This window comes from Carcharodon carcharias (genome assembly GCF_017639515.1).
Source record: "Carcharodon carcharias isolate sCarCar2 chromosome 39 unlocalized genomic scaffold, sCarCar2.pri SUPER_39_unloc_1, whole genome shotgun sequence".
NCBI classification, from domain to species: domain Eukaryota; kingdom Metazoa; phylum Chordata; class Chondrichthyes; order Lamniformes; family Lamnidae; genus Carcharodon; species Carcharodon carcharias.
Window position 1 is genome coordinate 1483261 of NW_024470814.1, and position 72089 is coordinate 1555349.

Consider the following 72089-nt stretch of genomic DNA (forward strand, 5'->3'; position numbering starts at 1 on the left):
TCTTGTAGATGGTACACACACTGCTGCTACTGTGCGTCGGTGGTGGAGGGATTGAATGATTGTGAATATGGTGACAATCAAGGGGGTTGCTTTGTCCTGGACAGTGTAAATCTCCTTGAGTATTGTGTGACCTGCACTCATCCAAGCAAGTGGGAGTATTCCATCACATTCCTGTCTTGTGCCTCGTGGATGGTGGACAGGCTTTGTGGACTGAATAGTGGAATTACTAGTCGCAGGATTCCTAGCCTCTGAATTGCTCTTTTCAACATAATATTTACATGGCAAGTCCAGTTCAGTTTTGAGTTAGGTTGTCTCAAGGAACTCCTGCACTATCGCCCTGGTTACCTGAGACGGTTTGGTTGTCAGCCATTGCATATCTGTCTACATGTTTGTAACCCTGCGTTATGACCGCCTCTGTGAAATGTGCAATGCAACCAGCTCTCAGCCTCATGCACGTGCCGCAGTGATGCCAGAAACCACTCCAGCGCCAAAAGATGGAGCTCAACATTCTGCAATTTGTGACACTTCTTGCAAGCCTGGGCGACTAGGTGCAGGGTAGCGTCCACAACCGCACACGTGTGCTCTATGAACCTTTTGAATTGTCGGGAGGCATGCTAGTGTGATCTTCAGGACCTCGGGAGGAAGATAAGATGAAACGTCCAATCGGCACTTCCGGATGTGAAGGTGTAAACAAATTCCGAGGGGAATAGATAAAGTCGACAGGATAAAATTGTTTCCTTTGATGGAGAATTCTAGAACCAGTGGGCATAGATTCAAGATAAGTGGCAGAAGGTGTAGGGGGGACATGAGCAAGAACATTTTTATGCAGAGGGTAGTGGGTGTCTGGTATTCACTGCCCGAGTTGGTGGTAGAGGCAGAAACTTTAAACTCTTTTAAAAAGTGCCTGGAACTGCACTTAAAGAGCTGTAAGCTTCAGGGCTATGTTCCGAGTGCAGGAAGGTGGGATTAGAAAGTGCAACTGGGTTTCTTCAGGAGGGCATGGACTTGATGGGCCGATCGGCCTCCGTCTGTGCTGTAGCCTTTCTATGGTTCGATGGATGCCGCCATTCTGTTGGCATACCCCATGATTTGTTGAGTCTCCTCTTCTGTTTAGTTATTTATATCGCCACCATTCACTGGCTGTTGTGGAATAATGGCGCAGATAATATCCAGTCCTTCGGATGTGAGTCCACTTAGCTCTGCTTATATACCGCTATTTTTGCTGTTGCACTCCTATTGTAGCTTCTTCAGGTTAGTATAACATTGCTAGGTATGCCTCGTGCTGCCCCTGTCATCTTCTCCCACAAGCTTCGTTGAATCAATGTTGAGCCACTGCCTTGAAGGCAAGGGTGAACTGAGGCCTATGCCTGGCGTTGAGGTTGAAGGACGTCACTGACTAAGATTTTGCAGCTGCCAATGGGCCTTGGTGTCTCAGGGATGCCCAAATTTGACCTGTTCTTTTGCTGATGAATCTATACCACATACCCCGATAGTAAGGCAGAGGGCATCAAGGATGAGTCACTTTCTCGTGCTTAGGTCCCTCGAGAGCTGCTGCAGATGTGTCATTCATGACATGTACCATCGTAACGCTAGGTGTTCACTCTTGACGAGGGACATTAAACTGCCCCGCCATGCCACACCCACATGTGCATTATGTCGCATTGATGCACCCAGTGTTTCTTGCAAGCGATGTTCACCTTGACGAGATACTGATACAACAGCTGAAGAGGGTGGTATTCCTAATATTAATGTATTCAGAACTGAAAGGGTTAATGGGCGTTTGGGGAAACAGTGAGGCCAACATTGTGAGATAATGGGAGTCAAATGACTAAAGTGTTAGTAGAATAGTGGAGTATGGTCTTCTACACCGAGCTAGCCATATATATGACAATATAATCCATAAATAAACATTTACAGTTAGGAATAAAAAGTTACTGTTCTGACCAATGCGCCTCTAGACCTCGTCAGTCGATAACAAGGAGACTTACAACAACAGGTCTCAAACAGTAGGAGAATTCCTGACGGTTAGATCTGCTAACAAGAAGCTCCACTGGTCTGGAGACAATATTGTGAACTCCTAGGCGAATATTCCCTCGGTTACAAACCTCTGGGCTGCCAAGTCTTCAAGGTCGTCTCCTCCAATTAAGGACAGACCAAGGAAAGCTAAAAGGGGCTCCGTATGGGACATTGGTCCCACTGAATGATTCTGTGAGTGTGAGAATGTCACGCTGCTCCTTGACTACTCTGTGGGGGAGATCGCCCACATTTGTCACAAGGCACGTGATATTTGTCAGTGGGGCTTGTTCAGGCAGGTTCGTTTTCTTGTGCAGGTGTCATCTTTGGTGCAGATCTTGATGGTGGGTTATCCTTCCGCTTTTATTCTACTTCGAGTTTCCTAAAGCGTTTTGGTACAGGATAGTTCTGAGTCACTTCAGAGGACAGTTAAGCGTCAGCAAGTTTATTTCGAAGCCAATATGGGCCAAACCGGGCAGCTTCCCTTCGCCAAAGGTGAATGAACGAACCGGGTAGAATATTGGTGACAAGCGTTAGCTTCATGGGGAATATGACTGATGCCATGTTGTTGTTCCTAGGCTGATGGTTTGATTGAATGCAAGTCCAAGTTTCCATGGCGGGAATCGAACACGTGTGCTGAGACCATACTCGGGGTTCCAGAATCAGGAGTCCATTCAAAGTATCACGTCGCTTCACTTCAGGTCACAGCTTAAAGGTCACCCATCACCTGTTTTTTTTTAACTGTCTTCACTTTAGAGTCACAGTTTACTGACCCTGTACCAAGTAAAGTTTCAGCTGCCTACGCACTGTCTTTCGCAATAACCTTTATAGGCACAAAAATGTTAGCAATTAACAGAATATGCCTCAGCAGCAAAGGTCTTCTTCTGACAGTCAGCCAACCTGAGGAGGCAATATCGTGCTTCAGAAGGACAGTAACTACACGGTATGTTATAGTGATGTCACTTGAGGGATAAACGTTGACTAGGGCCTGCTGCTTTTCGACTAAGGGTCACAGAACATCTCGGAAAGTGTTGGTAATGTGACCGGAGCAGTAATGCAGAAGCCAATCCAACAAGGGTTCAGTTCTGAGCGGGTGAAACTGAAATAGAATCAATTCAAATTTGCCTTCAACGCTGATATTCTGTCGGGAAGGAAATCTGCGACCCTATTTCTGTCTGTCTTAACAGAGCCTCCGGATGCATCGCCGAGTTGTAGGCCCTTAACTGCCTTCTGACATTGCCGAGCAACGCCATCAAGGCAAGGACAACTGCCTAGTGAAGACTAAGTCCCATGAAGCCATTAATATGTAAATATCCATCTGAGCGGGCAGGCCCTATCCTATCTAACCCCCATGGTTGTCTCGAGGAGAAAGAGTCAGCATCATGCAGAAAAGTAAATGTAAAGCAACGGCAACAAAATAATAAGTTAGAAAGCTTAATCATTTTTCATTTTCAGAGTGTCGGTGTAGCTGTCTGGACCTACATTTATTGCCCATCCCTAATTGCCCTTGAGAAGGCGGTGGTGAGCTGCTTTGTTGAGCAGCTGCAGTTCATGTTCTCATGAAGATATGAATGTATAAGATGTTATTGGGAATTAGTTCAAACTAAGCTTACAGTTGGGTCTATGTCTATGTATGTGAGTGTGTGTCCTTAATTAGATTAAAGCCAGCTAGTCTCGTTGCTTTGATGTACAATAGTTTAGGGGTCTAAGCAGCAAATTAGAGGGCACATTTGAGTTTTTTTGAATAAACCATTCAAAGACTGGGGACAGTTGAAGTCATGCACCCAGCTAGGAAATAGCAAGCTGATAAAATTGGTTCTGTGAAAGGGTGTTAATAGTTACAGGTGGTGGAGTTCAAAGCGGCTGGGGATAAAATGAGAATTTGTATTCAAAGAGAAGGCTAGGTATATACAGGAAATAGCTTTGTACGGTGTTCAGTGCATCGTACAATTGTGTGAAAGAACAAATTGAAAGGAAACCCATTTTGATTCCGGAAGATAACATGTGCTTTGCAGTTACCTGTTTAAGTCTAAGGGTTACTGTTTCCTTGGGGAAGATTACTTGGGACTGAATCATTTGGATATTAGTTCAAAAGTTATTAATATAGAAATTTGCTGACATGTGCATATGTTAAAATTTGTCGTTAAGTGAAGATATATTTTATTCAATTTATCTCAAAAAATCCTCTTGAGGCTGGGTGGGTTTTATTCCTGAATTTAGAGTTGCATCTCAAAAATACAAATTGAAACTATAGGTTACACCAGTTGTTCAAAGTTTCCCTCTGGAATTCAAAATAAGTCAGCCATTACCACAAGCTCTGTCATAACAACTGGGGGCTCTTGGCAGAATAATATTCGTAATTCCTTGATGAGTTTGGGATTGGTGAAGCTTAAGGATTCGTGTACCAGAAACACTCAGAGTTTGCCAACTGGTGTGTGATAACACTGTGCTGCAGACACACTCACACTGCTGTAAGGGAGGAAGTTGCAGGATTTTGACCCAGGAAAGTGCAGGAATGGCGATATATTTCCAATTCAGGACGGCGAGAGGCTAGAAGGGGAACTTCCAGCATATTGTGTCCCATGTTCCCTAGCCCTTCTAGATCGTAGCACTCGTGGGTTTGGAGGGTTCAGCTTCAGCTAGCTTGGGGAGTTTCTGCAATGTTTCTTGCAGATGGTAGACACTGCTGAAACGGCAGGTGGAGGCAGCGAATATTTGTGGAAGAGGTGCCAATCAAAGGTTTTGCTTTATTCTGGATGCTGTCAAGCTTCTTCAGGGTTGTGGGACCTCCATCCTTCCATGCACTTGGGGAGTATTCCATCACACTGCTGACTAGTGCCTTGTAGTTGGTGGACAGGCTTTGCGGAGTGAGGAGGTGAGTCACTTGCCGCTGAATTCCTAGCCTCTGACCTTAATTTGTAGCCACTGTATTTATATGGCTGCTTCAGTCCAGTTTCTGGTCAATGGTAACCACCAGTATGTTGATACTGGGGCCTTCAGTAATGTTAAGTGCTGGTTGATGCAAAGCTGGGGTTGTTGCATTCAGTTTTTGTCATAATATTACAGGAAGGACATAAAAGCTCTGGAGGGAGTACAGAGCAGATTGACAAGAATGTTGCGAGGGCTTGAAAATTGCAGCTATGAGGAAAGGTTGGGTAGGCTGTGCTTGTTTTCTTAGAACAGAGGAGGCTGTGGGATGACCTAATTGAGCTGTACAAAATTATGAGTGGCCTGGATAGAGTAGACATGAAATACACGTTTCCCCTCGTGGAGATTTCAATTACAAAGGGCACAGATAAATGTGAATGGTAGAAGGATTGAAAGGGATATTAGGAAACACCTTTTAAGCCAGATGGTGATAGGTATCTGGATTTCAATTCCCAAGTGGGCGGTTGAAGCAGAATCACTGAGCTCATTTCTAAGGTTGCTGGATCTGCACCTGAAGCGATGTGATATTCAATCCTAGGGAGTGGCTGATGGAGCGTGAGATTAGAATCGGTGACTAGATTTATTTTCATTCGGCACAGGCTCGATGTTCTGAATGGCCTCTTCCTAAGCTGTAACCATTCTATGGTCTCTATGGTACATGTCTCATCGGCAATGCTGCACCTCTGGCATTTCAATATTCCCTCAGCACTGCAGGGCAGTGTTATCCTGCATGTTGAGCTCAACTGCTGGTTTTGAAAGTGAATGCTCATGCTGCTGACACAGAAGCATGAGTGCAATTTCTGGCAAATAGCTTGCCACTTCCACAGATTTGTGATGTAACGCTGTCTCACAATGTCAAGATCTCCTCCACTGCTCTGCCACTTTGAAATACTATATATTTACATTAGTGAGATATGGATAATAATAATTTGCTAGACCAAAGGATTGATCATTCATTCGGGAGAAAATATAACGATTTATAGGGTGATATGCCATGATGAGTGATATATGGATATATGAGCTGGAACAGACATTATTTAGCCCTATGATCCTGCTGCAACACTCAATAACATCACAGCTGATCTTGTGTCCACAGCTCCACTTTCCTGTCTACAACATAGAACCCTTGACTACCTTCTAGAATTAACATTTTTGTAATCCTACCTTCAATAAATTTAATGACACATCCTCCATGGATTTCTGGGGAAGAGAATTCCAGGCACCAGCGACCCATTTTGAAAAAAATAATTCTTCTCTTCAATAAGAAGGGAGACTTCTTATTTTGAAAAACATATTTATAGCGTCCCCACGCAAATAGACATCCTCCAGGTGTACACTCAATCATGTCGCCTCAGGATCACATCGGTTTCAATAAGATCAATACTCATTCCTCTAAATCTTAAATGCTGTAGGCGTCACCTCAACTTAATTACATAAGACAATTCCTCTTCCCCAGGGATCAGTCCAGTGAATCTGCTCAGAACTGCTTCTAAAACTGAATCAATTGACAGTTACCCACGCTATACTCCATCTTCCCAATTTCCTTACTCACTTAACCTGTTTTTATTCATTTTCAGACTCTCCACCACCACCTGACAATTTACCTCCCTACCTACCTTCATGTAATTAGAACATTTAGCTACCATCTAATTAGCCCCTTCATCCAAGTCATTAATAAAATTTGCCTATATTCGGGGACTCAGCACTGATTCCCATGCCACATAGAAATTCGAAAGAACAAACATTTATCCATGATCTCTGCTCTCAGGAAAATTTAATAATTCTCATGATATTATTATGATTTATTATACAAATTGGTTAATAGTCGAGTTTGTTTAGTTTATTTATGGGAGAAGAAATTTAATTGAATTGGAGACAGGTGGCCTCCAGCCTTGGGTCATCAACAAACAGCTAGGCTTGAAATGCTAAATAGGTAAATGTGGCTGAAGTTTTAGAATGTAAGTTGTAAGGAAAATTTTCATTTTTAGGTAAATTACATTAGTTTGAATCTTAATGAGATGGTAAGATGTTACACCTAGCCAGAAGAATCTAAGTCAAATAATGTAATTTTCCGAAGGTTACTGATAATATGAGCATCATAACAAGATTTATATGTTGAGAAAGGTTAAGTTCCAAAGGCATGTAGGAATATCTAAATTTGCATTGGAAGGGGAATTCATGTATAAAATGTATCAGGCAATGTGTCAGCAGCAGAAGGCATTCTGAGCTCGGAGAGGTGTGAAAATCCTCCAGCATCTGTGCCTCAAGTTGCTGTCTACTAGAACCTAAGCTGAGAAAACTCAGTTTGAAACTTTCAGTCCTGGTTGTCATGTCGCTTTGCCTGGGTCTGTTTAAATCCATTGGTTTTCACTGTTGCCCTAACAGGGGCGTATCTGGTAGCCAGATTAATTTGGGGTTTTGGGGGTTATTATACTAATAATAAATAGGCCAAAGTATGTGCTTGAAAACGTTTCTTTTGTTAATAAAATTACAATTTAGTTTTTTAAAAAGAAAACCCTCTGAATTCCTGGTAGCCTTATCACTTCTGAATTCAGGGCAGGCATCATGAAACAAAATACAAATTGCAAAACCGTTGTGACTTCCTAATCAAGCTTCATTCGTGGACTTGATCCACGTGGCACAAATCATCTGCCATGTCTCAACAGAACTTCCAACCAGTCCTGTATCCATGTTTATATGTCACCAGTACAACGTGTTCTTATCTTTCTTAGTAACCTTTGATATGGATGCCGTACAATATACCTTTTAGCAATCCAAGTACACCACATATACCAGCTATCCCCAATGTTCCCTGAATGATTGTTCATCTAAAGAATTCTAACCACCTGGTTAAACGTGATTTTGCTTTCACAAAGCCATTCTACTTCTTCCTGATCAACTCCTGATTACCCACATATCCTGCCATAGCCTCCTTAATAATGGATTCTAGCACGTTCCCTTTGGGAGATGTTAGGCAAACTGGCTTATAGTCGTTTGCTTTCTGCCTCCCTCTTCTCTTCATTTAAGGTGTTACATTAGCTATGTTCCAACCCACTGGAAACTTTCCAGATTCAGAAGAATTTTGGATACTAAAAGACAATGCATCCACTATTTGAGCCACACTTATTTTAAGGCTCTATGAGGCAGGCAATCTCGCCTTGGGGGCTTGTTAGACTTTAGGTCACATAATTATCCGGCACCCTTTCCCTGATGATGCAGAATGCATTAAGTTCAACCCTCTCAATCATCTCTCGATTTTCATCTATTTTTGGGAAATTTTCTAAGTTCTCTACCGTGAAGACTGACACAAAATTTCTGTGTCACTCATCCACCATTTGTTTTCCATTATCATTTCCCTTAGCCCATCCTCCAGCGGACCAACAAAAATTTAAATGTTTGTTCTTCAGATATTTGTTTAACTTTTACTATGTGCCTTATTGTTATTCGTTAGCATATTCTGATGCTCTGCCTTCTACATCTTTACGAACTTATGACATGATACAATGCATGTGATACCGAGATGGGTCCAAAAAGTTAGGTGGTTCAGTATAGAACAGTGAGTAATGCAATATCTATTAAGTAATTGAGGAGGATGTTCTTAATCCAGAGAAGCATTGGAAAGTGGGCCTTCAAATCAAATGGCCTAACAGAGCTGAATATCAATTGGACGTTTAAGTTACATTAATATATTTGGAGTGAAGAATCTAACAAGCTGTTGATATCAAAGAAGGGAAATATTGCACAGCCATAAGGTGGTGCTCTAATCAAATTAAAATCCTGGGAGTTACCATTGGAAAGGGGCAAACCTGGAACAGCCATCTAATTATTGTGGCTAAAAGATGACGTCAGAGGCTAGGAACTTTGCAGCGAGTAACTCACCTCAAATTCCCCAAAGCCTGCCCCCCAACTACAAGGCGCCAGCCAGAGGTGTGCTGGAATGCTTTCTACTTGCCTGGATGTTTGCCTCCAACAGCACTCAAGAAGCTCGACACCATCCAGGCCTAAGGCGCCCCTATTGATTGTCATCCAATCCACCACCTTAAACATTCACTCCCTCCAGCACCAAAGTACAGTGCCATCAGTCTTTGCCATCTGCAATTTTCACCGCAGTAACTCAGCCAGGGTCCTTCGAGAATGCAATGTAAACACGTGACCTCTACCACATGAATGATAAATGGTGGCAAATGCGCGGGAAAGAAGCAACCTAGATTTCCCTTCAAGCCACAGACCATTCTGTCCTGGAAATATATCACCGCTGAATCAAAATCCTGGAATCAACACTCCCAAACCCCACCTCCCAAACCGCACTGTGGGTGCACCTACACAACACTTGCTGCAATACTACAATATAGTTGCTCAGCACGGCTTTCTCTGGAGCAATTAAAGATGAGCATAAGGTTTTGGCTTAGGCAGCGCCGCTCACGCCCATGAACCAATGAAAAATATATTTAAGTGTAATTTTGAAACCTGAATTTCAGTTTTATTAGTGTTCCCCAATAAGCCAGGGTTGGGAATGTCCAACCTCGATAAGAAACAAAGGAGCAAAGACGATGTACTGATAAATTTAGTGCAAATTATATGAGAAGCGTTCTTTTTGGTACATAAACGGCGAAATAGACTCCTTCAACATATGAAACGTTTTATTTAAACTGCATTGATATACTATGTCAAAGATAATTGCTTCGATTGTGCGATAAGACATTGAAAATCATGGAATGTATCATTCTGTCGCTGACGTGCCATTCAAAGAAATTAGGTGATGCTCATTTTGATAAGTGCCATGGTCTCGATTATATGCCACGTTCAGTCTCCACTTCCACGTCATCACCAACAACTTCTGCTCCTATAGCTGCATTAACATCGGAAAATGCCCCAATGTGTTTCAAAGGGGCGTGAAGAAAATGTTGGGCAAGCCACTTAGTATATTGCAAAAAATGAGATAGAAGAAAATTGAAATTTGTATATTTTGAGGTTTGCCTCAAAGGAAAGAGGTGTGAGGAGGCAGAAAGTCTTTTCTTCTTTATTTTGGAGGTGAGGATATTCGTCGGGAAAGTTCTGGGTGAAACTAAGCATGACATTTGAGATCAGGCAGTGATTACAAAAGTGAAGTTCTTTGGTCAATGAGAGATGCACGTCAATGAGTCAACGCTAAATGTCAATGATGCAGTTGCTGAGGTGGACGGTGGTTGCACGATGCATTTTCTGCCATGGGGCGAGTTATCAGTGCAAGTGATTCCTTCTTCGAATGTGAGCATCCCTGGCAAGGACAGCACCTATTGGCCAATACCAATTTGACTGTGAGCCGCCATCCTGAACGATGGTGGTCCATGTGGTGTAAGAAAATCTCTGCTGTAGATGTTGAGGCTGCTGGTACACATTTCTGTCAGTGCGATCCTGTGGTGCCAGGAGTAAATTTTCAAGGTAGTAGATGTGGTGCCCATCAAGCTTCTTTGTGTGGAAGACGTTGAGCTTTTTGAATGCTGTTGGGGCCGGACATCTAGGCACGTGGAGAGTTTTCTGTCAAACGCTTGACTTGTGTAATTCGATTTCGTCCAATTGCTCATGGGCATTTATCACTTGCATCATACATACCGATAGAGATAGAGAGAGAGAGAGAGAGAGAGAGTAGCACGCAGAAGCAAGGATGTAAGGCCATTTTGGTTTCCAATCATAGCTTGGGGGATCAGCTGGCGTATTGTGTCCTGCACTAGTCAGCCAAATTTTGGAACGATTTCAAGGATTTGGATAGGTTGTGGTGGGACCTATTAGAACATAAGGCTGGCTAAGTAACCTGTTATGTGTGAGGTCACCCGAGAAATGCTGAAATCCTTAATGAAGCAAAGAAGAATAAGGGGACAGTGTTTCCAATAGCTGAAAGACAATTACCAGGCTATAAATATTTATGGTGACTACAGAAATTAACAAAAGACAAATGAGACTAAGAATCGTCTTTTTCTAAAATAGGCATGTTATTGCATTTTTCAATGTGGAATTCATTGCCTAAGAGCACACACGCAATGAAACTAAATGTACATTTAAAGAACAAAAGAGGAAGTGGATTGGAAAAGGAAACATCTGCCAGACTATGGAGAAAGCAGAATTTTTTTTTTCAAACGACCTATGCAAGCACAATGGGGAATAAGGCCTGATTCTTCGCTGTTTGATTTTGTGAAGCTTAAGCGTCCACAGGGTCTGTGTTCTATTTCATTCAAGCTCCAGAAGTCATTAAGTGCAATAAAGTTACGTTGATCAAAAAAAAACATACATTAACGGCTGCATGCCATTTGACTCGTCACAACCCAACTTAATATGCTTGGTCATTAAATTCTACAGCACAAAAATTGGAAGCATTTATTGATTTCATTATTTCAGTAGTGATCTGTAACCATGTCACGATTGTAAGATATATTCGAAGTTGTAGCATTGGAACACATCGATCAGGAGCAACATATTCCCAGTTAATTCAGATCAGGCCTAATCTGTACGGCAACCACATTTGATTACCATTCATCCAGAGGTTCTGATGCTTACATATATCATAAATGATTGAGTCACACTAATAACACTTGTAATTGCTTCAGATTTTTAAACATTTTTATTGAGGGGGTTTTCTTTTTCTAAATCAGTTTTCTGAGTTAGGTCCTGGCACTCTCCTCCTTGAATGTTGCCAGTTACCCGGAATCAAAACCCCTTAAACTTTTCCTGTCTCAAGAGAAGAATCCCAACTTCTCTAGACATTACGTGTATCTGATGTCGCTCACATCCCCTAATAAACTATTAGTAATGGTACCCTCTCTTCGCAATGCCTTGAAACCCTTCCACAGATATGGAGGGACAATTAAACCAATGCGTCAATTAAGGAAGACAGAGGTAGATGAATATCTGATTTCAAGTTAAGATTTATTGCTCATGCACTACTGTCGGTTTCATCCAAGGTCACACCTAAATATTTGCGATGCTTATATTCCCAATTCGTTTCGTGGAGTTAAAGCCAACATCTCAATATTACCTCAGCTCTTAGTTATATCCTGATAGCCTAACTGTTGCAGGCAGCAGAAGACACTAATCAAGCTATCGGCCACTGCAAGCGGTTACCGCCTTGCCTCACATCTCGGAAACTTCAGACGAGGATTCCAACGATCATCCCAACATGAATGTGTGCCTCAATGGAATATGGAGCGCAATTTCAAACTGGAAACAGCAGCAAATGATTTTCCACGAGTTTGCTTTGAGTAAGCAATTGCACCATTGGAATGGAAACGACAAAAGAGCCACATACTTTGGAGGAAAATATGCGTATTTGTATGTCATCCTTACTTGTCTTACTTTAATGGAGGAAGTTATATGATTCAGTGTGTGGTCCTCGGGTCTCTCGATATAGCAGAAACATATTTTCTCTTCCCCTTCAAGGGGCTGACTTACCAGGTGCGATCAATAGGCTATGAACAATGACGGAATGAACATTGTTCTAATTGTAAAGTTTATCTGGTACAAATGAAGACTTTCTCAAAACAGCTGCCGTCCATTTCCCAGTCTTGTTGATCCCCCTCGGCTGCCTCCGGAAGCCGCCAGCTACACAGATGCGAGTCTTGAGCCAATTCGGTTCAGTCAATGCGATATCAGGAAATGGGTGAAGCCATTGGGTTGTGCACAGGCTTATGGGCGCTGACAATATTCCGTCAATCCTACTGAGGACTTGTACTCCAGAGCTTGTCGCACTTCTAGCCAAGCTGCTCCAGTACAGCTTCAGCAATGGTATGTAGACAGCAATGTGGGTAATTTGTCTATGTATGTCCTGTACACAAAAATCAGTATAAATACAACCCGGCCAATTACTGCCCCATCAGCCTACTATCGATCATGGGTAAAGTGTTAAACTGTTTCATCAAGAGTTTGATCAAAAGGACCTTGCTCAACAACAAGCTGAGCACTGATGCTAAGTTCACGTTGCGCCAGAGCCACCTTGCTCCTGACCTCATTACAATTTGGTTCAAGCAAGGACACGAGGGCCCAACTCCAGAGGTGAGTTGAAAGTTGACTTTCTTTGACATCAAGGTCAGATTAGGCAGAGTGCAGCATCAAGGAGCCCGGGCAAAACTGGAGTCAGTGGGAATAAGGAAGAAAACAGTCGGCAGGTTGGAATCATGCCCAGCACAAGAACACGTGGCAAGTAACATGCATACCACAGAAGTCCCAGACAATGACCATCTCCAGGAAAATAGAATCTAACCACCACCCCATGACATTCAATGGCATTACCATGGCTAATTCACCCCACTTTCAACATCCTGGGGGATGCCATTGATCAGAAATTGAACATGATTAGCCATATAAATACTATGTCTACAAGAGCAGGTCAGAGGCTAGGAATCCTGCGACAAGCAACTCACCTCCTAATTTCCCAACTCCTGTCCAGCATCTACAAGGAGCAGGTAAATAGCGTGATGGAATTGTCTCCACTTGCTTGGATGAGTGCAGTTCCAACAACACTCAATAAATTTGACACCATCCACGATAAAGCTGCCCACTTGATTGGCAACCAATCCACAAATATTCACTCCATCCACCTCGAAGAACAGTGCTAGAAGGTTGCGCCACCTACAGGATGCACTGCATGGACTCGACAAGGCTCCTTAGGTAACACCCTCGAAGCCCAGGACCATCACCGCATGGAAGCACAAAGGCTCCAGCCACATGGGAACACCACCGCCTGGAAGTTGCCCTCCAAAATACTCACCATCTTGAAGGTGCAACCATGTCGATGTTCCTTCACAATCGTCGGATAAACATCGTGGAATTCCCTCCCTAACAGTTAAGTGGGTGTACCTACACCACATGGACTGCAGTGATTCAAGAACACAGCTCACCACCACTTTCTCAAAGACAAGCGAGAATGGGAAACAACATGCTGGCCTAACAGTAATCCCCACATCCAATAACTGTAAAATAGCAATAAAAACACTGCATGTATGTAGCAAATTAAAACTTCTATAACAGAACCTGAACGTTAACAGCTCACCTTGGTGAAACAGCACTTTTCTATCCAATTTTGTTCTTCTTTGCTGGATAAGTAACAGGGATTACTTAAATGTATAATAAACACATATATCTATCTATGTATATATAGAGAGAGAGAGAGAAAGAGAGAGAGAAAGAGAGAGAGAGGTTAATTTGGGAAGTGTATGAATGTCGATACTTGATATCAATCAGTACATTTTCAACAATGTGTTCATTTGTGGCCTAACTCTGTTTTTTTTTTCCCCGTGTACATGGGAAACTGTGTTAGTATCTTTCTCCCTATAGATTACAAAATGCACAGAACTATATGGGCTTGTCAAACATAACTTCACCCAAAATGTCAAAAGAAACAATGCTATGGGTTAAGTGAATTGTCAGCTGCACATCATCGAAAAATCAAGCGGATCATTATCCGTGATGAAAGATGTCGAAAATTGTGCGATCTACACTGATCTATCATAGACCTCTCACTGTCCCCAACAAAATTGCTTTAAAGTTAGCACACTTTAGCTTATCTGCGCTCTGCATTATGTCACGGGCCAGCTGATAAATTGCTACAGAAATCCAAGCAGATTAATTGTGCTGGCTCAACGCAATGTCTTCAAAATATCATTCATAAATGCAGAAACAGCGAGCCAAAATCTGCATGCTATTAACATAATGCTGGATGGAAAGCAATCTGTCTATCTATAATATTCTACGTTTTTGAATTTTCTGTTAGCCTGCTCAGTGCTTTATTACTGAAACAGGATGTTCACTTTCGACACACTTTAAGGAGGCTAATGTAAGAGGCTCGCGAAGGCTGTATGTGAATCTTTCTCATTGCCGACGAGTACTTTAGTTAGTATTTAATAAGTGCTCCAGGCACGTTTGCATAGGCGGCTTTAATTTGTTAAAGGCATGATGAGACAGATTGCACACTAAAGTAACATGCTGACTGCTCAGGATTCGTTTTTCGCTCTTATGTAAGATTTGGTCTCATGTTGAAAGAGTGCTGTAATAAGTGATTTCATTGGCACTCGACTTGTGATGCAATTGCAGACGCGTCATATCCGATGTCTCTTAAGCCACCAGGCAGACAAGTGAGAAGATAAAGCAACTGGATAATCAGGGGGATCGAAGCATGTTGTGCGAATCGCATTGGAAAATGTTCATCCTCTCCTTTATTCTGATCATCGGTGAGTAATGGGCCTGGGGCCTCGTAATGTTAAGTCTTCACTGATCGTTGCTTAAGAAAATATCCACCATAGAAAGCAAGAAACTGCTAAAAAAAAAAAAGAAGAACGAGGAACTGCAGGCAAAAGACTTTGTTGCTATTTTCTTCTTCCCCTATGGTGTTTTTGTTTTGAAATGGCCAATGTCGAAAATACCCAACTTATATTTTGAAAAAGTGAAAACGTGAAAACCCTGCATGTATTTGTGCACAACTCAGGCATGTCATCCTTGCCTTAAAACTCTGTTTTGTGCCATTAAAAGAAAGGAGGATGGTAGGTGGGAGCTGTAGCTGCTGTAAAATAAAACACAACAACATTAGCCAATATTCTGAAAATAGTACTAAAATGTATGGATTGGGGAACGCACTTTCATTTATCTTTTCAAGACAATAAAATGCTTAAGTCCTGAAAGAAGTTGGAGATGGGTATAATTTCAGCGGTGATAAATCAGTATGATTAATTCCCCGGAATATTCATAGGGTGGAGGAACTCAGTGGTGAATAGGGAAATGGGTGACGTCAAGGACAAAGCTGGGAGTGTGTATGAGTCAAGTGTAGGCACAAGTGATGAGTCCACGGTATGTGTAATTCTTGGAAGGAGAACGGTAGAGGGTCTGATATGGAGCCAACAGATCAAAGGGGAGAAGGTTGGTCTGGCCCCATTATATCATTGGGTAACTATTGGTAGACAACAGGGTTGTGTTTAATGGTCTGGGAAGAGTTCAGGGAGTAAATGCAAGATCTTATGATGGAAGCGCCGTAAATGCATTTCTCATCAGACATTCCCAAAGCCGAACTTATTCTAATAGCTGCTCTTCCCGAATATTTTTTTTTCCATTTCTGATGGGTGTCACGGAGCAAAACCATTGAACCTGTGGCTTTCTCTCTACAGACTTGTAGCTCCTACTGCTTTGCATTTATCCGCCAAACCTATTACTTCCACCCTCATTCTTTTCTGCCCATTCATTGATATTGGCAAATTATTTTCTCTTAAAACTTGTACCACGGAAATGTTAAACACGTGACCAAAATGGCGTCTCATGTTGATAATCAGATCTCGCCAGCGCTTAGCACGACACTCCCTGTCGATAATGATATAGAAGACAGCAGAAGGCTCTATGGGCTGTATGCTTGTTAACATACTTATGGCTGCACAATTTGCCTCCTGCCTCTCGTCAATAAATGCTGCATGGCTGTCCGGTACCTTGAGGTTTCCTCCCCCAACATCAATGAACAGTTTGTGAGTAAACATGACTTTGTTGTCCAATTGAAGTTCTATGGCAATGTGCGTTTGTACTTGGATGGTCATTGTTACTCTCTTTGTTTATATGTATTCGTTCACTAGTGTGTGAGCGTCACTGTCTAGGCCTTAAATTTCTAAATCAGTTTTTTAACTTAAGCTTTAGCTGTTTATACTTTAACTCGCTTTAACCGTACTCTTGCACTGTTAGTTAGAAACTGGAGATTAATAGAAAATAGAAATGGTTAGCCCTTACTCCCAAATCGGCTCCCTTTCCTGTGCTCTTGCATTCTTACCTTCCCTTTTGCTTGTTCAACACTTTACTCGCGCTGTTTTCTATGCCCCGACTCTCTCTCTCCACTCGGCTGTTTCATTTCCTGAACTGCCAATGTTTTCTTTCCCGCACCCTCGCTGATTTTCCTCCTGAACTCTCGTTGTGTGTGTGTGTGTGTGTGTGTCTTTGTTTGTCTGGGTGTGTATGTGTATCTTTTTCTGCTGGGAACCTGGTTTATATTGGTTTGCTCGCTTTTTGACCGGCGCAACTTTCTCTGCTGTTAGCGTGCTTTGATTCAAATAATATATACATATTGTTTTGGAGGTGGAAATGTTTCACTAATGTATTATCATTAGTGGCTTTCATCGTCTCAATGTGTTTATCTTTCAGGTAATGTTCATCCGTCGGCTGGAGAAGACAAAGAATGTGAGCATGCAACCTTATTTAACATCATATAGATCAATACATAAGTTCTTCCGCTATAATGATCAAACTTAACTAAACAAGTTAACTTCAGCGCACCGTAATCTTTGGCAGAAATTAGTGCGCAGATTTCAACTTTTCATTTACTGCGTGGGCTGAGGGCACAGCTGACAAGCCCAACATTTGTAGCCTTCCCCTAATAACGCTTGAGAAGGTGGTGGTGAGCCACTTTCTCGAACCTCTGATGTTCATGTGATGTAAGTGCACACACAAACTACTGTTTGGTTGACTGATCCAAGATGTTCACACGTTGAATATGAAGTATCACCGATAGAATTCCAAGGCTGGACGGGGTGGCTTGGAGAGGAACTCGCAGATAGTTGTATTCCCATGCAACTGCCCTCCTTGTTTTTATTTCAGCTGGTAGCGACCGAAGGTTTGGTTGGTGCTGTAGAAGGAGATTGGCGAGTTGTTGCACTGTGTCGTCTGTACGATGGATGCTGCTGTCTCCTTGATTTGCTTGCGGAAGGAACAATTACTAAATGTAATGGATTTGTTCCTCTTAAAATTAATTATTTTTTGTTTCTGAGTGGTGTCGATCTTCTTGAGTGTGGTTGGAGTCGCAATTATCCAGGCAAGTGAAGAATAATCTCAAACCACGTATGTTTTGTCTTTCAAATGTGGGGTGGAATTTGGAGAGACAGGCTGTGAGTTACTGGCCAAAATTACCCCGCCTCTGCCTGGCTCTTATAGCCAGTGCATTTGTATGGCTGTTGTGGTTCATTTTTTCGTTAATAGCATGTAGATTGTTGGACCCTTTGTGGCTGCAGGTTTAGTACTTTGCAACCGGAGATGGTTACATCCTCCACCGTCGGAAAAGCTCATTCACTGACACTAGTTATTTTTTTTAATCGTTTTATTCATTAATAGGATGCGGGTTTCTCTGGCTAACCTACATTAATAGCCCTTCCCTTATTGCCCTTGAGAAGATGGTGGTGAGCTGTTTTCTTCATCTGCTGCAGTCCATGTGGTGTAGGGGCACCCACAGTGCTGTTAGGTAGGGAGTTCCAGGATTTTGTCCCTGTTGTGTAGGTACACCCACAGCGCTGTTAGGTAGGGCGTTCCAGGATTTTGTCCCTGTGTGTAGGTACACCCACAGTGCTGTTAGGGAGGGAGTTCCAGGATTTTGTCCCTGTGGTGTAGGTACACCCACAGTGCTGTTAGGGAGGGAGTTCCAGGATGTTGTCCCTGTGGTGTAGGTACACCCACAGTGCTGTTAGGGAGGGAGTTCCAGGATGTTGTCCCTGTGGTGTAGGTACACCCACAGTGCTGTTATGTAGGGCGTTCCAGGATTTTGGCCCATCGACAGTGAAGGAACGGCAGTTGTATTTCTAAGTTAGAATTACGAGTGTAATGGAGGGGAACTTCCAGGTGGTGGTGTCTGTCTGTGTCTGCTGCACTTGTCCGTCTCGATGATAGTGGCAATGGGTTTGGAAAGTGTTGTCCGAGGAGGCGTTGTGAGTTCCTGCGGTGCACATTGCTGCTACGGTGGGTCGATGGTAGAGGGAATGAATGTTTGTTGATGGTCTACCATTGAAGCGGGCTGCTTTGTCCTGGAAAGTGTCCAGCTTCTTGAGTGTTGTGGGAGCTGCACTCATCCACGCAAGTGAACAGCATTCCGTCACACTCCTGACTTGTACCATGTAGATGGTGGACAGGTTTTGGGAGTCAGGAGTTGCGTTACTCGCTGCAGGATTCCCAACCCCTGACCTGCCCTTGTAGCCAAAGTATTTTTAACGCTAGTCTAGTTCAGGTTCTGGTCAATGGTGACACACCCGCTCCACAGGATATTGATTGTGGGGTATTCAGCAATGGTAATGACATTGAATGTCAAGGGGAAATAGTTAGTTTATCCCTTGTTGGAAATGTTCATTGCCTGGCACTTGTATGGCGAAACTGTTACATGCTCAAAGATGAATGCTGCCCTTGCCTCGTTGCAGGGTTCCTATATTTGTCAAATTCTCAAACAATCTTTCATCAATTTCAATTGTTCACCATGGCTTGCAATAGTTTCTTAAGTACAGCTCCCTAAATCTATCCGTCGCTGGTCTGTATTAACTATATTGTTTGAAATGCCTGCGGTTGCAAGTTTATTTAGTTTGTTCGAAGCTTTACTTTTACAAACGTAGAAATGATTGAAAACGGACACGTTAATTACAATAATCTACAACCATGTAAAACATTTGAAAGGTGGAGCGCAGTATCGACTGAACACCAGCCATTTCAGTGCGAGAGCAATTACTGGTAAAATGCACATTGCACTCGGCTTATAATTGTTACCGTATAGATTATCTAAATGCTTTTTATCCCTCAGATCATTTACCTAAGCCAGTATTATCTCTGAATCCAACTTATCGGGTGTTTTTTCACGAAGAAAATGTGACTTTGACCTGTCACTGTCGGTGCTCCTCCACATTGCACCGTTATTATAGACACCAGGAACAATTCACGCAGCAGCAAACTCGTCGAGGTCTATGTAACTCTTCTGTTTCATTACGGAGAGTAGGGGGATATGAAGCACGCTACACATGTGAATGTCTACACATTGAGAATCGCATTTGGAGTACTTCAAAGCGGAGCGACCCAGTGCAGATTGTTGTTGGAGGTATCGTACAAAGACGTAAATCCCTTAGGCATTCTCTCAGTGTACACCCGCTTACTAACACCATGCCCCGTCCCGCCGGAAATTGTGGCTGCAGTTATATGGCGCTTTGATGTCGGCTTGCAAAACAAAATGGTAGCGGTCATCTGACTGCCTATCATTGCAGCGGAGCCTTGCCCAGCAGCCGTAATTCATTTTATATCCAAACAGAAACGTATATATTGTTTGTAATAGCTACCTATATTTGAGTCCGTAAATTACGTTAATACATTATATCTAATTATTGTGCATTTTCTTGCACGCTTTTCAAAGGTTTAGCGTGGCTGTGGGCTTTCACTTACCCAGGCCTTATGCATCTGGCTAATAAAGGAAAATATAATGCTTTAGCCACCGTTGCCCATAACCTAGAATTGCAGGACCTTCCTGCCACCAGCCAGACTTTGCCTCTGGACGAGAAACCTGCTGCCTCTATCTGGTATCAGGGCACAGCAGTCGGTTAACGCTGAGTTATATAAATCCCAGAGCGAAACTTGAAGAACTGTCATAACCTACTTTTTAAATTGGTATTTTGGAATGTAACTGAATTCAGAGATGAAAGCACCAAGCCTCAAGAGGTCTTTAATATATAAATTAAAAGCAACTTGTATCAAGTTAACAAGGAAGTAAACACATACGCATGTCTGCATATTCCTACCGTAATAACCTTTAAACGAATCCCCAAATTAATCACTCCCAGGGAAATCTTTACCAAGGCAACCACAAACAATAGACTTTAAACAGGCACCAGGCAAAGCACATTTTACCTTAATAATTCAAATTGAAGGTCCGTTCAATGTGTTTGCTTTGCAGACAGTTGTAGGGCTTACATACTGCTTAGAACCCTCAAGCCTCTGACCTACACACACAAACTCTTCGACTGATACTTAGCCTTCCCCTTGATTATAAATTCTCATTGTATCACCAGGCCCTTGAACTCCACCTCTCTTAACATACAATCTATTTCATAGCACCGATTTTTATTCATAATATAAATACACTGCTTGTTGTCTCCTATTTAGGTGGGAGGGTTTACCCACTGCTTTTGAATGGTATATTCAACAAAAGCAAATGCACTCTTTAACTTAACTTCCTTCTTTATACATCAAAGCACCCAGAATATCTGGCTTTAATCCAATTACGCCACACACAGGCACCACTCACAGGCTCAGGCCCTACTGCAAGTCCAATTTAAAAATATTTTCCAATAATATATACTTTATTATCTTCATGCCGTTTGCAGCAGGCATCCTCAGTACTTTGAAAGGCTGGTTCACAATGCCACGCCCTCTATCGGATAGCATGTGTATCTCAGGCAATGTAGTCTGTTCCACATTGCTAAGAATTGACTTATGCGATTAAAAAAAGCACCAAATAAAAGCAAATTTTATCATTCTGACATGGACGTATCGTTTTTGAAACCAATGGGTGCTATCGGATGTATAGATTCTAAATTTTCTGCTACAAATACAGAGTTGTATATACTTTGTGTAACAGAATTAATTCCTGCGAACCTTTAGCATCAATGAGTGACGGGCCTGAGGTAGATAAAGATCCACCTGAGACTGAATGGTCAGTTAACTTGTTGAGCCAATGGATGTTCAAGACTGTGCAGCTTTACTGGGCACGTGCATTAAGCAGTTACCCAAGGTTCAAAACTAAAAGTAGAGAAAAAGCGAAAGTAAAAATATATAACAAGCAGATTCTGATATGCGACGCGTGACATACAAATTTTATATAAAATTAGAACAAAAACAATAATAAAATCGGAATATGATCATCGATTTTTTTCATTAAATGTCGCCATTTGTCATGAAACCGATATTTGCCTTAGCTTTCATTCCATAATTTCATTACAGATCAACTCTCACAGCCAACAATCTTCACAAGCCCGAATTCCGGCACAGTGGTAGATGGAGAAAATGTTGGAATTTCCTGCGAGGCGGACATTCGTTCCAATGGGGGGCAAGTTCACTTGTACAAAAACCGCTCAGGATCCCCTGTACAATCTCGAGTGGTGAAGGGCAACGTGCAAACTGTCTACTTCAGCATAAATCCAGTAAACGAAGGCGCAGGAGGAAATTATAGCTGTCGGTATGAAACAAGGGTGATAGGATATTGGAAGAAATCCCCATTCAGCAGAGATGTAACGATTACTGTGACAGGTAGGATCCAAGAAACATCCACATGCGGTTTTATGTTCATAACTTTCAAGATTGCCTCATTGGTTCGCGCCTATAAAGTCAATGTAGGGAATCAATTACACTTAAAATCAACAGAGAGGAAGGCCCTTGCAATAGTTGATGGAAAAGCCATGTTTTATAGTCTGTCTTAAAGGTTCCATCCTTACTGAATGGTCTGCAAAAGTTGTCACAAGGCAACCCTACCCCCGAGCTTAATGTCTCCAAATAACAGCAACAAAATGAGTATCTGACTGGTTATTTTTACTCCTCTCATCAACGTGCTTTGAAAATTCAGCTAATCCCATTTTCACCTTCCACCACTTTGTGCACCATAAGTTGTTCCCGCAGGCTTTCCTGGCATAACATACTGCAAAATTTCAAAGTATGTGATGGGAAGATTTCAAGCTCTTGATTTGTTTGTGCTACGCAAGGAATGAACATGGTGAAAAATATCATTATTCACAGATGATTCGATTTCACGCATATGTTCGTGGACATCAAGAGCAGAAATTTCCATCTAGAAAGCTTTCATTCATTTTTGAATAGCGTTAAAATAATGAACAAAGATACTTTAGAAATGCTGGAAGAGAAATTCAACAATATTCCACCTAGCATGTTGAAATGTGAACGCAAAAACAAACAAGAAATGCTGAAAGCTCTTTTACTGTGATCAGCAAAACTGTAGGGCTTACTAGACAAAATTTGAAAGTTCCTTAAGTGGAAGAATGGACTTAGAGGAGCAAATGGTTCCTACTAGATTGAAGCCCACATCGAAGGGCTGTTGAGCGATATCAACCATAAGATCGCTGGATGAGGCCCCCTTGCATGGGGAGAGGGTGGGGGGAAGTGCAAGGTTGAAGACATATACGAACATGGTATGCCAAATTGACGAAGAATATGTTGTCATGTTTCGGAGGTGACTCGGTTATCGATAACCCGTGCCGAACGTGATTTTCTTTCCTGTTGCAACTTTTGTTCATTTGAACTACGTCATTAACATGGCTTCTAGGCCACGTTCATTGCCACACATCATATCAGTTATGGAGAAAATACTAAAACACTTCACCTTGACAGAGAAGACTAAGCTTCCTTAATTATTTTTTTTTAAACTGGGTTGCCATGCAGAGGCGGCAGTACATGTAATTAAACTAGGAAACCGTGCCCAACACTTCCTTCAATTCCCATCCCCAGATGAGCTGACCTCAGTTGCAAGGGCTATCAAATTTCGTCAGTTAGAAAATCGATGGTCGGGAAGCACGGGCGATAACGGTCCTGCCGTTCATCATCATCACTGACTGCAATTGATCTGAATATCAGGAGCTGTAACTAAGCCGCGACCCTTCTGTTAAATCTCCTTTCGCACCACTGCGAGAGGAAATGGTGTAGTCACATATATTGAGTGTACTTAACTTCTCTCAGTGACCTTCAACTATATTCCATGTTATTCTGTACATAGCTGTGTGACCGAGGCATTGTTTTGCCAGGACTCAAACTGGTAGCTGTATTTGGGTGTGTCTTCATTCCTGGTATTCTTTCCTGGTTTCTCCCCCTTGAGAAGAGATTTTACAGTAGCCGCCCATTATAAGCCAGGCTAATATTCAGGTCAATCAAATTGGTTTTAAATTATCGATATTAACATATAGGATCCTGTTCATTGCAGGCAACAAGCACATGCTCACACACAGTTTCAGCCAAATAACATAAGTGAGAGCAATTCCACGTTTCATTCCTCGGGGCAATGCCTTGACCAATCAAAATCAAGCCGCCTGGTTTAAATTCCAAACATGCTTGGCATTTCACTGCCAGGCACCAGTACACTGGTGCATTCACCATGGCAATGCCTTCACAGATCAGAGTGCGCTTGCCAACCAATCAGCACTTTCTTCTCACACAGCATAATCCTGTTGCTCCCCCTGCCATTGGCCTTCTTACGATTGTCCTGATGAGTGCAAAACGAAAAGATATGACAAAATGTATTCTTTTTCAGCAATAACAGATTTAAATTGTTGCCTAGCACGCATGGTATGTTTGCAAGCCTGCAGTAGATGTGTTGACAACGATTTGCAAACCGTGCCTTTGGGTTTATCAACGTGGTTTATTTATGTCTGCCTGTAGGTTGCTTGATATTAAGGAGAAAGGGCATGGGTTGCCTAAAATATGAAGCCAAGCTTCAGCTCCACCACGTGGGTGTTAAGATCACCAGCCTACGGCAGTCAGACAGAGATCTGGCTGGTAGGATTGCTCTGGATTAGTCAAACCCGTCACTATAATGGATGTAGAGAAAACAAAATATTTATGTTATTTCTGGACCGCCGATTATTCGAAAAATGTTCCAGCTGGAATAGTAGGTCCTTATTAAAGGCACTGATGGAGGGTGACATTGGAGGTGGCTGGGGAGGAGCACAGTTAGATTTGATGCTGTTAAGCACAAAGGGGCACATTTGTTTAGGACAAATGTTGGTTGCTATTGAAGTCCTCATTTCTTGCTAGGGGTATAGGATGCATGCTTTTGCTTCCTTTGCCATGTCGAAATCGTGCCCTTAGCTGCCAGGTAACACAATATCACATCAAATGTCACAGTTTGTAGCGTGTTTTTCAGCGCAAGATGCTGCCATTATATTGTTGCATGTTACCCTTGCTCTTTGTTTTATCACTCCGTAGCTGCACCCAGCACGCCATGGCTGAACATCACCCCGGGGTACGCTGCCTTTATCGTCCTGTTACCTTGTGCGGCGCTTGCTTTGTTCTTGATCATTAAGAGAGGTGAGTGGTTGTGCAAAGTGATCCGAATTTGTGAATGAGCTAACAACATCGAGAAGCGGGAATAACATTGGGAAAAAATAAACTAACCAAAATCCGACATTTAAGGTGGGAAGGGTTGTGAAGAATTCCGTCTATTCCAAGTGAAAGTGCATCGTTGTCTAATCGGGGCACAGCGTAATATCGCAGTTAAAATGAATGTTAAGAGTTTGCAATATCACAAGGAAGGGATTTGGTCAAGAAATTTGCCTTCCGTTGTTGGGGAGAGCAGATCTTGGGTGTTGAGAATTACGCTGATGGCAAATTTAAGAATGTCAGTCGCAAGTAACACAGAGGCGCATGGTATATAATAGGGAGGGCTATCACATCCCAATCTTGAGGAGGCACTGATTAGCTCAAACACTACGTGCCCAGTAGCCTATAGGCGTTTTTCTTCAGTACATGTCAAGCCTGGTCTTCTGAATCATGGCCAGCCGAGATCAGGGCAGCACAGCTGTCTCCGAAGCACAGAGTTGAAGCCCAGAGCAGTGGAATCGAAGAAGATCACACCCCATTTTCTTACGTCAGCAGCTGCCATAGTGCATGCAATTCTAAAGGTCCCATTGAAATTGTGAGGCCAGGGAGAAGGTAACTTTCTGATGGATATAGATCGGATTTCGGTGGGTGTGGGGGATTGGGGGTCAAGTGAGGGAAGGGCTGTCGCAGGGCTGGGAGTTTGGGGGCTTCAGGCATCACAGGGTGGAGGAACGGACATTGGGCTGGTCAGGGATCAGCGGAGGTGGGGATGCTGGACATTGCGGTGGGGATGGAGGGGGTCGCGCGTAGTGTTGAGAAGGGGCGCACAGGATATGGGGAGGTAGGACATCGGGGGGTGGTCGGAAAGGGCGGGGTGGATATCAGCGTTTGTGGGTTGGCATCGGGGTTTTGAGACATCGGGGCTGGGGAACAGGCATCGGGGGGGGGGGGGTGGGGGTGAATATTTTTGGGTTGTGGGGGCCTGACAACCGGGCAGTCCAACATCGTGGGGCTTGGGGAGGTCAGGTTGCAGGTGGTATGGCAATGGGATTTGGGGTCAGACATTGCGGGGGTCGGACAACGGGGTAGGGCTTGCACATGGGGGGAGCTGGAGGATTTCAGATATCGTAGGGGTGGGGACGGCACGTCCTGTTCGGGATGGAGGAAGGCCTGCTGGAGAGGGGTGGAGCTTGCTGCCGGCCGGGTCACGTGGGAGCGACAGCACAGCGGGCGGGGGCGGTAATTCGGGACTGTGGGGAGATGTCGGTTCGGGTGAGAGAGGTCGAGCCAAGGGGGATAGGGACTCGGGTCGGGGATGGGTCAATGCGCCACAGCGTGGCAGGAATCACTTGGAATTTCGGGAGACCTGGTAGATGGGCTACTCGAGGAGTTGGGGGAGATGGCTGATTGATGGGGGTGGGCGGGTCGCGGATGGTTTTCTGGTGGGTTGGAGGGTGTGTGGGGGCGCCAAAGTCTGGGTTTTTAGAATAGTTATCCCGGAGTTAGAAGAAGTCTTAATTCTCCTAACTTTTTTGCTCAGTAACTATTGATGTAACACTTCCGGGACCAACTGAAGTTTGTGATTTGAATCGTTTTTTTATGTACCCAGAGTAGGACAATTGCCCAGAGGAAGTTTGCACATTTTTGAAGTTGGTGTGCCAACACTTACCATTGAAGATCCGAGAGGCGTCCACAGACGAGCTTTGGGCTGCCCTTAAATCCATCTCCGAGGAGCACGGATGTTATGGACCCTTATAAAAACAAAAGAACTGCGGATGCTGGAAATCCAAAACAAAAACAGAATTACCTGGAAAATCTCAGCAGGTCTGGCTGCATCGGCGGACAAGAAAAGAGTTGATGTTTCGAGTCCTCATGACCCTTCAGCAGAACTGAGTGAATATTAGGAGAGGGGTGAAATATAAGCTGGCTTAAGCTGGGGGCGGCGGGGGGGGGGGAGGGGTGGCGAGAGAAGTGGGGGGGGTGGTGGTGTGGTTGTAGGGACAAGCAAGCAGTAATAGGAGCAGCTAATCAAAAGATGTCACAGACAAAAGAACAAAGAGGATTTGATGGCGGTGATATTATCTAAAAGAATGTGCTAATTAAGAATGGATGGCAGGGCACTCATGCTACAGCTCCAGTGGGGGTGGGGTGGAAAGTCTAGCAGTGTATAAAAGATTTAAAAATATTGGAAATAGGTGGGAAAAGAGAAATCTATATAAATTATTGGAAAACAACAAAAGGAAGGGGGAAGAAACGGAAAGGGGGTGGGGATGGAGGAGGGATTTCAAGATCTAAAGTTGCTGAATTCAGTATTCAGTCTGGAAGGCTGTAAAGTGCCTAGTCGGAAGATGAGGTAGTGTTCCTTCAGTTTGCGTTGGCCTTCACTGGAACAATGCTGCAAGCCTATTACAGACATATGGGCAAGAGAGCAGGGTGGAGTGTTAAAATGGCAAGCGAAAGCGAGGTTTGGGTCTTTCTTGCGGACAGACCGCAGGTGTTCTGCAAAGCGGTCGCCCAGTTTACGCTTGTTCTCTCCAATGTGGAGGAGACCACATAGGGAGGAACGAATGCAGTAGACTGAACAAAATAACAAAACCAGAATTACCTGGAAAAACTCAGCAGGTCTGGCAGCATCGGCGAAGAAGAAGAGAGTTGACGTTTCGATTCCTCATGACCCTTCAACAGAACTGAGTGAATATTAGGAGCAGGGTGAAATATAAGCTGGTTTAAGGTGGGGGGACAGAAGTGGGGGGAGGGGGACAAACACTCCTTTCAAGTGACGCAGCATTTCACTTGCATTTCCCTCAACTTAGTCTACTGCATTCGTTGGTCCCAAAGCGGTCTCCTCTACATTGGAGAGACCAAATGCAAACTGGGATACCACTTTGCCAAATGCTTGCGGTCTGTCTGCAAGAAAGACACAAACCTCCCTGTCGCTTGCCATTTTAACACTCCACCCTGCTCTCTTGCCCATATGTCTGTACTAGGCTTGCAGCATTGTTCCAGTGAAGGCCAACGCAAACTGAAGGAACACTACCTCATCTTCTGACTAGGCACTTTACAGCCTTCCAGACTGAATACTGAATTCAGCAACTTTAGATCTTGAAATCCCTCCTCCATCCCCACCCCCTTTCCGTTTCTTCCCCCTTCCTTTTGTTTTATTGCAATAAGTTACATAGATTTTTCTTTTGCAACCTATTTCCATTATTGTTAACTCTTTTATGCCCTGCTAGTCTTTCCACTCCACCCCCAATAGACCTGTACCTTGAGTGCCCTGCCAATCATTCTTAATTCGCACATTCTTTTAGATAATATCACCACCTTGAACACGTCTTTGTTCTTTTGTCTGTGACATTTTTTCATTATCTGCTCCTATCACTGCGTGCTTGTCCCTACATCCACACCATACCCCACCCCCCCCCCCCCACTTCTCTCCACGTTCCCACCCCCAACTTTAAACCAGCTAATATTTCAACATCTCCTAATATTCATTCAGTTCTGTTGAAGGGTCATGAGGACTCGAAATGTCAACTCTTTTCTTCTGCGCCAATGCTGCCAGACCTGCTGAGCTTTTCCAGGTAATTCTGTTTTTGTTGAGGATCCTTGTCTGCAATGTTGGTGATATTTATGACCCTCCTTTGACAGGTTTACCCAAATGTGATGGAAACACTATGCAGCCCGCAAAGCCCTTCCACGTGGGCTTAGAGGGTTTGATAAAAATGCCCAGGGGGCGGGTCCGTGATTTCGAGGTTCTCAGCAGCGGGCTGCTCCTCCATTCACAGCCTTTCCATCTTCCCAGCTCGCTGGTGATAGGCTCACTAGTGAACCTATCAGCAGCAAACATGGAAGAGAACCAGACTGTGACTGGAGGAACAGTGGACTCTAGCAACTCAGGCACTGCGGGGCCTCCACTCACCAGGCTTTCCCCCTTGGTGTACAGGGCTTTGGGCTGGTTTCTGTCACCTCCCTCAATTCTACTCGTTCCTGTCCGCGTTATCCAGGTTCCTTCTGTTACTCCCGCGTTCCTGCTGTTCCTCCCCGCGATACCCAGGCTGTGGCTGTGTTCCCCCGGTTCCTCCTCCAGTTCAACTGGCTCTCTGCGCTCCCCTCAGCCGAAAGCCGCCTGATCCTCCCCAACCCCACACCCAACCGCGCCCCCCCCCGCCCCCAGGCCTCATTCGTCGCATCACCCCTGCCTCTGCAGCCGATTTGATGAGCCAGCAGAAGTAATTGAGTGTGAGGGCGGTTGAGTGTGTAAGGGACGGTAGTTGGAGTGGGTGGGTGGGGAGGCTGATTGTATAAGAACTGGTGAGTCACTGGGTGAGGATGAGGGAGGGTGGGCGAGGCTGGGTGGGTGATTTATGCAGGGCGGTTGTGTGAGGGAAGGAGGGAGGGTGGATGAGGGAGGTTGGCTGACTGAGTGCCTGAAAGAGAGGGGAAGAGGACCTGAGCATGGTTGTGCTTGAGATAGAGGAAGAAGGGTGGGAGTTCATGTCTCTGAGACAGAGAATGAGGGTAAGCGTTTGTGTGTTGGAGAAAGAGAGAGAAGCGTGAGCTTGTGTGTGACTGAGGGAGATAGAGAAGTTGAGTTTCTAAGAGAGACAGAGAAAGAGCGAGAGAGACTCTGGTCTAAGCTGCAGCTTTCAAACGCATATCAACAAGATTGCTCTTACTAAAGATAATTCCCCATATGTCGTAAATCTAATGCTCAAGGTGCATTATTGCCTTCTAACCGCATTATTCCAGTGAGACGGAAGTAAATTGCCTGAACTGCCTTTGAAATTGACATTTAATTAACGCGGCCGTGTTCCGGACTTCTTGACCCGCCCGCCTGCCGTACTATCGGAAACCGGCATGATGACGTGGAAACCGGCGCCCTACCTCAACACACCCCACAATCCGCACCTCCTCCGCCTCGGCAGCCAGTTTGGTGAATGAGCCAATGTAAGTGAGAGTGGGGGTGGGTGAGGTAGTACGTGAGTGTGGGTGGGTGATTGAGGATGGGCGATAGGTGAGGATGGGCGGGTGCGAGTGGACTTGCAAAGCGGGAAACGCTCCCGATCTTGGAGCGTAAGACTCAACCCCTTGTATGAATTATTGGTTCTGAGGACACAAGTAAGGGGAACATCGTCCACAGCCTCTCAGTCTTTAATTCCTTGCACATGTGGTTATTTCTGTCACAGTCTTTAGATCCTCTTTTTATAAGTGTGAAAGAATTTCCGTTGGCAGTTCTGAAATTTCCTGATTAGCAAATTAAAAATTACATTCCAAATTCTCTACGCTGCGCGCACTCGAGCATTTTGCAACATAGTTGATATATAATTTATTTGTTTCTACATTATAATTTCCCTGCAGGACGAAAGAGGAAACAGCATACTCGGAGGTGAGAAAATTAAAAAGGGCATTTTATTTTAATATTAACAACTTTATGCAAAGTGAAATAACACATACATTAATCTTTCTTGATATCTGCACTTCATTCTTTCTTATGTGTATTAGTAATGAATGTTAATCTGTTATAACGCAGCAATGTGTTTTTGTTTGCAGAAATGCAGCCTCAACAAGTGGGGACACGGGTAACCAGGACGCTGATGCCACGGGTAAGGGAAACATTGATGCAAGGGAACGGGTGTAATTACTAAGATAAAAAAAAACATTTCTTTTGGAGATTTCTTTAGCCAAAAGTTCCTTGATGACTCTAGTGACCTTTTCTCTCATTCTTTTTCGATTGAGTTTAAATTATTCTGTCGTTGGCAGAATTAATACTGAATTCAAAGCTTTGTATCAGGAACCTAGGACCTGGGAAACGCTTGTACTGGGTAATGTGGTGTGGAAATGTGACCAAGAAAAGATTCAGTCCAATTGCTAGCGGTTGGCATAATGAAACTTAATTGTGTTGACGTTAATGGGATTTAATTGTCTGATGAGCAGATTACAGTGAACATAGGCAATGTTGCCTTGTGTGTACCTCCAATTCCAGTTCTGTTCTCAATAACAGTAAAGGAACAATTACATATGTTGCCGAGTGGGGGTGTGCAAGGAGCTAATGGTCATCCCTGCTTCATCTTCTGAGCAGTTAGGTGAAAGTAGTAGCCAATTGTCAGGGCCACACACCTATAACAGATTAACTAAGGTTTACTGTCCTTTGAAACGAAGGCAGTGCAAATTGCCTGCACTGTTCTGTGTCCTAACATCTGGCGATGATTGACAGGCCGTCAAATACTTTTAATGGACTTCGTAATCTGCTATGTAATGGTGGAAGATCAATATGTAGCGCCAGGTTGACCTCCGAGAAGTCAATTGACAGTCCAGTGCATTAATTCGTTCTGCTCAATAGTCATAAATTGATCTAAAATAAATGATAACTTTTTCAGATGGCACCGCAAACGTTTCTCCCAATTCTGACACAATGGTAAGCTTTTAAGTATGTTTTTTTTTCCCCTCAAATGCTACTCAGTGGGCTTGTTGGCATGCAAACGACAGGCCAAATGCCTCTAGTGCAGTCAAGAAGCAGTGCAAGAGTGAGAGTTTAAGATGGAGTGAAGCTGAAATAGAGCAGGTGAGGGAAGGAATAAAGCAGGCAGCGGAGAGAAATACATTGTTGTGCAGGCACGCAGTGGACCGACAGAAGGGGACGGGAGAGAAAGAGAGAGAATGAGTGCGGCGAAGAGCGAATCACAAAATAGAGACAGAGGTCGACGGTGCCTCGAGAGATAGGCGCAGAAACACAGGGGTAGAGGGGGAGAAAGTGAGGCAAATGGATAGAGTGAGACAGATGGAGAGAGGGAGAGAATTATGGAGATCGAGATAGATAGAAAGATAGACAGATAGAGAGATAGAAAAAACGTAGAATGTTTGATAGATCGATAGAGGGAATGATAGATAGATAGATGAATAGATTGATAGATAGGTAGATAGATAGAAAGATAGATAGGTAGATAGATAGATAGATAAATTGATAGATCGATAGATTGATAGATAGATAGATAGATAGATAGATAGCTTGATTGACTGATAGATAGGTCGATAGATTGATAGATTGATCAAGAGAGGGGTGATGGTGGGGTAGAATACCAGGAAGAATGTAGGATTGGTGGGAATGTGCAAGGCAGAGGAAGAGGGACAGAAAGAATGAAAGATTGATATAGTAAGACAAAAGATGCTAGAGAAAGGCATTGATGCAGTACACTTATACGATCTACGTTTAGCCCCTTTTTTCTCGTTGTCCCTTCCAGGATGTGCATCCTGAAGCAGCGCCTGAAGATCAACAAGAGCTCAATTATGCCACTTTGAATCTGGAGGCCTTGAAACAGAAGGAAGCTGCGTCCGTCACAACGGGCGACTGCAGCATTTACGCCGAAGTGAAAAAGAAATAGTATTTCTAAGCAGGCTGTGGGGAATTTGTTTCTTGATTAGAGTCGAGTGCCTCTTCAGCCAGACGTCTGTAGCTGTTCCGCCTCCTGTTCATGGACATGAAACAGCAGCTTGGGCGAACAGCAGAAGCGCAATTCTGGCGGAAGTGTTCATGCCACACGAGTATATCATCTGAGAGCGTGATTCACAGTTTCAGAACTGAAATTCTCAATATGCTGCTGGTTCTTTCTTTATTTGATTGTGTGTTTTTTTTTCAAATTTACAGCAGTTCTATTCTTATCGACGGATTCTGATTTTTTCCTTTTGCCCAAGACAGGCTAAAAACTCTGGTTGCAAATCAATAAACCTTCGCGTGTGGAAGCTATTGTTTAACTCCAAGAACCATAATTTTCTTTTCGACAATATCCAACACTACATACATGTTACATGGGAGCAGCATTATGCGTCAGGGTATATTATGCTCACATGTTAATTCTAATTATGGTAAACCAATGTGCATTATTCGTAGCATATTGGATAATTCTGTAGTCACATTTAACTCTTAAGTTCGGAATTGTTTCCCGAAAATACGTTAAGGGAAATGTTGAATGTAGATATTCCTGATGCAGGAACAATAAACAACATTTACCCTTGACCACTAATATATAATACGGGAGACAATGTGTTTGGATCAATGCTGTAGCCAAAGAGTATGATCTGTAGAATTGGATGTCAGCACAGCATACATTCTGAGACTATATGCTATTTTCAAGTTACGTTACTGAATCTTAATAGAGAGCCAAGTAGAAGATTTATCAAAATCGATGAGATAATGAGATGTGTTAATCTGTCTGTCTGGTACATACGGCACAGCAGAGAGTTGAAAGGAAGTGGTGGACAACCGTCTTGGCCAGCAGTAAAAGAAACAATGAATCTCATCGGCCATTTGGTATACAGCAGGCTTGATGTCGAATTTGTTCGAAATCACGGTCTTAACACATTAGCTATATTATCTGAGCATTTCCTTTTCTTGCTGTCCACTGCTTACCATTTTTTATTTGAAGAGGCTAGTCGAAATTCCATGTCAGCTCATGAGAGGACAAAGATAACGGCAACAGAGAGGGTTTTGAAGTAAGGGATAATTGAAATAATTAGGTTAAGGGGTACGAAGGATACAGAAACAGAAAGGAGGGAAAGAGGTCTGGACATCCAGCAGAAGAAGGCAGAGAAGACCATATAGCAGGAAGCAGTCAGCATAGAGATAGAGTCAGAAGTTAAGGAAGAGGGGTAGGACGGGTTATCCAATAGGTAAGAGGAACATAGAGGAGATGTAGAGCGGATGTTTGAAATAGAATGGAGACGAGATGAGAGGTGATCTAATAAAGGAGTGACAGCTAGAAATAGATGAGAACAATGGCAAGACAGTCAAGCGAGAAAAGGCGAATTAGCAATTGGAATTAAAGGGTTTATTGGGTGCTTGGGCAAGTAAGCGGCACATAACGCTTGAGCCACAAACGGTTCAGGCAAAGACCATCGGCAGCAAGAGAGAATCTAACTCCTCCCCAGATATTCAGTGGCGCTATCCTTTCAGAACACCCTATTATTATCCCAGGGTGACAATTGGCAGAAACTGAACTGGACGAGCCATATACAGGGCGTGGCTTCAAAGGCTTTGAATTCCATGGTGCGTAATGCACCTTCTGACTCCCCAAAGCCTGCCCACAATTCAGGGGTGCGATGGAGTACCCTGCATTTGCCTGGACGAGTGTGGCTCTAAGAAAATTCAAAAAGTTCAACAATACTCAGGACCACCAGTCTGCTTTTCGGCAGCACATCAATCAATTTAAATCTCCTCCTCAGCCAATCCCATCATCCTGGGGTCAGACTGGTGAACGTTCTTTGCTCTCCCTCTCTGAAGGTTTCTCATCGATCTTATTAACTCTTCTACTTGTCTCTCTATTTGGAATCAGTAACATAACTTGAAAATAGCATATAGTTCAGGAAGATATGCTGTGCTGACATTCAATTGTATAATGCGTACTCACTGGCTACACTATTGACCCAAACACATCTCCCGACACGTATTAAATATTAATTTCAAGGGTATATAATTTTTATTGTTACTGCATCAGGTACATCTACAATATTTTTTCCTTAGCATCTCCGAACTCAAGTGCCTGAGATGGCTATAGGATCACACAATATGTTCCAAATAATGCACAATAGTTTAACATTATTATACTTCCTTAGCTAAGTAGGCTGGAAATAGACACAATACTCTTGGTGAAATCTCATGAATGCTGGATAAAATTGAAGAAAGACATCTTCACTCCTGATCTCAGATCCAATTGCAGTGAAGACCAGCATTACATCTTCCTTCCGAATTACTTGCTGCAGCTACACGTCAGCTTTCAGAGAGTGTTGAACAAGAGCATCCAGGTTCCTTAGGACATCCGCTTTTCCCCACTCCATTAACATTTAATAAGTACTCTGCAATTCTGATTCTTTCCTACCAGGGTGGTAAACCTCACAATTTTCCACATTATATTCGTTTTACCATGTTCGTTCTAACTCAGTTAGACTGTGCCAAATCCCTTTGAAGCATGTTTGCATCTTTCTCACTGCACACTTTCCCACCTAGTGCTGGAAAATTGGAAACATCGCATGTAGTTCCTACTTCCAAACGGTTGAAATAGATTGGGAATCGGTGGGGCCCAAGCATGTGGTGCCGCACTCGTCACAGCATATGAAGCTGTGAATGAGCCACTTATTCCTGCAAGTTTAGCAAACAGGGCTTTACTTTGGACAAATCACGTTGACTATGTCATATCCTGTCGTCATTTTCTCAGCCTTGATATGCTATGCTACAAATGAGTGATTGACAAGGCCAATTGAAAGGCAGTTAAGATGCAACCACATTGCAGTGCGCCTGGGGCCTTATAAGTTATGTGGAGGGTGCGTGTGAAATAAGTGGGTACATGACTTGAAATTAAAAGCTTCATCAGTCACTAAGTGTATAATTTTGTAGTTAACTAATGCCCGGTGCTTTTGTTCAATTTTGTATTTGGGAGGAGACGCCTAATGCTGCTGTAATGGGGGGGTAGTTGGAATGGGGTCGTGGAACAGTTGGATTAACTTACTAGTTTCAAAGAACAAAGAACAAGGAAAAGTACAGCACAGGAACAGGCCCTTCGGCCCTCCAAGCCTGCACCGATCATATTGCCCATCAACTAAAACATTTTGCACTTCCAGGGTCCGTATCCCTCTATTCCCATCCTATTCATGTATTTGTCAAGCTGCCTCTTAAACACCACTATCGTACCTGCTTCCACCACCTCCTCTGGCAGCGAATTCCAGACACTCACTACCCTCTGTGTAAAAAACCTGCCCTGCACATCTCCTCTAAAGTTTTCTCCTCTCACCTTAAATCTATGTTCCCCTAGTCATTGACTCTTCCACCCTGGGGAAAAGCTTCTGACTATGTACTCTGTCCATGCCACTTATAATTTTGTAAACTTCTATCAAGTTGCCCCTCAATCACCGTCACTCTAGTGAGAACGATCACGTGTGATTGTGTTTCGGCCACCTGGACACATATCGGTATTGTGCTTCACTCTGTATTTACCTGGAGGTAAGAAGCAAGGAAATATGGGACTTTTTGCGAGGCAGGTGCAGAAATACACTCACTGAGATCACCACGTGCGTTCACGTTCTCCTCAACACACTCTCCCTCTCTCACTAACTCAACCATGCCAAAAGAACACGACTGTTTCACAAACTAGTAAATATTTACAAACGCTTGGCAGCCCCCATGGATGTCCTATCTCCTTGGAAGCCACTTTTGCTATATGTCTGCTTCCTGCAGCATTCTTCTGCTTCAGCATGGATCATGGACCCTTCCTCCTTGTTGGTTATATTCACTTCCACAGAACAGGACCATCTCCAGAGCCCTGTCCTTATTCTTTGACTAGACTGGTTTCTTGGGATATTTCCTCTTCCACTCCCCTGGATATGGGAGCTTTCAGTTCTGTTGGGATATATGCTATCTCTCTCTCTCTCTCTCTCTCTGCTGTTCCCTCTCGCACTTTCCAGCCTCTTTGGTGTCCTGTCTTCAACTTCAGTTTGGGACTTGCTACCTGTCGCTGCTATGCTGCTTCCAACTGAACTAAATCTGTCTTCAATTGAACTAAAAACAATCATCTGTCTCGATGTAATTGTGTGTTTGTATGTGTGTGTGTGTGTGTGTGTGTGTGTGTGTGTGGAGGGCTGCAGGACGTGGTGGGGGGGGGCTGTGGTGTTGGGGGGATTGTGGTGGTCTGCCTCTCTAGACCCCTATTATTAGGCTACAGCACAGTCTCTTTTTCTGCTAGAGATTTACAGTGCATCAGAAAAAGACAAGTCTGGGTGTAATAAATACAAGAATGATGGGTTTTTCTGAAGAACATGGACTGAGAAAATGCAAAAGTGGGTCAATGATTTAGGACTGGGAATAGGCGGCGTCCATGATCGGAGGGTTATGCGGTTTGACTGAGACCAGGAGGTATTCCATCACCTGGAGCGCTGTAACCAGGTGGAATGCTCGGTCTCACTGGTGGTGGATATTCAGCCATGGTTTTTCAGGCATTTGTTGACTGCTAGGGAATCAAAGCACTTGGGGATATGGAGTGAAAGGGATGGTGATTTGAAAGGTCTTCACGGATCTTGCTAACTGTCAGAGCGGACCCCTGGGGCCCAATTCCTTCCTCTTCCTCCTACTTATAATGTTTTTATATTTGCATATGCTAAACATAGACTTGTAGTCAGAAATTGAATAATTAATCGTCAAAAACTGTTTCTCCCATCACAGAAGTCGAGTTAACTGAATGGTAGCTCACTCCATTCGATGGTATGGATTGGATAAGCACTTCCATCAATGGCTGATTAAGAAAGAAAAATAGCGCATCGGTTAATTAACCAGGAAATAACTTGGAATATCATGGGTTAAGCATTTTGCTTCCATTTCTAGTATATAATTGCTTTTGTAGTTGTGTCGGCAGTTGTGAAACAATTGCAAAATTACCACAAAGGAACATCGGACTTACAAATGGGAATATGTTATCCGTCCATTCGAGCCAGCTACGCCATTCAATAAGCTCACGGCTGATCTGGCTTTGGTCTCAGCTCCCCTTCCCTGTCTGTCCCCAAAACCGTGCACCCCCTTGTCTATCAAAAAACTTATCTTACTCAGCCTTGACAAAAATTGAATGACCTGGTGCCACTGATTTCTGTGGAAGAGATGCTGACGGGCTAAGTAGCCTCTGAGACAAAAGAATTTCCCATCGTCTCACAGGGGATATCTCTCATTCTTAGACTGACGACGCCTTGAGACAAATTAACACAACTCCATCTTCCAGGGGATATTTCTCATTCTTAAAATGTTTATCTTGCTTCTAAGCTCCTCCGCAACAGGAAACACCCTCCTGTATCCAGCATTTCCAGTAGCCTTCGGATTTTATATGTTTCAAAAAGGCCAACTGACATTCTTCTAAACTCCAAAGGGCATAGGCTTCACGGGTATGGGGCAGGCGATGGTGTAGTGGTGTTCTTCGCTGGATTAGTAATGTCCTGGGGACAAGGGTTCTAATCTTGCCAAGGTGAAATTTGGATTTAATAAAACAAAAACCTGGAATTACAAGTTTAATGATGACCAATGAAACCGATGTTGTAAACATCCATCCGCCTCACTGACGCCCTTCAGGGAAGGACCTCTGCCACCCTTACCTTCTCTGGCCTACATGTGACTCCAGACCCACAACAATGTTGTGGACTCTTTAATACCACCTGGACAAGGGTAATAAATGCTGTCCCCAGCCAGTGGCGCCTACATCCCATGAATGAATAAAACACAATGCAATGCATTATCATATTGCTGTTAAAGTTCCAGTCTTACAGAATCTTGGCATAACGGAGCATTGACTGAAGGACGACTTTAAATCTCTAGTGTCTGTCCCAAGGACCAAATGACTAACGCAATTTCCCCAGAGGTCTTGCAATCATCATTTACATTCACAATATTTTTTTGTATCAGATTCTTCTACCGAAGAAAAAGTGACTGTCATTTTGCATACAGTAGATATCCGTAGACAGGAAATGGAAGGCCCTTGGGTAGATACAAGTAGTAAATGACGTCTAAAACTAGCGTCTGCAGAAAAATAAATAAGGACTCCAATAAGTACTAACGCTGATGTGTAAAGGGTTCGCATAATTTGCTTGCATACTTGCATCCCTAATCGGTGCCTCCCTGTACGAACCAAATGTCCGCCAATATACTTTCTCAACTATCTGCACAAGTTGCCCTGCAACATTGCGCTACATAACCAATTTTCCTCAATCGTTTTTTTTTTTCCAACACATCCATGAGAACGGGCATCGCTGACTAGACCAGCATTGATGGATCAGCCATAATTGCCCTTGAGAAAGGTGTTGGTGATCGGCCTCTTGAATCATTGCAACCCACGTGGTGTCAGATCACCCACAGTGCTTTAGGAAGGCTGCTCCAGGATATTTACCAAGCGGTAGTGAATGCACGGCGATAGAGCTCCAAGTTAGGATGGTCTGTGGCTTAGAGGGGAACATTCAAGTGGTGGCGTCTCTGCATATCAGTTGCCCGTGTATGCTATAGGTTGAGGGTTTGGGAAGTGCTTAGGACCGGGCCTTGGTGAGTCCAAAATAATTATATAAAATCTCTATGGCATGGATGCAAAAATGAATGATTGAATGAATGAAAAAATGAGCAATTTAACTGATGAACGGCTTAATTATATAATGGATGAATTAATTTGCAAACCCAAAACTTGTGGCTAGAAATTCGACTTGGGCGGTGGTGCGATGGAGGAGGCAGCAAATTGGCAGCCACTTCTGCACAGAGTGTAGCACGTAATTCAACTTACTGCAAAGGGACGGGCGAATCGGTACCGCCCATTTCCCTCACCGCCCGAGGTAGATTCTTAAACCTCGCTGCATTCATGCTCGTGAAATGTGTCATTATTTTAAGCACTGCGCACGAAATAATGTATTATGTCATGTTATTCGCCTAACCCAAAAGTAAAGTTTGCCAAATGAGTGGATTTGCAAGAGTAAGCAGCACACTTTCCAAATTTATTAATTACATATCTGTTGCAATTAGGGTTTGCCTATACAGGATTTCATATCACGATCAATTGTAATCCCATTTTGCCGATCCCATCAACCTAAAGCGCAAACCCGAATCTCAATGCTAAAGTTGATTGCAGATTGAGCAATAACCATGGTTCTAAGCAGCAAGCATATGAAATGAACCGGACGAATAACAAAAAAAAACAACTTTATTGACTCAGTAAATGTGAAGGCAGCTTTAGAAGTAAGATCTTGTTTAAAGAGCCGATGCATAACATGTGAGAATTTTTTAAAATTTAAACAAATGCCTCGCAAGACAACCGGGACAGCCAGGGAGTGGACGTGGGGAAGATGTTTCCATTAGTCCGAGAGACTAGGACCCGAGGGTACAGCCTCAGAGTAAAGGGAAGACCTTTTAGAACAGAGATGAGGAGAAACTTCTTCAGCCAGAGAGTGGTGAATCTATGGAATTCATTGCCACAGAAGGCTGTGGAGGCCAGGTCATTGAGTGTATTTAAGACCGAGATAGATAGGTTCTTGATTGGTAAGGGGATCAAAGGTAAAGGGGAGAAGGCGGGAGAATGGAGTTGAGAAACCTATCAGCCACGATTGAACGGCGGAGCAGACTCGATCGGCCGAATGGCCTAATTTATGCTCCTATATCTTATGGACTTATGTACTAGCGGCTTAAGGGCTGGTAGCACAGATCTGACGCAAGATGACATGGTGAGGTCTATTGAAATTTTGGATAATGGTCGACATTCAGGGACTAAATAATTGGATCTTCATGTTCCATGAGGGAACACAGTGGATGAATTTTAAATTAGTTTGTGTTACTTTAAGCCTTTGTTTTATTATAGAGAGGTAAATCATTAGCTCGGTGGGTGAAAGTGGGTAGCGTACAAAACAATTGAGGCATCAATGGGCCACAGAGCACAAAGTTGAATTGAAGTGTAGTAAAAGGGTCAGGAATTGACCTGCCGCCAGCTATATGCACCCTTCCCTGTGCAATTTCACTAGCTGAAAGCTCTTCTATTAGGATGGAAGTGGTGATTTCAGATCGGGCGATGGGTGCCGCAACGCCTCAAATTATTGGCAATTGCTGACAATATACAATAGCCGTAGTTAATATCTGAATGCACTTTCCCTCAACCAATGGCGTAATGTGCGAAGCCGAATGCATTCGAAATTATCAAACATAATGAGAAAGGGCAATAACAGTTCCATCTGACTGGAGCCTACAATCTAACGAAAATGTGGGTGTGTTCCTGGCTGTTGTTAGTTAAGGGCCTTGTGCTTGAAGCTTTAGTTGAGTTGGGAACAACTACTGGGCAGTACTTCATCGCTTGTGGGTTACAGGCTACGGGATATTAACTTTGATGGGCGTCAGTGGTACGTGAAGCTAATTTCAAACCCTGCACATGCCCACTGGCTGTATATGCATACATGTAGTGATGTATGTGATGTTTCTATGACGTATCCTCATTTTTCCGCCCTCAAGTATATTCAGGTGTGACTCAGAAACAATGCATCGGAAGAGAATGCTCCACGAACTAAGTGGAATTCAATGCACAGCAAATTCAACGATATTTTAGTCATTGTTTGCTACATGAAAGTTGAAATCGTTGGATAGGAATACAAAGGAAGCTCTTCTATCTTAGTGAGAGAGAGGGAGAGGGAGAGAGAGAAAACTTTCACACGTTACCGACAATCATCAAAAAATGAAGATGTCAATTCTGTTCTTTGGAGATTTTGGGTGTATAGGTCTTTGTAAATGCTGCCAAGTTATTGGCTCCGTCTGCATCTTATATGGGAGTATCTTCATCTACATAATCATTGCGATCTATTTCCTCCTGATCGGTAATGAGAGGTTGCAGGTTTTGAATGTGGCTTCCTGCAGAATGGAAACATATTATAGATATCTGAGGGACCATGATATGCCTCAACATCACAATTGTACAACAACATGACCACAGTACATGACGTTTCCACATTGTCCCAGTTGCTTTTGTTCAACACATTGTTGGATATCCTCATCGATTATCGCATGAAACACCAGAAGTGCTACAGCATAAATGAATGGTCGCATTTCATGCTAGCAGGTGAAACTCAAGGGGCTCTCTGCTCAAGACTCAGACTGGGACAAATGGATGGGTTAAGAGTTCCTCAAGATGATGAAGAGAGCCCAGCCACAGGTTGCAGCACAGGTCCCATCCCCATGTGCAGTGTAAAGATAAGAGAAAGGCGCACAATGTTGGGAAACAGACAGAAATGTGAAGGTTAGCTTTCAATATGGCTTCAATGTTGACATCTCTTGATTGAGCTTCTGAAACCCAGTGCGAGAGATGCAGGTAATGGTGATGTCAGTCTCTGATTCACCTACATTTAACTGAAGAAGAATCATACGGACTCGAAACATTAACTCTGTGGTTCTCTCCACAGATGCTTTTGGACTTGCTGAGCTTTTCTAGCCTTTTCTGTTTTTGCATGAGAGACGCAACTGAGGGGCTAGCGATTAACTAGTCTGAAAACATTCAGGGGGAGATGTCGAACTTAAAGCACAGGAGTGACTCTGATGCACCGAATTGGACAGTTGAAATAGAAGCCGTCTAATTTTCTCCTCCAGTTATTTTTAGGTCATAGATCCAAAAATGAACCGAAAGTCGGAAGTATTAGAAAGGCTGCATTGCTTTTAAATAAATGAGCATTGGCACCGTTGTTTCTTACCTTCCCTTGTCCAAACATATCCAGATTTACGGTAGTGATTTACGACAAATAATCCGATCATGATGAAAATTAGTCCGGCAACACAAAAGCCAATAATGCCTTTCCTCGTCGAAGACACTACAAAGTGAACACTGACGTTAGACGCAATTTTCCGGGGTGTTTCACATAATCTTACCTCAATTAATCCACGATTTTTGAAAAATAATATGCATTACTTATTCATTGATGGGATGAGTGCATCACTGGCAACTCCTGGAGTTATTGCTCATTCCCAAATGTCGTTGAGAATGTGGTACTCAGCCGCCAGCTTGAACCACTTTATTTACATACACCAACGGTGTCCTGTTCCACTCCAGGAATTTAAAGCAGTGACAGTGAAGGAAGTAAAGCTCCAAGCTAGGGTCCTGTACAGATGGCAGGTGGAAAACAATGTGAGAGCGGGGTGGGGCTATGTGGAAACTGAATCTACCCACTTTGTGGGGGGGGGGGGGGGGGGGGGGGGGGGGGGTGGGGGGGGGTGGGGTGGGGGGGGGGAGGGTGGGGAGAACAGTGCAGAATATTACTTAAAAGGGGAGAAATCAGGAAGTGCTAATCTGCAAAGAGACCTGGGTACCCATGTTCATAAGTCAATTAAAGTTAACATGCAGATTCAGCAAGCAATTGGGAAGAAATTTGATATGTCAGCCTGTATTGTAAGTGGAGTTAAGTGCAAGAGTAAGTAAGTCTTGCAAAAGCTGTATAGATCCTTGGTGGGACCACAAGTGGGGTATTGTGTGCAGTTTTGGTCTCCTTACCTATGGCAGGGTACAGTGGCCATAGAGGGAGTGCAACGAATGTCCACCAGACTGGCCACTGGGATGGCTGCATTGCCTTATAAAGAAAGATTGATTAGGCTGGGCCTGCATTCTCGAGAGTTTAGAGGAACTAGAGGTGATCGCATTGGAGTCTGCAATTTCTTACAGGGCTCGACAGGAGGGATTCAGGAAGGATGTTTCCCCTAGCTGAGGGGTTCAGAAGCAGGGAACGAAACCTCAGCATAAGAGGTGGGCCATTTAGGACCGAGAAGTGGAGGAAACTCTTCAGAGAGAAGGCGAGGCGCCTTTAGAATTCAGTACCACAGATTACTGTGGAGGCTCAGCCATTGACTGCGTCCAAAGCAGAGGCCAATTGACTTCCAGACGCTAGTGACATCAAGGGGTACGCCGACAGTGCAGGAAGATAGCACTGAGACAGTTCGAGTGAAATAGGTGGACTGGGCTCCAGTGGCCGAATTGCCTGATCCTGCTCCCCTGTCTTTAATGTCTCTCTGCTGCAGGGGAACTTAAGCTGTTCCCATACACCTACAATCTTGCTCAGCTTGGTGGCAGATGGTTGGAAGCTGCTGCCGATGGAACCTTAGGACGGTCTTTCAGTTTTTACCTTCCAAGACGATTTGCCTGCGCTGGAGGGAATGGATGTTTTTGGTTTTGGACGGGGGCGCAATCAATGGGGTTGCTTTGCACTGGATGGTAGAGTGTAGGATGTGCAACCTTTACGTGCCAGGGGCCATGTTACATTTTAGTTCCCGCACAACGGTCCCATGAGCAAATTTCGAAAAAAAAAATCAGGTTTGGTGCAACATTAAGCATGACATTTAATAAAATGTCGAGGCAGGGAGAGAATAATCATATGGTTGAAGAAAAACAAAGCAATATCCGAGAAATAAATTGATAATTGAATATACTAGAGGGCTCCTTGAGAGTGTTTGAAGCTGCATTTATCGAGACCATTTTTCATTATCACAAACTAGACAAAATTGCAATGGTTTGTATAAAGAAGGCAACTACTTACATAAATCAATAAGTAAAAACTTAATTAACTATGTTTCCTTGTTTGTATGTCACATAAAGTCATAACTGGATTTGAAAATTGGCAAACCTAAGTAGGAACCAAAAATTCTCAAGTTGGACCAATCACTCGAACCCACAAGGGGCTGATAGCTTGGTAGGTACATGGATAGATGGGTAGATAGATAAATAGATAGATAGATAGATAGATAGATAGATAGATAGATAGATAGATAGATATACACATCTGATTTTATCTCCCTCCTTACCCTTTGAGACATTTACGATGAATGTATGTATGTTGAACTCATCAATGATTCAAAAGCCAAAATGCGACACATTTCGTTCCACTAATTTGTTTCCCAATTAGGGAGGGTCTAATTTTTGTAATACATAAATAAAGCGCCAGACTTTCTCCTGCAGCTCCGCTGCCAAATATTATGAAAGAAGTAATGAGACAGGGCGCAAATTTGGTGGTGGGTTTTAGAGATGCAGAGCATCATACTTTACCTGCAGAAACTCCTCTTCGCTTTAATATTGTATCTATAAAAGAAATAAAATCATATGTTGGAATTGGAAGGTCAATACATACGTTATACCCGAACAGTCGTTGACATATCATGCAATTGCAGACTGATTTTCTTATCCATAATAGGGACAATGGGGACACAGTAGGTTTGATGGTAGGCATTATGACTCAAATCATGTGCATTAGAATCGGAGTCAATTTTGCCAAACCCACTGTGCTTAGCTGCCTGAATCAAGATAAGGGTGGTGGTATTTCAGTTCATTGTGACAACTCAGCTTTTTGGGTTACACAAGAGAGCATTGTGTCTTCAGTGAAAATATTGGCGCTGGGTCTCTCGTTGCCCTCTGTTTGCACAGGCGGCAAATAATTGGGTCCATTAATAAACAAATCATGCATTCCACAATGCTATTCCACCGAGCGGGAATTACACTTTAACGTGGGAGTGACAATGAAGAAATAAGAAAATAAGTACCCGAATGAACAAACAAACAAATAACTAAAGACAAATAAGTAAATGAATATGTAATTAAATAAATAAATATATTGATATATAAATAAATAGATGGGTAAATAAATAACTAAACAAGTATATAAATAAATAAGTAAATTAGTTAATTAAATATATAGATATTTCACAGATTAGTCAAACTTTGGGCAGCTTCATTCCGTTGTCTTTAGTTGTTCACTTCATACTTTTAAAGTTACTTTGGTTCATTTATTTGCATTGGTCTAAGGGAAGCTAATAGTTTTTAAGATTATTTTGAAATTTCAAATGCCAGCTGGGTAATAAATTTAGTTATCTGAAGAAAATAATTTAATTGGAGAAAATTTATCTGATGGTAAGTGGGCAGCTTGTACCCTACCCCTCCCCCACTCCCCCAACCACAATAAGCGTTAATAATAAAAGTGTAATGCATTTTACTATTTATATGAATTAATGGCTCTGGTCTCCTCACCTAAATAAGGAATTAGTTGCCATAGAGGGAATGCAATGGAGGATCACTAGACTTATTTTCTGTCTCATGAGGCCCGATGAATGAAATTGGGCCTATGTTGTCCGAAGTTTCGAATTATGAGAGGTGACCTCTTTGAAACTTATCAAATTCTTACAGGGAGTAACAGGGTTAATGTGGATAAGATGGTTCACCTGTTAACCTGGCTGGTGGGTCTAAAACCAGGGGAGGCAGTCTCAGAATAATTAGCAGCCAATCTAATACTGGAATGTGGAGCATTTACTACTCTGAGAGTGTGGTGAATCCTTGGAATTCTCTACCGCAGAGGGCAGCAGGATTGTAATTATTGAGCATTATCAGGGCAGAATTCAATAGATTTCTGGACATGAATGACCATAATGACTTATGGGGTTAGCGATTAAAAATGGAACAGAAGTAGACAATTAGCAGTGACCGGATCGAGTCTGGCCCTAATGATTTCCCTTCGAATCGTTTTCGAAACGAAAATGAAGAGTTTGGGAGGGATTTGTATAAAGGTGCCAGTCATTCGCCTGAGCTCGAAATCTCGCAAAATGCAGTTCCAAGTCTCACCTGTGATAGTCAGCGGCACTGGGTCACTTGATGTCGAATGTACCCACTCATCTCCCACTTTGTACACATACTGGCACGTGTAGTCCCCTTGATCGTCGTCAGCAATGCTCTTGAGGCTTAGCTTCGCAGACACATCTTCGGGATTCAAATCTTCGTGAGAAAGGTAAACACTGTTCCTTAGAAATTCCACGCGCTTGCTTGCATTGTGACGTTGAAGCGTGCACTTCAAGGTGAGGGACTCTCCTCTTAGAAACAGGTCATAGTCAGGCTGCATTGATAATCTTGGCTTTGGCCCTAGAATGCGTTATCATCAGAATTGTTGTTAAAGCAAGATTCATCATACATAATATAAAAATGGTTAATTTATAGTGCAGTAACTAATCATTGATGTTTGAACCTCTGTTTGTCTATATTTTTCATGCTCGTCGCACACAAACGGCCGGGCTATCCTACACATAGCTCCACACCCACCACCCTGATGTGGACTGTTGCACTGGTTTGGTGGCTAAGGGGTTGGGGCAGTTGATCGAATTTCTAGTAATATACTGGAAACTAAGGGGTGTTTCATCAAATTATCGAAGCAGCTTCAGGCATGCTACGCTCTCCTATCCGCTTCTGCGACCGCTCCAGACCAATTCCATCAATTTATGGGAGAAATGGGGATTGTGCTCATCACAGACATCGCTAAAGCAGGTCAAAGTTCAATGAAGGAGAGTTTTACATTGCAGTTGAAATCAGGCTACTTCTCAGGTGAGAGTTGGCCGAGAAACAGAAGCAAAAATTGGGAAACTACAAGAGTGAAACACAAAGTCGTTCACATGCACTCAATTGGGTGAATGAGACCAGCGGAACTGATTCTCAGCGTCAATGTCTCCTTGAGTCGAGAACGTCATCATCAGCCTTTCGCTGATTGGTGGCCATGATGTTACATGCAATGGTACCTTATCACCTCGCTGTTCATTTCCCAATGTGCAACCTCATCAGCTCCTGTAACATTGATACATAGCACATGCTAAATGATTCCCATGTCTCAAACAAGCACAGGCAATTATGATGTCAGGAATGATGGTGCTGTTCTGTTATGTTCAGTGAGTAAAGCATTGCAATTAATATATTTGGATTAGAGTGTTTTTCGCAGTGCTCCAAGATACATTTATTTTTTAAATCACCGGATATTGAAGGGTATAGATCCGAAGGAACCTTTTCCATTGGTGGAGGGGTCAATATTCAGAGGGCATTGATTTAAGGTAAGGGGCAGGAGTTTGAGACGGGGTGTGAGGAAAAAGTTTTAACCCAGGGGTGGTGGGAACTTGGAACTGACTGCCTGCAAGGGTGGGAGAGGCACAAACCCTCATGACCGAGGTTTTTTGGATGTGCACTTGCCAAGCCATGGTTGCAAGTCCTAGTGCTGGAAAATGAGATTAAAATAGTTAGGTACATCTTTATGCAGTGGAAAGTTGGCCGGCCGATGGGCCTTTTTCTGTGCTGTAGAACTCTATGACTCTATGTGGGCATCACTGCCTAGGCTAAAATTTATTGCCCATCCCTAATTGCCGTTGTTCAGTGGGCATTTAAGAGTCAACCACATTTCAGATCAGGCAAGGGCGGCAGATCTTCTTCCCTAAAGGGCATTTGTGAACCAGAATTTTGGGGCACACTGCCATGGTTTCAAGGTGACCATTAGACTTTTGGTTCTGGGTTTATAATTGAAATCAATTTCCGCACCACCACTCCCCGCACCCCCCCCCGCCCCCATATGCCATTGTAGGATTCGAGCCTGGCTTTCTAGATTACTAGTGCAGTCACAATCACTATACCATCACCTCCCCTATCATGGGCTTCCAGTAATTTGAACAGCAGGAAATGTTTACATTGGCGGGTGTGCCGATAACGAAATAACTGGAGGTGACTTACATACAGCTTTCATTTCTCATTCAATGCTGCAGGTTCTATCATTCTACGACATGTCATCAACCTACCTTCACCTCACTAAAATATTTCAGAATGGAGAGAATTATCATATTCACAGTTGCAACATCACCCCAACAGTTTTGTTATGGATGTTTTACAAATGTTTGCATAAGTTACAGGAAGCTGATGTTCATGTTGGTGCTTTTGCTCCCTTCGAGCCTCTTCTCATTTTTGTTCATCTTAATCTACCATCGTGACCCCCTCTTCCATTCTCCCTGAAATTCCTGCGCCGCCTGCCCTCAATCCACATTTTTCATTTCATTTTGGCAGCAAGTTTCGGATTCTGACTATTCATTTGGTGAATACGTTCCTTCTGAATTCCCTGAGGGGTTCCGTAGTGGCCTTACATCTTACAATGATAACTTTTAAAAATGCTATCTTTGGCACAAGGCAGCAATCTCCAACTGCCTCTTTACATCCACTGTAATGAAATCTCCCCAGGAATGTGGGGGCAGAAATTTGGTTCATCGGAACATGTGAACAAAGAACAGGAGTGGGCTATAGAACTCCTTGAGCATCCTCCACCTGTCAATAATTTCATGGCTGATCTTATAGTAACCTCAAATCGGCCACCCACCTAACCCCGATAAGCTATCAACCCCGTGCTTAACAAGAATCTACACACTTCCCCCCGCCTTAAAAATATTCAAAGATTCTGCTTTCACCGCCTATTCAGGAAGAGATTTCCAAAGGCTGGAGACTCATCATTGCTTCAAACGGGTGATCCCTTAACTTAAAATAATAACCCCGAGTTATAGCTCCTTCCATAAGAGTAAACATCCTCTCCACATCCTCCCTCTCAAAACCGCTCAGTGTATTATATGTTTCAATCAATTCGCCTCTTACTCTTCTAAACTCCAGCGGATGCAAGCCCAGCCTGTCCAGCCCTTCCTCATAAGACACCCCGCCCATTCCAGGTATTAGTCTAGTAAACCTTCTCTGAACTCCTTGCAATGCATTTACACCCTTCTTTAACAGAGGTCACCAGTATTATGCGCAATACTCCAACGGTGGTCCCACGAGTGTCCTGTACAACTGAAGCATAAGTCCCCTGCACAGGGATCTCACTCACTGCCAGTTAAGGGACATCATTATTCCTTCTCACACACACACCTTCAATGGCTCGGGCAGTGGGTCAACGGGGTGTTTCAGAGCGGCAGCCCGTTATATGTTACTCGTGATATCAAGCTCTATTTAGTCCGTGGAATTTCACAGCAATGCTGGGTGGAAGCGGTGGGTATGGGGGTGGGGCGGTGATTGGGGCGTTGGGGTAGAGATCAGATAAAATCTGTTTTGTGTCACCCCTCGAACGGGATTCCCCTGCTATACTTCAACATTCAGTAGATTTCAGCGTTCAGCGATGTCGTTCAGGTTATTTTTCAATAGCTATTGCAAAATTGATACCATGTCCGATAGAAGAACAGATAGTTTAAGGAGCAGTTAGTTGTTGTCATGGGGTATTCCCTACGCAATGTATATAACAGCACTAAGTAAGATTAGGAACAGGGGTTTGATGATGAGACTTTGTGAAAGACTAGTTTGCCAAGAACGAGAATACTGAGCCCACTTCCTGTCAACACACTTTAGTGAGTGCCCTAACGTCCATTATAAGGGGCCAGAGAGGATTTACCAGAACGTTTCCGGGGGTGAGGGACAACGGCTTTCGCGAAGGCATTAGGTGCCAGAAGCCGAGGAAGTTCTCCCTGCAGTAGTTCTCCCCCACGGGGATAAGGGGCACTAAAAACTTATGGGCGCCCACCTGCTCGCCTATCCCCAAGCTGACCTCCATAACAGTGCATGTGGATGGAGGAGAGGGTTGGAGGCGTTTGGGGGCGGGGGGCAAGGTGGCACGGGGGTTAATTGTTCGAGCCATTCATCTGCACCTTAGGGAAGGGCAGTGGAAACTGTTTAACGATAACTCCCAACAGATAACTGAACTTCCACTTGAAGCTGAGAAAAAGCTAGGACTGTAGGGGGCGCACAAAGTGCTGAGGCTGATAGGATTAGTTGGCATAGACGGATGGGCCACCATGCTGGCACCACAGACCCCTCCCCCAACTCAACTCTCCGTAAGGTTCCAAGATTCCAGAAAGGAATTGCTTTCGCCCTGTTATCATTATCGCCCTTACAATTTCCCCAAAATGTTTCACGGGTAATTAATTTACTTTTTTTTAAATTGAAAAAATTCCAGGTAAATAAGTCTTATCAATCTTAGAAAAGCCCCGCATCAAATAACCAATTCATAGTTCCTTACCTGAGCAAATTACACCGGCATCCTCTTCATGTATGCAGTTGTGCTGACCCCAGTGCCGGGAAGGACATTGCCACAAAAATGCTTCTGTTCCTCGGCAGTCCAGGTCGTCGAGCGCTATCGAGCCAGTCCCCTTGCCGAAATAAGCGTGGGTCAGCGCCGATATTGCAGCCCCGCATCGAAGTTCTCGGCATACCACCTGAGCATCTGCAATTTGCCACTGGTCGTCGCAAATTGTGCCCCATGTTTTATTGTTCAGGATCTCCACTCTACCCGAGCAGATGCTGGTTCCATTCACCAATCGTATTTTTACCCGCTCTGTTAATGTAAGAACATCAATTTAACCATGCCACGTTGGAACCAAGAATCAAGAATTTCAACATAGCCTTCACCCACCAACAGTTATGTTCCCCGCATTAAACATGGTGCCAAGCCCATGCATGCATTGTCATGATAAACTTTACGTGGGGGTATTGGAGAATCTGATACTGGTACTTTTAGGGAAGTGAAGGTTAAGGCCTTATTCATAATAATCGTGCTGAACATGTCGAAGGCTTCTGTTGTGTTGAGTTAAGGGAAACAGCCCTACTCAGAAGGAGGTCGGTGATCAGGGGGTACCAGTGACGCATAATTGGCACTAGAGCAAGCGGTAATATGAAAGGTAAAACAATTCGTCTAGTGGGTTGAAGTGATGCGGAATGATGCCCCTGATCAGCCAGTGAAAGAAGATTCTACAGCGACTGTCAGATGTTTTAAGGGTGGCGCAGTACAGAGATACGAACTATCAGAATAACATGATTGCTAAGAAAAGCAATCAGGAAATCAGGAGAAAAATGTTAAGCCAGTGGGTGTTAAGAGCGTGAAACATTGGAGTAATTTATTATCATTATTCATTGTTTCACAGGATGTGGGTGTGGTAGAAAAGGCGTTCATGTGTTGGCCATTAGAGATTGAACTGAAGGGTTGGCTAGGCCATTTCGGAGTCAACCTTACTTCTGTGGCTCCGTAGTCACCTGGAGGCTGATTTCCTCCACCAAAGGATTTCAGTAAACTAGATACATTTGTTTAGCCTTTTCTTGGTTACTATCATTCAGGCTAGTTTTCAATTCCAGATTGAAATTGAGCTGAATTTAAATTCCACTCGCCGCCGTGGTGGAATCTGTACCCTTGCTCCCAGAACGCCAGCCTGAGTTTCCGCATTACCAGATCAGTGACATCACCAGTTCACGACCAAGTCACAAAAAGCAACCAGCCCACCGACGCCCCGTGTTGAGCTCAGCAGCATAGGTGAGCCGAAACAGAATCTGGAGAAGTATGTGAGAGGCAATTGAGTAGAACATGTATGCTGAGAGCATGGGGAAGGAGCATAGGAGAAGCACAGGTATAAATAATATGAAATGAAGGGCTGTCCTTCGATCTGTAAATTGTCTAAAACATTAAATGCTAATGCTGATAACAATGGTGAGCAAAAACGGAGACATTCAGTTTGACCAGCAAGTGAATAACGTTTCAAACTGCAATGATAGAGAATTTATCAAAAGCCAGGGTCAATCCGAGTTTCTCTGTGGCTGTATGTTAAAGAATACAATCCGTGCTATTCTGGTTGGATTTAGCTGCTGTATAAATGAACACAAACTAACCTTACTGAAAAATGAATATTTTCATTAAACAAATATGACAAACTAGAAAAGGTTACTGAGAAACTCGAGACTCCACAAATATAAAGTTTCTCTGTAGAGAGAAGGGGTTCTGCACCAATCGTGAAGCTCCTAGCCCCTTGTGGGTCAGAGGTCATATGCTGGCTACACCAGATTGGAATCCAAATGGATTGTTTTGCCCCAGTGTTACTAATGCTAGTTTTCAATTTCAGATGGGACTCTGAACTCATACCTCCGAGGTGTTTTGTCCGGACCTCTGGATTATTCATCCAGTAACGTTACCACTACGCCACAGTCTCTGTGTGGATATGCAGCCATGTATTTCAGGAGCAATATTACCACTTTTTGGGACCCAGCCATTTTGAATTCCTGTTGCTCAACGAATACTGACCGCTGTGACGTTTTTTTGTTGTCTGTTTCGCTACAGATTGCACAATGTTTATCTCACCTGCAACTTCTATCGCCACGAAGTTGCTGTCGGTGGAGTTGAACATCCGTCCATTTATTTCAGTCTCATAGATGCACGAGTAGTTTCCGCTATCCGAAACAGTTGTGTTGGCAATTCGGAACTCTGCGCCGTGATGTGCCCACTGCGTGAATACCCAAGGCATGTTAGTATCTCGTCCATTCTTCAGTAAGTGAAATCTATCCGTGGTGTAATATTCAGGCGCCATGCATGTGATACGGACACTTTTCCCTTGAAGGTATAAGCCAAACAGCGTCGTGATGGTTAGTTTTGCACCCTCCGGTCGACCTGTAAATATTTAAAATAAATTTTGTTTTGCACATTATATTTGAGAGCTGGCAATGCTATGTGTTCAACAGGTTGGCAGTTAAAATAAATCACAGCATCACAGAATCGTTACGGCGCGGGGGGGAGTCCATTTTGTTCCGGACTGTCTCCGATTGAGCAACTCACCCGGTTCCCTTTCTCCGCCTCTTTGCCATAACCCTGCGCATTATTCCCTATCAGGTGACTGCCCAATTCCCTTTTGAATGCTACATCTGAACGTGCCCGCCATGAAGAGATATTAATGCCTATGATGCTGTTGGATTTTTTTAAAATAGAGTTCTAGTGGGCACTTTGTCTATGTGCGTCTCCGTGTTGGTCTTAATTGGAGTAAAGTAAGGACGCCTGGGTTCTTCGATGTATGGTGGTTTTGAGGTGTTAATTAGGTAAATGTAAATAGGGTAGAAGGTACAGTGTAACTTTGCATTTGTTAAAGTAAACCATTCAAGGCTGCTGGTGAAATTTTACACATAGCTAGAAGGCACCAAAGAGTGTATTATTTTACAGCTTGCTAATAGCATTGGTGGGATGAAAGGATGTTACTGTTAGGAGAGGGAAAGTTAGAAGCTTAGTGATAGAATGGAAATTGATATTCAAAGAGATAGATATGCATTAATGAGAAAGGAGATCGCGTGTAAGGGAGATGCTTTTTAACATCCAGCCTCTAAGCCTCAAGCATCTGTCTGCAAGGACCCAGAACTGAAAAAAAATCATTTTGAAAGGGACTGTCCAGGGTGTTCTCTACCAGGTATCCCATTAAATCTACAGTGATTTACAGTTGCCTTAACGGGGGCGTAAGTGACAGTCAGATTAATTAAAGGTGTTTTCTGATTTTTATAGTAGTCATTTTGTTGTATGTGTTTACAATCACTCTTGTATCAACAAATGTTGAATTTAGTTTTATTTAAATAAATCTTCTCGAGGCTCGGTGGTCTTATGACTATTGAATTCAAAGCCTGTCTCCCGAAACACACAAATCTCAAAAAATGGGTTTTGACCATTGTTTCAAGTTTGCTCCTGGGATTTCACATTTTAGCCTTTACCATCGGCTGTGTCATAATTTTGCCTCCACCGCGCACAAGCAGTCCAAACCTTAACCACTCGCTGCATATGAAAAATAGTTTCTCTTCATCTCACGTTTGCCCTTGTAATGGATTATTTTCCATATGTGCCCTCTGGTTCTCGATCCTTTCACTGGCTGGAAGCGTTTACCCCTATCCACTCCATCCGGACCCATCATGATTTTGAATACCTCTATCAGATCTCCTCGCCACCTTCTTTTCTCCAAGGAAAACCTCCCTTCATAACTGAAGTCCACAAAAACTGGATTTTCGTGAGCCATTTCTGAACCCTCAATAATGTGTACACAAGTCTTCAAACTGGGCGCCAAGAACTGGAAGCAATATTCTAGCTGAGGCCGATATATTGAATTATGCATGTGCAAAGTATTCCCATTCCTCTTGTAGCCTATGCCCGTACTAATGAAGCCCATGATATTGTTTGCTTTATTAACCGTGCTCTCAACCTATCCTGCCATCATTAATGATGTATACATCCAAGTCTCCCTGCTGCTCACCCCCTTTAGAGTTGTACCCTTTGATTTCTATTATCTCTCCATGTTCTTCCTCCCAAAATGAATCACTTCACATTTCTCTGCATTGAACTTAATCTGCCAACTTGTGAACCCAGTCCACCGACATGCCTTTGCATGTTGTAGTTCTACAGGCTATTTTTTTCCGCATATATAGACAAAACTATAGACATATCTGGATACAGACATATTTAACAGGAAAGTTTAGAGGGTATCTGGCACTATAGAAAGGAGTGCCCAATGTACCCTGAGGCTGAAGTCCAGCTCTGTTGCAGCCGGGCTGACAAGCCTATGTCACCCATTTTGTGCCACCTCCCGAAGCAAATTCTTAGCCCATTCATCCGGCAGAAGTTTCAGCTGCAGAGATACGCCCATAACATGCCCCAGCTGTGCCCCTGGTCCGATGTTACAATCAGTATCGATTTTTGTTTTATTGCTTCACATGGTTTGGGGCACACTGGCCAGGCCTGCATTAATTGCCAGCCCAAAATTCCCTTGAACATGAAGTTTTTCTCTGCTGAGATTTGAAGCGACTGAGGTTTGAATCTGTGCTCCCATAGTTTCAGCCTGAGTGTCTGGATATTCAGTCCAGTGATGTTACCACTAAGAAACTGTTTCCCCCAGTTGCACTATCAGTTCTCCTGTATAGGCGCTGGGTGTTGCAACAGCCAGGCAATGCTTCACGTCTCGTAATGCACTCCCCTTTATGTCTAAATCAAGACAATTCTAATTCCTAATATGGCTGAAATTCAACTAAAATGATAGCATCAATCTGACGGTATGTCATTGGCTACCTGCTAAAAGTCATGTTGGGGCAGCCTCCTTAAAGGAAGTCCTACCACAAATAACCATGAGAAACAATTAGGGGCCATTGGTTATGATGAACTAACATTTTGACCCATGCTTGCCAACTTAATGCATCGTATTTCCAGCGTCGTGGTTTAACGAATGACAGTAGGCCCAGATTATTGGTAAGGGGGGCAATCACTTTCAATCCATTCTTAAAGAGGCGGGTGAACTTCTGCCTAAACTGCATCTGTTCAATATGCTCCAGTAATGCTGCCATGCTATATGTTGTCTGACCTTGGTCAAGTAGCGAATGGAAACAAAAACACATGACCCAGGCCAATGGTGATCGACTTGCTTATTAACCTGGAGTTCACCTGGCTCCCATGCACTTTTTGTGTGAAGGAATAGGCGATTTTGATCGGTATCAAAGGAAATAAAAGTTTGGCGAGTTGCTGCAAGGAGTCATATTGATAGCGATCACTGCAGCAACAGCGGGTTGGTACTGGATTCAAGTAGATATTGAATGCAAAGTTTGGGACCTGGGTCTAGCAGACTATTTCATCGGTTTATTCCAATGCTTCATGTGTGATGTTGGAGCTGCACCCATCGATGCAAGTAGTTAATATTCCATCACAATCCTGCATTGCAGGTGCTAAGGAGGTGTCGGTAAGTTAGGCAGGATGTGACCGACTGGAGAAGGTGCACTGTTGGAACGCACCAAGACTCCTTTGAGACCACGTTCAACAGCAACAACCTCTTCCAGCTAGGAGGACAAGGGCTGCCGGCGCACAGCAACACGACCACATGGAAGTTAGCCTTCAGGCCACACCCCACCCTGACTTTCAACTACGTCAATGTTCATCCACTGTTGCTGGGGCAAAACCCGGGAACTCCCACATCAACAGCACCGTGCAGGTACCTACACCACATGGACTGCAGCATTTGAAGAAGGCGGCTCACCCCCGTTTCTAGGGTGGAAATAAGGGATGTGCAACAAACACTAGTCTTATCACAGACCCACCACTCCCTTGAAAGTATAAAATCAAAAGAGACAGCTTCAAATCGGACGGACTTGAAATTCTGCGGAGTGACATTTAGATTTGGATTTCAACTCCTGCCCCCAGTTCCTATTGTGCTAATGTAAGCGATTCTTTCGTACCCGACTTTCTGACGCAGGCCCGGCAAGGGATCAATAGGGCCTTCCACGTTTGAGACCTTCAGTCTAGGGCTACAGCATCAAAGCAAGGAAGCCATGTCCCACGGTTCAGGCACGGGCTTTGCGGGGTTGGGGTCAGTTGTGGAGGAGGGGGGTAAACAGACAGGGGAAACATGTAGTCAGATGTGGGGGCGGTGGTGTAGGGGAGTCGCTCTCGGAGAGTTGGGTGGTCTTTGGAGGAGATTCTGGTGATCATTGCGAGTGATCACTGGGGGGGGGGGGAAGGTCTGTCAAGGAGGTTGTGTTGCAATTAGGGCTATCGCGTGTTCGGTGGGCGGGGGGAGCGGTGGTTCAAGTGGTCAGTGATGGGGACCTGTCAGGGGGCTTCAGGTGGTCTTGCGTTCGGGGGCTAAAGGGTTGAGTGGGCTGGCCATTCGGGGTGTGGTTTTCTGTTGATCAACGACGACGGTCATGTGGTCAGAAGAGAGGCTGGGAGTTCCTTGAGCCTCAGTTTTGGGAAGTCAGTTTCATGGCGGCAGACTGGTCAGTGGCCAGTGTTGGGTGGTCAGTAGGGCGTGCGGTCAGTGGGTAGATCAGGTGGACAGGGCCATTGAGGAGGTGGAGGGAAGAAGGCAAGACCCTGTGCTCTCATTGGGAGGGCATAATATTATAGTTAGCCAGGAGTTAGTAGTGATTTTATTTCTTCTAATATTTCTTGAGTATTGTAAGACGGTCAGGAATATACAAATTTTCTCATTTAATTAGTACTTTTAGATGACTCCGATTAAACTTGGAACTTTCCGGGAAACTGCTGGGCCTCCCTTACTGGGTACTGGGCACTGCTGGAGGAGGAGCAGAGGTGGCGTAGTGTGATGACTGGTGCATCTTGAGGGCTCCCCAGTTACAACGGCCTGGAGTGTAGCAATTACAGGTCCTTTTCTTCTCAAATGTATGTAAGTAACTGGTCAGTTTCGAATTCTTGTCACTTTTAGGCCATGGGTTTCACGTGTAAATGGTTTTCCTCGATACCAATCAGTGCAATCATAGTACACTAGCAATCTCTTACAGCCCTATAGATAATTTGAACAAAAAAAATTCACCTACGTGTTAAGGTTACGTTCACCACCTCACTAGGAGCTGAGCTGTACGTTCTGCCCCAAACGGGCGCTTGGTAAGAACACACGTAAGACCCCTGGTCAGTGTTTCTCAGGTTCCGGATTGACAGAAGAACGGTAGAATTCGAAGTAGGACCGAAAGTTGCAGCAACTGTAGTGCTGCCGAGTTTGTACAGGGAAAATGTAATGTCACTGTAGACCTTTGGAGCCGAACATGTGATTTTAGCAGACTGCCCCTCTAGGTATTGACCAGATGGTCGGAGTTGGCCGATCTCTGGCCTCTGTAACTTCTCTGGAATAAAAGAAACACAAGGGACTGTTACATTATTTCTTGAACATGCATGTTTGGAATTCTTGGGGGTGGGGCTCGGAGGGTGTTGGGTAAAAGGTTTTTTTATTTCCCCCGGCCAATTTTTGCATTTGCCTATATCCAGTTAACTATTTGAAAGGAATTGCTGGTCTACTTCCTGAACCGCCCCTCCTGGTTTGATACAATATTGCATCTCGGAGCCCTGGCACACCCACCACTTCACTGTCTAATTGAAGTCATATTAAGGGGTAATCGGCAGAGCGCAGACGTTTCCCCTCTGAACGGGCATTGGTAAACCAGTCAATGCGCTTTTATGATCGGACCATCCATGGCCTTTTCCGCAAAGGGATGGTGTATAAAAATATGGCTGTCTTGCCACAATGCGAGAGGACACAGGGTAATCTGTACTTACACCAGTGTGTACAATTTAGGTTTCCTTATTAAGGAAGGGTATACTGGCATTGGAAAAAGAGCGAAGAAGCTTCATTGGTGTGGCGTGTGCGGAGGTGGTGGTATTGTCACTGGATAGTGACCTAGAGACTCAAAATAATGCTCTAGGGACCTGGGTTGGAATGCCACGTTGGTAGAAATTGATTAAAGCCATGAAAAGGTCCTCGTTTAATGGGGGTATAAACCATGTTGTCAGCTAAATCTACCGTCCTTGATCGGTCTGGCCTACATGTAGCTCCAGGCCCCTTGCCATGTGGCCGAATCTTAAAATGAACAGGAGAAAATTATGGAGGGGCAGTTAAGAACAGGCTCTGACACAGCGACGCCCACATCCCATGAGCAAATACAGAAAGTAGGGGTTTGTCTCATGAGGAAATGCTGAGCAAGTTGGAGTTTTGTAAAATGGGAGATATATAATACGGAACATCAGGATGCACTTGCACCTCTAACAGCTTCCAGCATGGCATCAAATCTTCACATCTCAGTGTCATACGGCACGAAAGACCATTCGGCCCTTCATTCCTGTACAGGGCCCTTTGAAAATAAAAACTAAGAGATTCATTGTGCTAACCTGCACTTGCATCCCATTATTGCACTTTTTACTTCAAGCATTCTTTTAAGGCCAGTTGAATCTGATTCCAGCAAAGCATTACAGAACTAAACAACCTGCTGCATTAAGAAGGTCCTGTTCTCAACAGTTGAACAGGTGGTCTCAGCTAATCCTTTTTAAAAATTCATAGCCCCCTCGCGGAGCTGTCTGGCACCTACCGGTTACACGTAACTGCTTGCGATCACTTTGTGTTGAGTTATATATTCTCCCCGATCTTTTGATTTGGTAGAGGCAAACATAATCTCCCTGGTCCTTTGAGCTGACATCTTTGATGTTGAGGACAGTAGAGAAACCCGCAGCCTTTGAAACAGCAGACGTGATCGAGACACTGTTTTCAAGTTTGCACAAGACGAAAATAACGCCGGAATATGCATCTTGAGTTGAGCACCTCACCCTGGCCGTCTCACCAATGGAAAACTCCCCAGTTGCTCGCAATAGTTCAATGGTTGGCTTTGGTGGCTTATCTTGAAAGAGAGCAGAATCAGAATGTAAGCTGTCTTGCATAAGTGGGAAACAATATCGTTAGGGTATATAGATCGATTATGTACCTTATAATTGTATGTGTGAGTGTGAGGGATGTGTTCTACCTTTAAAGCTTAAGTTTGATTTCTATTTCTATACCTGTGTTGAGAACGATCAAATTGAGCTTTAGCACCACTTTGAAATTTTCCTGCATTTCTAATACGAGATTTACGGCTGTGGCAGCTAAGTTAAACAAACAAGAGTAGAGAAAATTGGCTGTTTCCTAGCAACAGGGTTCGGAGAGGCAGATCCCACCCACAGGCGCACAGAAAAAAAAAAACTGTTGAAACAGCAGCTTTGAGATCAATTTGAAGACAGCAGCCAAACAGATCCAGCTAGAAGGGACTGATAGCCAGTCACAATCTAGAATTGGTTGAAAGTAGCTGGAAGAGAGATACTGGAGAAAAAGGGGCAGATCGCTAGTCCAACGTTAAAGTGAATGCCTCAAAATTCAGTGAGTGGAACAGAAGGAAGTCCCAAGCAGACTTTTTATTCATAGGAAGGGCAGGAACCTGCTAAAAGTCCTGTTAAGTATCTTTAAGAGTGAGGAGAAGAGATAATACCTCCAAGCTTCATATTTGCAGAGGCAAAACATGCAGGAAGCAGATTTAAAGTGAGTGCAGCTTGCAAGAGGCAGAACGGCCGATGAGACGGCTGAAGGTTTCTTACTCTTCGCTGTCGGCATGTGAAGCAATGGTGTACTGTTGACAGCTGAGCCAGTGAAAGAGAGTGCATGGAAAGCAGCTTGAATGCATGTGGTGACCGAGGGAAGAGGAACATCGGAAGGAGAGTTGGAAGCCCTGGAGGTGAACCCTTGCAGAAGGTATCCGAGAGAAAGTGTTGGTTTGAGAGAAAATTCCAAAGTGCGCTTTTGGAAAGTGGAGATTGGAAAAAAAAAAAGAGCTCATCAGCTGGACTCCAGTGACTCTGAATCTAAGTAAACAAATAAATGTTGGGATGTATCAAGTTGGGTTCCACTCTGGAAGCAGGCTTACCCAGTGCTAACGTCAACTCGGGAGCGTAACAATATGCTATTTCTACATTATATATTGCAGGCATAGCTGGATGTGCCAGCATTTATGGTACATTCCTTGTTGCCCAGGCGAACCTGCTGGTGAGCTGCCCTCACTTTTTTTTTGAACAGCTTCTGTCCAAGTGTGGTAGCAATACCAGCAATGTTTTTAGGGGGGTTGGGGTGGGATCTAGGATTTTGACCAAGTGAAAGCGAAGGAACGTCGACAAAGCTCCAATGCAGAATAATCCGGGGGTTCTGGGGTAACATTCAGGTGGTGGTGTTACCCTGCAACTGTTCCTCTTGGCCAAGAGATAGACGTCACGAGCCCGGTAGGCCCTGTCGAAGGTCAGCCACTGCAGTGCCGCTTGAAGATGGCACACACTGCTGCCATTGTGAGTTGATAGCGGAGGGACTGTATGTTGAACGTGATAAATCGAATGCCAGTCAGACAGGGTGCTTTGTCTTAGATGCTGTCGAGATTCATGAGTATTGTTAGAACTGCATTCACCCAGGCACATGATTATATTGATGATTTTCCATGCCTGTTTCCATCCATCACCTTTCAGCTTGTCCTTACTAATGTTTCCATCTTTCTTTCATCGCTCTATCCAATTCTCTAAAGAAGAGGTCCATGCCCACATGCTGAATAGCCTGCACAACATATGGATAATGGTGATAAGTGGCAAGTAATATACGAGCCACAGAAGTATCAGGCATTTACCATCTTCAGCAGGAAATAATTTAACCATCTCCACTTTACATTCAATTGCAACACCATCGCTGAATCCTCAATTCTCAAAATCCAGGGGGATGCATTTGACTATAGACTGAACTGAACTAACCTTAGGGATCAATGTTTAGAAAATAAGGGGTCGCCTATTTAAAACTTTTTGCCATTGATGTAAATGACATAGATAAATGGATTGTGTGAATGGTTGCCAAATTTGCTGATGATACGAAGATATGTCAGGAAGTAAGTTGTGAAAAGTACCTAAGAAAGATTCAAAGAGATATAGATAGGTTAGGCAAGTGGGCAAAGATCTGGCAAATGGAGTATAATGTTGGGAAAATGTGAAATTGTCTATTTTGGCCCAAGGGATAAAGTAGTTAGGGATTGCAGAGCTCTGAGATGAAGAGGAATGGGTGTCCTAGTTCAGGATTCACAAAAGCCGAGTGTGCAATAACAGCAAGTAATCAAAAACGCTAATAGAATGTAATCATCTATTGCAAGAGGTATTGAATACAAAAGCAGGGAGGTAATGCTTCAGTTCTACAGGGCATTATTGAGGCCACATTTGGAGTACTGTGTACAACACTGGTCATCGCATTTAAGGATGATTTGAATGTGTTGGACGCAATTCCGAGGTTTACCAAACCAATACCTGGAATGAGTGGGTTGTCTTATCAGGAAAGTTTCGGCAGACAAGGCTTATATCTGTTAGTGTTTGGAAGAGTAAGAGGCAACTTGATTTGAACACCTAAAATCCTGAGGGGTCCTTACATGGTGATTGTGGAGAGGACGCTTACACTTGTGGGAGAAGCTAGAACTAGCGATCACTGTTTGAAAATAAGGGGTCGTTAATTTACAACAACGACGATGGGATTTATTTTTTTCACTCAGAGGGCCTTGAGTATTTGGTACTCTCTTCTCTAAGTGGAGTTGGAAGCAGATACTTTCAATATTTTTAAAGCAGAGGTGGATGGATTATTGATAATTAAGAGGGTGATAGGTTATCAGCAGTAGATTGGATGCAGGTTTCAGGTGACTATCAGATCAGCCATGATCTTATTAGATAGCGGAGCAAACTCGAGGGGATGAATGGCCTACTCCTGTTCCTTATTCGTGTGTTCTTATATTACTGCTGGGCCGTCAAGGACATGTCAAAGTTCCGGAATTATCTTTCAAGCAAGTCATCTTCTGACTCCTCAAAGCTTGTCCACTATCCACCAGACACCAGTCTGGACTCTGTTGGACAACGATCCACTTGGCTGGATGAGTGCAGAACCAAAAACACTCCAGAAGCTCAGCACCCCTGCAGACAATGCCGCAGTCGTGATTGGCACCGCAGCTACTGCATTAAACGTTCATTAGCTCCGCTAAGAATGAGAGTGACAGCTCTATAAAACATTCGCAAGATGCACTGCTGCACCCCACCAAAGTTGCTTTTACAGAACCTTCCAAACCTGAAAACTCTTCCACCTGGAAAGTTAAGGACAGAATAGTCATTATAGTAGCACCTCTTGTAGGTTCCCCTCGAAGCCATCCTGACTTGGCGCTGTTTCGTCATTCTTTAACTGCCTTTGGGTCAAAATCCTGGAATTTTCTTCCTAATATCATTTACCTACAACACATGGATGTAGAGTCACAAGGTAAAGGCTCGCTACCACCTTCTCAAATGCACTTCGTGATGGGCAACAAAATGCTGGTCCAGCCAGCGGCGCCCAGGTCTTGAGAAATAACAATTAAAAAAAAACTGTTGCAAGCAATGAATTAGACAATGCAATTTTCACAACGTTGCCCTGGCCTTTCAAAAGGAGACGCCTAACGAAAACATAATGAAGAACGGAAAGAAAGGTCCACACATCCCCTTCAGATGTATCAGAGAATGAGTTCATTCCACTGTCATTTTTGTGTCAAGTCTGTGGGACGGCTATCCAGTCAATTCTTTCCTATGACTTAACCCGTTGAGAGTGACAAGTCATTCTTGCCTGTCTTTTTTTGTGTGTCATGGCTATTCATTTACTTTTTATTCAATATTACATCTGAAAGATAATAAGGAATCTGATTCGATGTCTACCTCGGACACAACAGATCAAGCGAACGCACTACGTGCAAACATTCCATCCCCATGCCCTCTAATTCATTTACTAACTTGTTTTGATGCCCTGCCCTCTGCTTTGTGACGTCTTCCCACCGTTGCAGAAATGAAATCACCTGTCACGATGACTTTGACTTGGTCACTCTTGTCTGACGTGTAATTCCTACCGTCGCGTTCCAGTTGGTACGTGCATATGTAATTGCCTTCATGACCAATGTTGATCTCGGCCATCTTAAAGGTGACACCTGAGGAAGCAACTGAGGCTTTGACAGATTTTTTGTATCCAGGCTCGCCGACTTTGTAGAGGTAGAAGGTGGCCCCTGTGTAGAATCGTGGCGTGGAGCATTGGATGCTTATGTTTTCCCCTTGTGAAAACTCCCCAGTTGCTCTCAATATGTTGATATGTGGCTTCAGAGGAGTATCTGAAAAGAAAAAGCAAAAGACGATTATCGAGTTCTCAGTACCATATGGCTGGAAAGGCTGCTGGATATCTGGGCAGCTGAACATTCAATAGATTGCCGCTAAATAACAACATTGGATGTCATTAATTGTGTCTCAGAAATCACACAGACAGCCACAAAGTGGTGAAACATGGAATTCGGTGAAGAAAAGGCAACTCTCAGCTCTGGATCTGGTGAACCAAGTGTTCAGAATGTGAAACTTCAAGTGTGTGACGGTGGGAAAAAGGTAGAATGTCCTCGGATGTTTTTCCTATGCGGCATTCCATTGACATGATTTTAATACCAGCAGTGCCTTATAACGGGTATTAAAGAAAATGAGTTAACGCCTGAATTTCAGTAGCTTGCTCCTGTCCGATTTCACCATTTATTTCAATTACAGATGGTGAGTCATCGCTGACAGGCCTGTTAAATGCAGTATAGAATGCAACTAAATTTTGGGAGGTGGCTCACGTGTAAAAGCTGGCTGGAAATCGAAGAATGAGCGATAAGCAAATTCTCTGTCTCTCTCTATCTTTCTATCTATCTATCTGTCCATTCGCCATCTGTCTGTCCACCTGTCCGTCTGTCTGTCTCTCCCTCTATCTATCTATCTATCTGCCTGTCTGTCTGTCTATATATCTATCTATCTAACGATTTATGCGCCTATCTATCGATCTCTGCGCCTATATATCTTCCTATCTATCTATCTATCTATCTATCTATCTGACTGTCTGTCTTCCTGAATGTTTGTCTCTCTCTCTATCTATCTATCTATCTACCTATCTATTTATCGATCTATCTATGCACCTATCTATCTTTCTATCTATCTATCCATCTATTTATCTATCTATCAATCTATCTATCTATCTATCTATCTATCCATCTATCTATCTATCTATCAATGCATTTTTCTCTATATCTATATATCTATCTATCTACCTATATATCTAGCTAGAGCTCAACACCCTCCCACGCCACCTTCCCATGCAACCGCAGAAGGTGCAACACCTGCCCCTTTGCTTTCCCCCTCCTTACCATCCATGGGCTGAAACACTCATTTCAATTAAAGCAGCATTTCCCTAGCACTTTCCTCAATTTATTCTAGAGCATTTGCTACTCCCAATGTGGTGTCCTCTACGTTGGAGACAGCAAACATAGATTTAGTGACCGCTTTGCGGAACACCTTCGATCTGTCCACAAGCATTACCCAGACCTCCCTGACGCTGGCCATTTCAGCACAGCACCCTGCTCTCACGCCCACATCTCCGTCCATAGCCTGCCGAAATGTCCCTGTGAAGGTCAACGGAAACTGAAGGACAGCACCTCATCTTCCGATTGGACACTTTACAGCCTTCCAGAACTATCATTGAGTTCAACAAATTCAGATCATGAACTCTCTCCTCCATCCCCACCTCCTTTTCGACCCCTTTTTTTCTAAAAAATTATATCTATATCTATCTATCTATATATATATATCTTTGCTTTTTCCACCTATTTCTCTTATTATATTAAAATTTATTTCCATAAATTGTTTTATCTCCGTATTCTAGCCTATTGTGATCCATTCCCCACACCCCAACCCCAATAGCGCCCTCTGCTACTTGCTAAATCTGCTTTCCACCCTCACTGTCAACATTAGCGCATCCCCTAGCTAATATCACCACTGTCAACATCCCTTTGTCCTTTTGTCTGTGACATCTTTAGCAATATCTCCTGTGCCTCCACCTATCATTGGCCCACTCTTCAGCTCCACCTGTCCCACCCCTCTTAAACAGATTATGTTTCAGCTCATTTTTATTTCTCTTCAGTTCTGATGAAGAATCATTCGGACTCGAAACGTTAACTCTATCTTCCACTCCACAGATGCTGTCAGTCCTGCTGAGATTTTCAAGCTATTTTTGTTATTTTTTTCAGATTTCCAGCATTCACAGTATTTTGCTTTTAGCATTCTGCCTACCTATCTATCTATCTGTAACCCCTCTCTCTCACTCACTTGCTCTCTCTCTTTTTCTACTTCCGACCATCCATCTATCTCTCTATCTATATATATATATATATATATATACGTATCTATGTATCTATCTATCCATCTATCTATAACCTCTCTTTTTCTCCCCCTCTCTCTCACTCACTCTCTTTTTCTACGTGGGCAGAAAAGGTACATACAATCATAGCAAGAGCTCAAATAGTAGTCATTAAAAATGTCCAGGCCCTAAATCTTATCGATTGCGTATGCCTCGGTAGAACGAAGAGATTTAGCTCCATTGCCATCATTTGCAATCTGCTGCACATCAAACTGAAGGTCACTTTCTGTTTATATGTAGCGCCTCTCACTGGCTCAGGAGCTTTCCAAAGGGTTACCGGGAAGGTGGAATGATTTTCACTGATGTTGCAATATAGCAGATTGCACTGCATAAACCCTCAAGTCAATAATCACCAACTTTTCGGTTTTGCTAATGTTGGTTGTGGACTCAATTTTATGCAGGGTATTGGGGAAACAAATGGTGTTTTGCTCTAAATATGGAAACGCTGATGAAGCTTTTCATCATGCACTCATTAGGGCAAATTCTCAAGAATAGCAAATACAATGGCAATAACAATTTATTCTGCTTGGGAAGAGAGTTCCGATTGGGTAGCAAGTGGACATTTTTTTTTCAATAATATTCAAATGCTCTTCTACAAAATAACCAACACTGTTCACCATCGTGCCAGGAGCTGAGTGCCTGAGAGAGCAGGCAGGGCGTCAGATGAACGCTGAGAGAAAATCGCTGCCTGAATAGGGTATTGCAGGTCCCGTCGAGCTTCGGCTGCTCAACGCTCCTAAATGGGAGTCCAACCAACAAGGCCCAGACTCAGGGATCGGGGTACTACCGACTGAACGACGGCTGCCGACCTTCAAGGACAGTTTAGTATTGCAACTATGCCGACAGATGTCGCAGGAATTTGCAAAAAAGGCTGGCTTGTTGGAGACAGTTGTTTTTTTTTTCTCGTGTCTTTACTATTATTTTATTGCCCACATGCATGGCGGCATTCAGGTGGTCTTAGTAAAAGACCCTCGGTGAAGAGCCTTCCAGTTAAACAGAGGGGATGGAACACATATTTAAATTAAAATTCGACTTAGATATTCATGATGAATAATGATGCTCAGCAGAAGACGTTACACCTTCTGTCTGCCCGGTGTTAAGTTTCTCTTGCTTCAAGGGACATGACTATCGGGTGGGATTAGAGAACAAGTGGCTGATGCAATGGAGATCGCTCCTTTCCTTTACGTGAGTCAAAATTCACGTCCCCCTGCAACCCCCACCACCAAAATGGAATAAAAAACGATGAGGACGTTGATCAGAAGATTCTTTTAAAATCTCACACAGCGTGTCATGGGTCCGTGGATTTCTGTTCCCCGGAAAACGGTGGAGAGAGGGCCATTACGTATGTCCAAGGCAGGGGTAGATAGATTATTGACTAACAAGGGATCCTGAGATTATCGGGGTACGAGAGAATGTGGAGTTCACGTCACAGGCAAAATCAGCCATGATCTTGCTGAATATCAGACCACGTTCTAGGGATGCGTGGCGTACTCCAGCTCCGAATTCGACTGTTTGGTTGCACCCACGGTTATTGGCACAATCGTATGCACTTACTGTAGCCGTGGTGATGCACCGGTCGCGGAGGTGAATTTCTGCCGAGAATTCAGTACCACACTGCCCCCCACCCACAACCCCCCTACCCCCAAACCATCCATTGCACTCGGCGATGCTGAGCATTTTCTCACCTGAACAGATAACGCCGGCGTCGTTCCTCATGGGGCACGAATTCGGACTAGCCATGTCGAAGGGGCAGACCCACAGGTAGGGCTCCGTGCCATTGCAGTTGACATTGACGCCCCACGTGCGCCCGGTCCCTTCGCCAAAGTGCCCGCTCCGAGTTGCTGACCGAACAAATCCACAGCGCAACTGGCGGCAGACCACCTCGGCATCTGGTAAACCCCATTGCAAGTCGCAAACGGTTCCCCAGGTTCCATTAGCATAACCCTCGATTCTCCCGGAGCATGGAACAGGACCGTCAGCAAGCCGCAGCTTTATATCGGCTGGAATGGACAACAGAATTTCAAAACAACATGTCAAATGCACCTTCCAAAGCAAAAGTTACATTCCAACGTGAGAGGGAAGAATCAAGCTCTTAATTCAGGAGACGATGGCATTGTGGTATTGTCAAGAAAGCTAAAGTAATGGTTTGGGTGTGCAGCATCCGCGTTCGAATCCTACAATGGCAAACGGTGAAATGTGAATTCAGTGAAAATCTGAAACTATTGTCGATTGCCATAAAACCTCACCTGGTTGACGAATGTCATTTAGGGATGGAAATGTGTCGGGCTGGCCGACAGATTACAGCCATGTGTGCTTGACCGTCAAATTAGTGATGGCCAATAAAGGCTGGCCTAGCCAGCGATACCCTCATCCCGTGAACAGATAGAAATATAAATTATTTAGAAGAACAACGGCCGTCAGTACAATTGCGGAAAATAACACTTTAAATAATTAGACAATAATGTAATCTATTCTTCACCTACTTTAGAGATAGAGCCTCTATAGAATCCAACTCAGCTGCAAGCCTTTCATCATAACCAGCAGGCCACACCTAACGCATGACTCATGCTTCATGGAACATCGCTCAAAACGTTCCCCTGGGAATGGATTACAATTATTCCCAGCATTTCCGGAAAAAAAAAGACATGCCGAAGCTTTCTGTCTTGCACTCGTCAGAACATTTCGCAAGAATACCAGTTTAATAAATAGCTTTTCATGCTCTGTGAGAATGGAGTGGTGATTGCTTCTTGCTTCTGATTACTTGTTTTCATTTTATCTTGTCATTTTTCCTAATGTCCCTGATGAGTTCAAGGCAAAAATCGTCGATCTGTCTCTTTATTTTTTTTACAGCAATACTCAAGTTCTGTAACACTAAACGGCTATTCCCTGTGTACGCTGGAAAGTTGAATAATTCGTCGCAGCTGCGTGACAAACCTTTAATTGCTCAATGACCATTCTGATTGTTGCTTGAATCCCACTCACCATAATGAGCTAAATATCAGGTGATGTGGGGAATGGGCAGCCGATCTGACAGCGCCAGGTTTGTGTTCCAGCGAGAGGTCAAATTTTTTTGGCTCCATAACTTTTGTTTGTCTCTTCCTACATCTCTATGTAAGGATAACGATACCTTTGCTGCTACTGAGATTAATGTAACTGCTCAATTACTTATCCCAGATTTATTCGACTCCCTGTGGATAAAACTGGGCGATCGACCAGTATGCAGTGGCATTTTATAAGTGAATAAATAAAATTATTAATAAACAAATAGATAGGTAGCTAAATAAATAAATAGATGGATGAATGAATGAATGTATCAATGGATGAATGAATGAATGAATAAACACACAGATAAATAAATAAATGTGTAAATAAAGGAACACGTAGAGAAATATATCAATAGATATATAGATAAATAAATAAATAGTTACAGAGGAATGTCGCAAGCTGAATACACAACTGGCTCAGTGTCAGGGAACAGAAGGTAAATATTGAGGAATGATTTTGTTATTTCCAGTGGAGTTGCGCACGACTCAGTGTTAGGTCCCCTGCTTTTTATGGTATCTGTTAACGATTTGGAAAAAAATATAATGGACGATTGATGAAGAAGCATGCAGACGACAGAAAGAAATGTTGGCACCGTGTTTCTCGGTAAGAATGGAATCTGTAGACTGCAGGAAGAAATCGATTGGAGGCTCAGAAAAGTGGTAAATGGAATTCAGCCAAGAGAAGTGCGAGGTGATGCATTTGGGGAGCACAAACTAGGTGGAGGGATCACAATTGATGGGAGAATGCTGAGGGATGTATAGGAAGTGAGGGCCCTGAGACTGAACGTCCATGGATCACTGAAGGTAGCAGGATCGGCCGATAAGGTAGTGAAGAAAGCTATTGGAGTCCCTGCTTTTATTAGCCCTGGTATATAATTTAAATACAGGGAGATTATGATGTAACTGTACAAGCCATTGGGTAGGTCACAACTTGAGTGCTGCGCACAGTTATGGTCATCTGGTTGCAGAACAGGTGCAAATTTAATAAAGCGGGCGGTAATGGCGTATTGATATTTCCGCTTGATTGAAAACCTCGATGGCCGGGGTAATGCTTTGCGGACCCAGATTCTAATCCTGCCACGGCAGATGTTGGAATTTAAATTCAATAAAAATCTGGAGTTAGAAAATTCTAATAATGACCATTGTCGATTGTTGTAAAAATCCACCTGCTTCACTAACGCTCTACAGGGAAGGGAATCTGCTACCCATTAAATATGGTTGACTTCAGTTGCAATAAACGGGCAACGGAGTGGACAGAGACGCCTCACATCCCCATCCCATGAACGAATTAAAAGAGGTAGACAGAGGATTTATGAGGATGTTGCTCACACTGGATACGAGTGAAAGATTGGAACAGAGGAGGCTGTGCAAAATTATGAGGGGCCTGGTCAGAGTTGAGTCGAAGGACAGGGCCTGCTCAATTTTGCAGCCAGTTCAATGGCAATGGTGGGAAGATTTGAGTTTAGATGCGGAACGGTTTCCTTTTTGATCCGAAGGTTGCCTGGGTCTCTTACGCACTGTCAGAAAGGGTAGTAAAGACAGAAACACTTAACTCATTATGCATCTTGAGCGCGGTGACGTTCAGGGCTACGGACCAGATATTGGAAAGTAGCATTAGGCCGGGTCACTCATTTTATCGGCCAGCGCAGACACGATAGGACAAGTGGCCCCTTTCTGTGCCGTAAATTCCTAGGAGGTTGAAGAGCTATGGAAACCAATTACTGATGTTCCTCACGTTTGTGTCAAACGAATGTCATCGGACAATTCCCGTGTCACACCACAAAATATTTGATTTTCCTGTTGGTCAGGAGAAGTAAAGCAACGACCAAAGCAATAAGGACCATTTGGTACCTAGTCATTTAATGGACAAACTCCGCAGTGTTTGGCTTTTCTATCACCCTCTCTGAAGAGATCCATAGAGCTTCCCCCTCCCCTACTGCATGGCATTATAACGGGCTTTATGGACGGGTTGTTCATCATGGGAACTGCCCGATTGGATTTGAGAGAAACGACGTATCAGGTGATTTGTGACAAGTGTATGACTAAACTCTTATAGCCCATCATGCATTGCAGCTGAGGCGAAATTATACAAGCACAAAATGGTGATGGAATAGAATGAGGTCATTGGGCACGGTGGGTCCATGCCGGATGGGAAGAGCTGAGTTAAAAATTAACTTCTCCCATATCCCCACACTTTCCTGAGCAGGCCTGCTGTTGGTTTCATTTTTTGGGGGTGATTATCCAATCCCTTTTGCGACTCGCGCGTGAATACCTCCCCGCCACGCCCTCGGGGACGGCCGTTCCTATCTTTACTATTCCCGACATAAAAGGTTGTTTATATGTGTAACCTTTTATTCACAACCCCATTTACCACCGTCCCCTCGCCCCATCCCGCCCACCACACACCCCTCCTCCCCCCCCCCCCGCCCCCACCATTCAGTCGCCGATATCGATGGCCTCTACTTCCCATCTCTTCCATCAGTGAGAGACAAAAAAAAACTGTATCTACTCTACATAAACACTTTCGGAAGTTGAATACAAATCTCCGCTCAACCGTCTATCCTCTACATTATACACCTAAAAAAAGGTGCTCATCCGGGGGCTATCTTCTTCAAGATTTTCTGTAGCCTCACTAAGGCCTTAGGCCCCTTCCAAAACTGTGATGTCGAGAATTAGGCGCGCTACTCCAATTGAGGCTGAACAAGTGTTTTATTCATCTTCATCATAACTTCCATATTAAAAGCTAGCCCACTGCAGTTTCAGGAGACCTGGCATAACTCAAACAAAAAAACAAATAGAAGGCGCTGGAATAGAAAAGCACAACAGGTCTGGCAGCAGCTGTGGATGAAGAAGCAGAACAAACGCCTCGAGTCCGACATGATTCTTCGGCATTCCTCTTGTCCGCAATTGCCAGCCCACCAGCTTTCACATTCAAAGGATCATGGTGCGTCATTTCCTGCAAACCCCGCGTGATGCCACCACCAAACAACTCTTCACACCACCTCCACTGTCTGCATTCAAAAGGAGCAGCAAGGACTGCCCCTTTATTTTCCCTCTCCGCATTCTTCAAGGTCGCGAACTCTACTTCCTGGTGAAGCAGTAACTTCGTCTGACTTCTTCCAAATGACTCCATTGTATTCGGTGCTCGCGATGCAGTCTGCTCTAGATTTGGGAGAACCAACGCCGACTGGGTGACCATTCTTCAGGGAGCCGGCTCTCGTGCCGCAGACATGGCCCTCGACTTTCCAGTCCCTAAACATTCCCATTCACCACCTTCCTCTCATTCTCACGTCCCTGATCCCGGCCTACTGCAATGCTCCAGTGAAACCCAACGCAAGCTGGAGGACCAGCGCCTCACCCTGTGATTAGGCCCGCTACATTTTGCTGGACCCAACAGCGAGATCAACAGTTTCAGACTATGGAATGTGTCCTCCATTTTTTTTTATTTCCCTTGGTGCCAGTCCGCATCATGTTCTCAAGTGTTGCCTTCAGATAACACTGACCTTCGTCTTGTTACTAACAGGTTGCTTTCCGACAGCGTTGACATTTATTCTGTCATTAACACCTACTCTGGATCGATGCTTTGTTCCTTGAAT

At 43.7% G+C, this 72089-nt stretch overlaps 1 protein-coding gene across 2 annotated transcripts; it reads left to right on the forward strand.

The window, feature by feature from the left end:
* The first annotated feature begins 15038 nt into the window (after positions 1–15038).
* Positions 15039–32503, forward strand: LOC121274850 (leukocyte-associated immunoglobulin-like receptor 1). 2 transcript variants are annotated; one of them, XM_041182221.1, is made up of 9 exons: positions 15040–15137; positions 17077–17112; positions 19484–19774; positions 21667–21972; positions 24652–24753; positions 30121–30148; positions 30313–30365; positions 31140–31177; positions 32001–32503. In XM_041182221.1, exons 1-9 carry the CDS (start codon positions 15083–15085, stop codon positions 32139–32141), a joined length of 1050 nt encoding a protein of 349 aa, XP_041038155.1. In that variant the 5' UTR covers positions 15040–15082; the 3' UTR covers positions 32142–32503. The 2 variants fall into 2 exon arrangements, with proteins under 2 accessions (XP_041038156.1, XP_041038155.1); XM_041182222.1 differs by lacking the exon at positions 19484–19774 and having other exon boundaries at positions 15039–15137.
* The last annotated feature ends 39586 nt before the right edge of the window (positions 32504–72089 follow it).

Coding starts and splice junctions, on each gene's coding strand:
- LOC121274850 (XM_041182221.1), top strand. CDS start 15,083: ATGTTGTGCGAATCGCATTGGAAAATGTTCATCCTCTCCTTTATTCTG. Junction 15,138..17,076: donor CTCCTTTATTCTGATCATCG/GTGAGTAATGGG, acceptor TTTATCTTTCAG/GTAATGTTCATCCGTCGGCT. Junction 24,754..30,120: donor GTTCTTGATCATTAAGAGAG/GTGAGTGGTTGT, acceptor ATTTCCCTGCAG/GACGAAAGAGGAAACAGCAT.